The 72,089-nt window shown below is 40.8% G+C and overlaps 3 protein-coding genes and 1 long non-coding RNA gene across 8 annotated transcripts in view; 2 read left to right on the top strand and 2 right to left on the bottom strand.

Moving 5' to 3' along the window:
* Window positions 1-1,351, top strand: part of LOC125290998 — a 19,917-nt gene extending 18,566 nt beyond the window's left edge. Inside the window, exon 3 of the long non-coding RNA XR_007192903.1 lies at window positions 1,149-1,351. This is a non-coding gene — a long non-coding RNA (uncharacterized LOC125290998). The remainder of the gene's footprint in view (window positions 1-1,148) is intronic.
* Window positions 1,352-4,209: 2,858 nt separating this feature from the next.
* Window positions 4,210-18,390, bottom strand: slc22a6l (solute carrier family 22 member 6, like). Its single transcript, XM_048266252.1, has 11 exons — window positions 17,952-18,390; window positions 14,837-15,304; window positions 14,539-14,642; window positions 14,138-14,292; window positions 6,756-6,924; window positions 6,501-6,624; window positions 6,197-6,312; window positions 5,768-5,982; window positions 5,539-5,647; window positions 5,170-5,373; window positions 4,210-4,957 (listed from the first exon to the last, which is right to left on the bottom strand). The coding sequence occupies exons 2-11, from the start codon at window positions 15,236-15,238 to the stop codon at window positions 4,864-4,866; spliced, it is 1,692 nt and encodes a 563-aa protein (XP_048122209.1). The 5' UTR covers window positions 15,239-15,304; window positions 17,952-18,390; the 3' UTR covers window positions 4,210-4,863.
* A 4,106-nt stretch (window positions 18,391-22,496) lies between these two features.
* pygma (phosphorylase, glycogen, muscle A) lies at window positions 22,497-39,384 on the bottom strand. The gene is made up of 20 exons (XM_048237648.1): window positions 39,044-39,384; window positions 34,901-35,002; window positions 34,721-34,799; window positions 34,468-34,571; window positions 34,251-34,382; window positions 34,011-34,122; window positions 32,767-32,849; window positions 32,483-32,626; window positions 30,430-30,522; window positions 30,111-30,257; window positions 29,753-29,916; window positions 29,429-29,543; window positions 29,243-29,344; window positions 28,982-29,129; window positions 28,765-28,823; window positions 27,126-27,267; window positions 26,561-26,768; window positions 24,140-24,274; window positions 23,399-23,465; window positions 22,497-23,273 (listed from the first exon to the last, which is right to left on the bottom strand). The coding sequence occupies exons 1-20, from the start codon at window positions 39,284-39,286 to the stop codon at window positions 23,124-23,126; spliced, it is 2,529 nt and encodes an 842-aa protein (XP_048093605.1). The 5' UTR covers window positions 39,287-39,384; the 3' UTR covers window positions 22,497-23,123.
* Window positions 39,385-42,797: 3,413 nt separating this feature from the next.
* On the top strand, window positions 42,798-50,119 carry rasgrp2 (RAS guanyl releasing protein 2 (calcium and DAG-regulated)). Of its 5 annotated transcripts, XM_048234965.1 has the most exons (17): window positions 42,798-43,007; window positions 43,415-43,623; window positions 43,750-43,852; window positions 44,187-44,243; window positions 44,774-44,905; window positions 45,194-45,344; window positions 45,642-45,815; window positions 46,127-46,243; window positions 46,501-46,782; window positions 47,079-47,159; window positions 47,647-47,757; window positions 47,909-48,024; window positions 48,203-48,344; window positions 48,880-48,916; window positions 49,016-49,174; window positions 49,327-49,425; window positions 49,571-50,119. In XM_048234965.1, exons 2-16 carry the CDS (start codon window positions 43,554-43,556, stop codon window positions 49,374-49,376), a joined length of 1,782 nt encoding a protein of 593 aa, XP_048090922.1. In that variant the 5' UTR covers window positions 42,798-43,007; window positions 43,415-43,553; the 3' UTR covers window positions 49,377-49,425; window positions 49,571-50,119. The 5 variants fall into 5 exon arrangements, with proteins under 5 accessions (XP_048090922.1, XP_048090912.1, XP_048090931.1 ...); XM_048234955.1 differs by having other exon boundaries at window positions 43,531-43,623; window positions 49,327-50,118; XM_048234974.1 differs by having other exon boundaries at window positions 48,880-48,910; window positions 49,327-50,118.
* The last annotated feature ends 21,970 nt before the right edge of the window (window positions 50,120-72,089 follow it).

Below are 72,089 nucleotides of genomic sequence, written 5' to 3'. Positions count from 1 at the left end.
ATGCAGTATCTTTGCAACATTATTAAATTAACCTGTCACCATAGCCTATGCCCACGTTTGCAAAGAGGAGAACATTTTAATTTGATTCACAACGAAACGTTACATTTAATTTACATGTTCACAATGAGTAGTTTTGCTTGTTGTTGGTGGCGTTATTGCATCCCTTTTTTGCCTACAATGCAAAATTGTTCCCTCGCGATTGGAAGCTCCTGTAGCCGCATTCGCATTTCAAAACATTGCGACGTGAAATGCCACAAAAAAGGTTTGTGAATAGGTCTTAGTGAGTTAGGAGTCCTCTCGACTTCTTTTAGGCTGTCCCAGACTTAGGTGCTACGTTTAGGTCTAAAATGCTTCATGAATTACTTTTAGTGAAAAAAATTAGGAGTCCTAAAGTTAGGAGTGACACGCCCATTATTTTTAGGAGTTGCTCCTAAATTCGCCACTTAGGACCTACTTTTAGCCTTAAAATTATTTGTGAATACGGCCCTAGGAGTCCTAAAGTTAGGGGTGACACGCCCATTATTTTTAGGAGTTGCTCCTAAATTCGCCACTTATGAGCTACTTTTCTAATTGTTTTCACTAAAAGTAATTCACAAAGCATTTTAGACCTAAAAGTAGCACCTAAGTCTGGGAGAGCTTAAAAGAAGTCGAGAGGACTCCTAACTCCCTAAGACCTATTCACAAAGGATCTTAACATGGCAACGCGACGCAATGTGTTGGAGACCCTCAACGACACGGAGATATTACAAAGATACCGGCTTAACCGTGAGGGAATACTGATTGTTGTGGATCTTGTGAGGGATGCAATAACAGCTCCAACTAATCGCAACAACCCAATCAGTGCCGAATTGAAATGTTTGATAACACTGCGCTACCTAGCAACGGGGAAAATGCAATTATGTAACGCTGACGATTTAGCGATATCTCAGCCATCAGTAAGCAGATCCATCCACCAAACGATCGATGCACTCTGTAGACCCCATATCATTCGACAGTTCATAAGTTTTCCTTTGGACATTCGCCAACTCCAAAGAAACAAAGCCAGCTTCATGGATATTGACGGTGTGTCAACAAATTAGTGGTGGCTCTTGGTGTTGTTGGTTAAATCAATAATGTTTAGGGCTACTGTTCCTTGGCATATGTTTTAGAGCACACAAGAAGACACGCAGTGTGGTGGAAAGGGGGATTGGACAGCTAAAGCGACGTTTCCATGTCTTACATAGTGAAATCCGCCTTCGTCCAGAGAAGACCAGCAAAGTGATCACTGTGTGTGCGCTTCTTCACAACCTGTGTCGGCTAAGGAACATACCACAGCCAGGAGATGGTGATGAGTCTGATGATGATGATGATGATGATGAAGCTGATTACGACAATGACCTAAACCAATTTGAGGATGAAGTGGAACAATGTGGACTGGCATTCAGGGATCACTTTGTCCATACACACTTTGGGTAAATAATCACACAAATGAGTGAAGACACATATTTTGCTGAATTGCAGTGTGTTTATTCTCTTTGCATTTTTTCAATCTTTAGAGTGTAATACTCTGTCTTTAACTGTATCAGCCTCTCTTTTGCTTCAAGGACCCTTCTCTGCCTTTTCAAGACACGCATTTCCATCTTCATCTTCTTTTCTTCCAGGGGTGATGGCCTTGCACCAGCAGCAGAAGTGAGGGGAGAGGCAGAGGAAGCTGGAAGAGGAAGAGGTGCTGGGAGAGGAAGAGGTGCTGGGAAAGGAAGAGGTGCAAGGGTCGGGGTGGAAGACACGCAAGAGGAAGATGACTTGTGCCTGAAGGACCTGGGTTTTCGTTTGGCCTGCAACAGAAATTGTAGTCTGTTAAAATATCTTATAATTTGTGAACAGTTTTTTGTGTGGGTGGGTGGTTTGCACATAATGATATTGTATGTCCTTCATTAAATATCACCAACAATGTGCAAGTATTGTAGCCTAATCATTGCATAAACATAGCCTACCCCTCTATTTCAATGAGCAGCTGCATTGCTGGATCAGTTGCACCCTCAAGGCCCGTTATGCTGGTGTCTGACCCAATGACACTATCCACCACCGATGCAACGTGACTCAATGGCTTAGGTGCTGATCCTCCTCCTTAACACATGGAATGTTTCACCAACTCAAAAGCATTGCCTACATAACACTTAAAAGCACACTTTAATGTAAGTTCTTTGTGACATTTTTTCCATAAGTAATTACATTTATGACGAGCAGAACGTTTTTTATAATTACATCAAACAATAATTATATTGTATATATAATATTATGGGCCTACCTGTTGCCATGCTTGCCCGTTTAAAGGCTGCAATTTCCATCCTCGACTGCAATTGTAACGCATACCACCGCCTCTCGCAGTTGTCCGGGGTCCGCGACAAGAGCGGGAATGCTGCATTAATTTGCAAACAAATCCTCTCCCATGTCTCACGCTTGGTTTGGCTTGATATGCCAATGCCGAATTTCCCTTTTATTATATGTTTTTTTTCCAGCACCAACTGGGCCAGCAGCAGTAGCTGATCCTGCATCCAGTTGGGCTTTCTTCTCCGTTTTGGCGAGTTCATCACCGACATTCACCTATGACATTACTTCAATCGGAGCAACATTTCCTGCTTTAAGTAGGCTATTTCGGCTAATAAGATGCCAATTAACCAAGCAAGTGTTATTGCAATGTCGTTTTTCATTATTGGGCAAGTGGCGGTTTTCATTAGGGTATTAGGCTACCTTGATAATTGAAATCACGACTTTTCTCTCTGTCTTCCTTTTTAGAATTACACTTCACTGGGGCCTGCACAAACATGTCATTATATATGCATTTCGATAACATTACTATTATTATTTTGTGTAGAACACAGACATATTTAGATGTGATAAGCTATGATGTGGTGCGTCTGTGTTATGTTCCGCATGGCCCTGTCATCTAACAACCAATCACCGTGATCATTGCGAGGAAGCTCGTGCACGAGAATTGACGTCATCCATAGCAACGGGAGACTCACTCTTAGTTTAGGAGTTGGCATTTTTCCTTACTAAAAGTAGGTCTGAAAGGCGTTGTGAATAACTTTTAAGAGAAAACTTCTAGCTAAAACCTTTTAGTGCGATTTAGGAGTACTCCTAGTGGTAAGATAAAAGGCTTTGTGAATATGGCCCCTGGTCATGACTATGCTAGTGGAAGTATTTCACTGTTATGTAACTGCTAAGCACATTTGCCTAGTAATTGGGGGGGGTATTAAACTCTGTGCTGTAGATAGGGACTCCCCATGTCAAAAACAACCATATCTATGTTGTGCAACATAAAAAATGAATTGAATTGAACATGGCATGTTGATTAGCATGTCTCCACCGTCTATAACCTTGTATGTCAGGGGATTAAACTGACCTTAACCTTTGACCCCATGGCCCTGAGTCCCTAAGTTCATCTAACTTGTGTAGACAATAAATGTACTAGAGTTAATGAAGATCCATCAGTCTGCTTTGGAGATATGAACCAAATACTGCATGTGAGTTATTTGTGTGACCCCTTGTAACCTTGACCTTTGACCTTAAGACCTAAATTGTCTTGCCAGCTCTTTGACAACTTATAGTGGGTAAGTAGACCAACTTTGATGAATATCTTTCAATTGGCTTTAGAGATATCAGCTAATATCAAGATGTACTAACATATTGCCCATATTGCAACATATTGTTTTTGGCCCACAAATTATTGTGTCATGCTCCATTCAAAGCTCTATATTTTCAGTACAAATCTGCGCTGTAGGCACCACACATTCTTAATCTACAGAAAATTATGATTCAAATGATACCAAATATGCTTTTGCTGTATTTACTTCCACCTTTGACCCTTTTCTAGGCTAATTCGCTCAGACTATTGAGGGCCCACTGTACAAAGAGTGTGGCTGCTCCTTGGGCGGTCTGGAAAAGCGACTCTATTCTTTCACACAAATATACAGGCATTTGTGGGCGTTTGAGGACGTTTCTGGGTAGTAAAGAGGTACGCCATGCTGTTGGAGGTGCAAACAAACGCTGCATCGCCATTGAGATTTTTTCAACCAGTGTAAACTGGGGTCTCATATTTTTACAGTAGCATCTCTTTTTACTGTTTGATTGCTTGTTTATTTATACAGTATAAAGTATGCATTAGCCCTGTTTTGGGGATAATAGTAAGTGTGATGTTTTAGATCCACTGGACACACAAGACACTAACAACATTAAATCAGAGGAATGTTTTATTATTATTATTATTATTATTATTTTGTGTTTAATGTGAGGCCTAAGTCATCTACATTCAAAATAGCTAGGAGACACTTTTCCGTTGTCATGCTCAATTTTTGAAGAATTTATTTTTATTTGCATATCCTATTATATATTATTAATCATTATATGCTACACAAAATATTTTGCATTTCTTGGTTAGGTTTATGCCTTGAAATAGTGTGTGTGTGAGAGAGAGAATAATTTGATTAATGTGACAAATTAAGTATATGAAAAGTGAATTGATCAACAAAAAGGATTTAACATAATAATAACTCGTCAGTGAGGTATAAATCTTTCAGTATATACATCTTTTGAATAAAACATTCAGGACAATTGTGCATAGCCTAAATACAAATGACAATTATATTATATGGAATAACAATATATCAACATTTCATAATTGCTTTCTTACACATATTCCACATTGCAGTGAAACTGATGGTAGCATAAACACCATCGCTGCTGTCGGGTGGAAACCTTGTATCTCCAAAAATATATATATATTTTTTTTTATTTTGAGGATGCAATGTTGGATTATTTAAAAAATACAAGGTTTGGGGATAGAGGTTTTCACCTGACAGCAGGTTTGAAAGGTACGTAAGTTTAGGCAGCATCCTTCAGAGGTGTGGTTGCATTGTTTTCTGTGGGTGGCTCCTCCTTCTTAGTAGAGGCTTTGGTGTTTTTCCGCCTGTAACCCCTGAAAAAAAAAAAATGAGTTATAAAATTATAAAAAAAGGACATGTTGCAATAATCTTAATGTAGCCTAACATATGAGGAGACTGCAACAGAAATAAAACTATGCTCAAAACATTAATTCCAAAATAGCCACATTTCCCATGGAGAGATCTATCTATTTGTCTATCTATCTATCTATCTAACTATCAGTAAAATGTAATGCAGTCCTCTCACCTTTCTTCTACATCTTGAATTGTATCTAGTAAAGGGGAGGCCAAAGTTTCAGGCAGAAAGATGGCAAAAAAGCCACTTAGGATAGGAACTCCCCCATAAATTAGTCCAGGTAGCCAAGGAACAATTTCCCCTAATAACTGGACCATAGGGGCCACCATAGCTCCTAATCGTGCTGTCATGGAAACAAAGCCCATGCCATTCTGCCTGTGAATGAAGGAATGAAACAAAATGTAAATCTAAATATGACTATCACAATTTGATATAGTAATACATCAAATGAAGTTGATGACATTCAGTAAATGGACATTGATGTTAATAGATGCACATCTGATTACAGTCACAAAGGAACATTGTGTGTAAGGGCTCTACCTAATGACTGTAGGGTACAGCTCTGGAGAGTAGAGATAGCAACAGTTGAATGAGGCTGCCAGACAGCCTTTCCCCAACACAGCCAGAGTAGTGCGCATCGTCTGTTTCTCTGTGCACCCAGAATGAAAAGTATTGAATAACATAGGCTACATTAAACACACTCCAGTACTAATTCCATCACCAAGCATTGTGTATTTATACTGGTCAATGTAAACAAGGGAAGTTGTACCATAGGGCACCAGCAGGTTGGCAAGAATGGCAATGCCAGCCAAGATAAGTGCTCCACACTGGGAGGGCCGGCGACCAACCACACTCATGGCCACCGTGACGATTACTTTTGCAGGGATGTCCACAGCTCCAAAGATGACCTGAATCAGGTAAATGTCCACTCCAAATTTCTGCAGGTCCATGGAAAGTCCATAGTAGCCAAAGCTTGTGGAGAACCTTTGAAGATGGGGGTCATTTTTGTCATTGCAGTCCTGAGCAGTTAGGCTATAAAGTCCTAGGAGCTGTATTTTGTTAAATAATGAATTAAATATATATTTTGACAAAGACAACATATGACCAAGTGTATTATTATAAGGGGTTTAAAGACTTTGTTTAAAGATACATTTTAACCATGTGCTCTAAGCATTGTAAGCAGTGACTATGCACAAACCAGACTGCACTGAGGCAGATAGTAATGGTTCTCATCACAGGGGTGCGGACCAAGTCCAGAGCCGAATATGATCCTCCAACACATGAGATCTCTTTCTTCATGGACTCTTGGAGGACCTGGTGACACATGCATAACCTTTAGTAGGGCTCTCTTCATGACTGCAGTATTTCTGTTGGATATAAATGTATGAGTGGCTTAAAAACATGGATTCAAGTCTGCATCAGGCCTATAGAACAATTTGCAATAAATACACAAATGCACTGTAGCATCAAAGACCTGTGGCAGTGGCGCTGACGTATAGTACCTCGAGAGTAATTTTCTCTCCCTCTGCACGGCGGCCATTGATTCGACCAACAGCTTGGAGGTTTTTGACTGCTTGTTCGGACTTCCCATTTAAAACCAGCCACCTGGCAGATTCCAAAAACCACCTACCGAAAAGAAAAAACAAATCTTCCTCATTCTTCAGACCATTTGTTTTTTGGCCTATGCAAACTTTGCACAGACATTCCAAACGTCTCAGATATCAGAAAAAATGGGTATGGATTTGACCCTGTCATACCAGGAGTAAATGAAGAAGAAGTAAAACGGTATCGACACAGCCAAAGTGAGCCAGCGCCAGTCACGGATATAATATGCCAGTAGTGCCAGCACCAGCTGCCCGATGGTGTAACTGTAACCGGTCCCTGTGCCTACAACTGTCCGCACTCGTGTGGGGATCCACTCCACAACTTGATGGAAATTGACAGATGACAGACAGAGAAAAACAGTTGGGTTTAAACATGAGTGATTTTAATAGGGTGCTTAAGTTCTGCCCTTTTGCTCTCGGTTCATGGGACCTTACTTCGGAAAAAATATGACCAGCTGTCAATAGACAAATTCAAATAATGTTTTGGTCCCGTTTGAACTGCATATGATGATATGCACAATTTAGTCCAAGAGCATTAGCTCAAAATTAAATTTTTCAGGATATGTTCAGAATACCCTTAGGAATAACATACTAAAAGTCCCCGTGAATCCCCCTTGTGCTTTCTGAGATATTCAAGATGGCGTCCAAAATTGCCGCTATTTGGAGATTTTTCCATATCTCAGGCTTGAAACATAATACAAATGCAATAAAAAATGTTTAAATATAAGTTTACTCATACAAGGAATCCAAATTCACCATCGACACACTGCTAAAATTAAAGTTAACCAATATTACAAGGTCATTAATGAAATGAACACGAAATTCACATAGTGTAGCCATTAAGCCCAGGCACCATTTAAGCCCATTTGTAACTTTGAAGTCATTTTTTAGAAAAAAAGGGGCCTGTCTGATGCTATTCATTATTTTGTGTAATCGGACAATGTCTTTATTATATGTTAGTTTTTATTTGGCACCAATCACATTTGTCAATATTGAATAAGGCTCGCTTACATCTGTGCAGTCTCAAGGAGGCTCAGATAAAGTCGCTTCAAAACTTTGGTGTTTTCGAACCCCTCAGATAGAGCCTCTTTTCAATTATTTTCATCCACTGACTTAGTATGTAGATTCATATTATGTGAATTTGGAGATTATTGTTTATTGTGTTGTGTGTACAAACAGGTAGTTCATTGTCATTTTTTACCATTTGGCTTTATGTAGAAAGATGAGTTATGCTAGTGTAACCCACCTTAAAGTTTGGTTACTAAGACCATAACTTTAGTTTTAGAACAGTTTGAGTTCAATAAATATTTTAATATATAAATAGAATAAATATGAATAAATAGCAAGAAGCTGAGTTTACATGATATGTATTTCTTTTTTTGGTCTGCTTGAAAGTGCAGGTATTCTAAAATACTTTTATTGTGGTATAGTCATCTCCTAGGTGACGGGTTTTTTTTTCACTCTCGAGACTCCACTTAAATAAAATTGATTAGACGTTACTGATAATCCTCTTAAGAAAATGAATACTAACTTTATCTAACTCTAATCTAACTTTTTCTAAATCTATTGATCGTATTGAATCATCTTACCTTTCCTTATACCTATTTTTCTACTGATTGTTGAAGACCTGTGTTGTTTGAACCTCGAACTCCGATTGGTTTTTTATGTACACTGGAACACTGGATGGCGAGTCAGTCCCCTTGGATCGATTGAATTGTTCTACCCTTTCATACTGGATAACCAACCCCTTGAACTGCCCTTTCATACTGGATAACCAACCCCTTGGATCTGTTCCCTGGATACAGATAAGCCTTCACACATACACTGACATTGTACACTCACACCACCTTACCCGGGTATTTCTTTTCTTTTGGACATTTGAGTTTTTAACTATTGATTTGATACTTTGCATTTTTAAGAGCTCTTTTATTATTTTATAGGGTTTTGTATTTATTTACTATTTATTTTCTATTTACCAATGTTTCCTCTTCTTTTCTCATAGAGAAAAGATATTCTTGCATTTAATAAACCTGCATTATTTATTTATAACATTTTACATACTGGTGTCCTTGTCAATTTACTCCCCCCTTAATGCCGAACCTAGAACTGGCCTAAACTTAACAGTAACTCATAGAAGCACCTCCTTTTACTTTAAAGTGCAATTTATTATTAAGTAGAGTAGAGGGGTGCTACACTAGTTAACGCAGTGAGCAAACCATCGTCAATAGTCGATATGTAACGGGAGTATTTTGCTCTCCATAAATATCCTCTGCGTTGTGTTTTTAAAAGAAAAGTTTAAATAATGCACACAGGCTATTACTTTCAGGTGCTCCTGTTGCGTGAAATTTGACAAGCCCGTCTGGGGTAGTGGGACACTTAGTTAAAAGTTAATTTTCGGGGAGCATAGCCCCACGTCACACCTACACCACACCCCCTTACCCTTAGATTCCCGTGGGAAAATAAAGAAAATACAAAAACTACAAAAAAGAAAATACAAAAAGAACTCATGTGGGGAAATTCATGGAAACAACATTAACCCTGCTACAGATACACTGCTTAAGGATTAAAAATGTTGAGTATACAAACTATATGTTTTTTTATTCATTTTACAAAAAAAAAATAAGGATTCGGTTGGGTGAAATATGTTCAAAAAATGCCTTTTTCCAAGGTGGGCTAAAATGGTACAGTGACCCAAAAAAACAGTTAACGTAAGCTAACTTAAAATAAGAATTCCTTGTTAATTCAGAGAGTTTGGCAAAAGAGGAATAACTATGATAGCAAGTTTTAAAGCATATTTAGGCTACAGGCATTTCTGTATACATTTAATCATGTTTATAAACCATTTTAGTGTCTATGAAAAATATGTGAACTTAGAAGGTTCAAACCTCTCATGTCGTGAGCGACTTGCGCGACAAAAACGACAGATTTATTATTTAGCAGCTGCATTTTACCAGTGACAAAAGTGATTTTGCAACTTTGGTAGCTCTTGGTCTGAACGCATAGTACAATCAGACAGCAATTTTCCCTCTATAACCTTTATCATGTAATAGCACATAATATTATATATAATGCTGACTTCATATAATGCAGCACCAATGCCAGCTTTACTAGGTGATGAGGGAGAAACTGAAGAATCAACACCAATTTCTGATGATGAGGATGATGACTGAAGTGATTTATTGTTATGAAATGTCTCCATTCAAGAAACTAATGATGAACTTGACTTACTTACCCTAAAAAACATATATTTTGACCTTTAAATTACATTTGTATTAGGTTTTAAGCCTGAGATACGGAAAAATCTCCAAATGGCGGCCATTTTGGACGCCATCTTAAATATCTCAGAGAGCACAAGGGGGATTCACGGGACTTTTAGTATGTCATCCCTAAAGGTATTCTGAACATATCCTGAAAAATTCAGCTTGTTACTAATTTGTTCCGGGTATAACCCTATTACTAGTGGACTAATTACTAGCCTCGTTGACACCATACCCTTCTTAATAGAGTGGGTCTGGAAAAGGTTCATTGACTTAGACTTCCAGCAGGGGCGTAACTAGCAGTGAAATTAAACTTAAATTGGTGCATTAAACTCATACCAAATTGTGTAGTAAAAACCAAGGTTTTAAATGCAGTTGTTTACTCAATTCCATAGAAATGCACGTTCATGCCAGCTTAGTGATATATTTGCGTGGCCGTGTTTTAAGGCATTGGAACTGGGCTTCAATGGACCTGCAGAGCAAATCCTAAATGTGCCGAAAGTTCATATGGTTACTCCCAGTCATTTACGAGAGCCAGGCAAATTTCCAAAATTAAAACAAGAAACAAATTAAGTGGACATCGGAGGAGCTTCCTGAGATGGCGACGTCTTCATCAAACGAAGAATATCAAGTCTGACACAGAGCTGCCCATATTTCTCCACAACATAGCCTAGGCTAAACTTCATCTGCATCGCTAACTTCAGCTAAATATGTTACGTTGGTTAGAGAGGTATTTTTTGTTTTCACTGTTTCCGTAATGTGTAGCTGGGTCATGGTTGGAGAATCGTTAAAGCAGCTGCAGGTCAACTAACGTTAGCTAAGTCTTCATTACATCTGGCAACCCAGAAGAGGCTCGCGCCTGGTAGTCTTGAGAACGTTCACCAGTGTTTTGATTTTGGCCTACAGAACGTTCGGTAACAATCCTACAAATCGCTCCCGTTGTAAAAGCAATAGTGTCCAACCTCTATCTGTCCCTATGCTGCTACAATGTTTGTTTGTAAAATACTGCATATTACATTGCTACAAACTGGTATTGCTACATCTTGTAACAGTTGCTAACAACAAATGATTGCTAACAATCTGGTGCTTGTGACTTGTTTCAAGTGAAATGCAGTCAACTGCAGTGAACTGGATGTGACATAATGGGGTGATCCAGTTGACTCGTCCGAGTTGGAAAGTGTGAAATTTCCCAGTTGTCTCACCAGTGTTTTGATTTTGGCCTACAGAACGTTCGGTAACAATCCTACAAATCGCTCCTTTAAAACAGTCGTAAAAGCTATAGTGTCCAACCTCTATCTGTCCCTACAGTATGCTGCTACAATGTTTGTACAAACTGGTATTGCTACATCTTGTAACAGTTGCTAACAACAAATGATTGCTACTGTAACAATCTAGTGCTTGCGACTTGTTTCAAGTGAAATGCAGTCAACTGCAGTGAACTGGATGTGACATAATGGGGTGATCCAGTTGACTCGTCCAAGTTGGAAAGTGTGAAATTTCCCAGTTGTCTCGCGTCATTTCACCGAGACGCCCCCCTTTAGGTCGGAATATCAGCTGTCCGACTCGAGGCTCTTGATAGTGCACCGAGCTGAACGTGCGAGTTGAAAACAAATAATTGCTGAAGTTGAGATGTATTTTCTTTGTATTTGTACTACGTTGGTCGATTTAAAGGAAAATTCCGGTATTTAGCACTTTGAGTCCCTTTTCTGGTTTGTTTTGGATGAACTATGGTGGTGGACACCGAAATTTTGACGATTGGTCCTGTCTCGACTTTTCTGACTCGTTTTGAATCGCCTTTACTGCTTCTTTAATCCGGTCACCAATTGCTCAGTATTGATGTGCGTGCAATACAATATAATGTTTTTTGTTTTCGAGCTAGTTTGCTAAAGAGGCTAATGTAGCTAACAATAACAATAGCTACTGCCCCCCTCGTGGCTCGAGAAAAACACACCGCATTTTTTTAAATTAAAATTGTAAGTGTGATGAGGCTGGAATATGAATTCAAGTGTAAATTATCCCGTAGCTTGTTTAGATGAGCCACAAGCTTGCTCTCGTGTTCTAGGCAAGCGCCCAGCACTACTGAGACACAGCTGCTGGCCTGTTGGCATCCATGTTCTTTCCCACAAAGACAAACTCGAACGCTAAAGTGCTACAAGCCAGGCAATTACGTCACGTTCGTGTGTACAACTTGGGCAGTCCGAGCAAAATGGATAGCAGCATAATGGGTCTATCCATTTGTCTTGTAAGTCCCCCGCCGAGTTGGAAAGTGTAAATTACCCAGTTTTCTTGCGGCATTTCACGGAGGCACGCCCCCTTTAACTCGGAGCTCTAGGGTACCCTGAGGTGGCCGTACGACCTTAGGTCACCAATTAATGCATTGCACGTAGGGTTGCAAAATTCCGGGAATTTTCAAAGTTGGAATTTTTCTATGGGAATGGACGGGAATATAGGGGAATAAACGGGAATTAATGGGAATAAACTGGGAATTTTTAATATGGCAAGTTAGTCTATAACAGGGAACTTAAATGTAGTGGACAAAACCCCATCTTGCAGCATAATATGTGACCCTGCAAGGTGAAACCAGTTCTTTTGCTCATAGTGCTATTTTGAGAAAATACGCACCTAACCACCCCACCCCCACACATACGTAGTGCACATGAATAAGAATGGGATATCATTATTTATACAAATAAAGATTGATCAGGAGCCATCAGAATAAAGTTTTCCCACGTATCTCTTACATTGTAATAAAAATAAATCGATATGAACAACTATGCTTGTCACAGTAGAGGCTATGAACCAAACGCAATGTTTTGCATTAGCCTAAAGTGTTTATGCTTTGAGCGCGCTACAATTCAGAATAGAAACAAGGCCGTGCCAGTTGCAGTGGCAGCACGATTGGTTCACGAGGCGGTGGCGCTGCGAACAACTCAGGTGATTCTTTCAGAGAATGAAGCAGTTTCTGCTTCGGACGTCATATGTCACGTGATTTTTTCGTAGCAAAGCAACATTCGGAGCAGTGGTTCAAATGGAATTGTAGTTACTGGTTTGAAGCACGTATCGAAGCTTCAGTGTCAGACTGCCATCACTACACAGAACTTCTTCTCCCCTTACTTCCCCCAAAATACATCAATTATGACCGTCCCAGGTATAACACCTTATGACCGTCCCAGGTATTAACTAGGGGGCAGAAAAAGACACTAACTCGGTTGATGAAACTGGACATAGTCAGTCATCCGCTTCAAAGTCACGCTACCGTAAGGCTAATAATAGCTGTGTCCTCACACTATCACACGTGACAATTTACTTAAAAAGGTGATTTTCTCCTCTTCTGGCATGTCGTGACCGGAAAACCATGCCAACTTTGGATGCGGTTATCTTATTTTATATTTTATATTATATTTTATTTAATATTTTTTGCAATACCCTCGATATACATATTGTTGGAAAGCTTAGTTAATGGTCGTTCATGTGAGCACAATAACTTAATTTTGTAAATTTTACCAAAGCGACTGGTTTCGCCTTGCAGGGTCACATATTCGTTAAAACAACCTGATTTAATGCAATTTCAGTTAAATTTCTACCATGCACATACGTCAATCACATGCACACAGCAATGAGCATAGGTTAATACTGCCCTACAAAGGCAAAAGGCAGTAACTACATTTTTGGTCAAAAATGAGTTATTGTCATTTTTGGGATATTAAAGACTTCCTTTATCATGTGGATAAATATCTATACTCAATGTGACTGTTTTTTAGAAAAAATAGAGGGTTGTGTTTTCAGTAACTCCCAAAACCATACTGCTCTATAAAGGCAAAAGGCAGTAACTGACCAGAGTGTCAAACTGAGAAAAATGACTTCAAAGTTTTTTGTTATGTCTACACAAATGTATTATAGGTAGAGCAATGAAAATCTGGTGACTTGTTGCCTTGATGAAGAAATGTGTGTATATAAAATATCTTGTGCTTAAAGTTGACCTTTTAAAGTTGCACTATCAAGAGCACCGAGTCGGAAAGCTGATATTCCGACCAAAAGGGGGCGTGTCTCAGTGAAATGACGCGAGACAACTAGGAAATTTCACACTTTCCAACTCAGACGAGTCAAATGGATCACCCCATTAGGCACTTTATGGAGCTCAGCAGTTTTTTGCAAAATATGTGGCTAGGTTTTGAAGGTTGAACCCCAATGGCTGTATCCGGTCATCATTTCAATACAAGAGTTTATCAACCTCTGTCTATTATCCCATTGCTCAAACCTGACACACTCCAAACTTACTCAGAGAAAGGGTGTTGAGCACCAGTCCAGAGAGGGCCATTCCGCAGCCAAAACGGAAGAGGCAGAAGAGGGAGAAGGAGGTAGCAAAGGCAGCACATGTTCCTGACACTGCCATCATGAGATAGGAGAATAGCAGCAAGTAACGCCTTCCAAATCTGTGGTCCAAAATTAAAATTTAGAAGAAGCATAAACAATATCCTATGCTTTGTACTGTCATGGAGAGAATAAAATTAGTTTCGTGTTAAATTATTTAGGCTATCAGATATAACCTGATGCACTTTAGCACAGTTCATTTTATAAATAATTAAAATGATTATTTAAAATCATTTAAATGATGCCATGTTTTTTCAAACAATTATTATCTGAAAATGCAATGAAATTTTGATGATAAATTGTTATACTTGTCTGAGAGTCCCCCAAATATAAGAGCACCGATGAGCACCCCTCCCATGTAAATGGTTTGCCCCATCTGTTTTAATGAGCGCAGGTCACAAACCAGATTCCACTGCAGACAAAGACAAGCCAAGTTTACAAGCCACATCAAGGTTAGTAAGCAAGTAAATTAAGTTCTTCCGTGCTCAAAAATTAAGATCTAAAGCAATACTCAGAATTACTGCATGGAAAAAGCTGAAAGTGTTAAACAAACTTTTATTAAACTTAAACACGTTAATGAATATATCACTGTGACCATAATGTTACCTCTGAAATAATTGTAGAGCTTCTCTCTGTAAAGTCATATTCCCATCCATCCTGGCATCCCTGCACCTCCGCGTCAGGAGTGTCTGCATAGGCGTCTTCCTCCTCAGCCTCCTCATCCGTCGCGTTCAAGAGGTCCCACTGCGGGGTGGCAAAGCGCTGGCATCGTGCTGGCTTGCCCTTATCGTCCAGGGGAACGGTGACACGCAGCACCTCTTCCCTGGTGAGCGTGCGAAGCGACAGGTTGGCCTGCGCGGTGCAGTGGTGTAACGGCACGGAGGCCACAAAGTTCTGCAGCAGGTTGTGGCTGGCCATCATCAGCACGGGCATGCAGAGGAGGCTAACGTGCATCACCTGGAAGCGGCCGGTGCTGCCCACCTGCTCTAGGAGTTCTCCGAACGCCATGCTTGGGTGGAGTGTCTGGCCTCAGTCACTTCTTTAGTCCGACAGCACACAGCAAAGCAGCAAGAACTGAGAAAACATAAACACAATGTTTCTTCCTGTACTTCTTCTCTGTCAGGATAATTTCTTTAGTCCGACAGCACACAGCAAAGCAGCAAGAACTGAGAAAACATAAGCACAATGTTTGTCCTTCGTCACATGTTTCTTCCTATGCTTCTTCTCTGTCAGGATAATTTGTCCCTTTCAAGCTCATGCAGTTCTAATGAACTGTGCGGTATGTACGTCCGTGCTACATATTACAAATAATGTATAAGGACATCAAAGGAAATAAAAATGAAGTTGAGCTGGTGAATGGTCAATGAAATTGAGTTGAAATTGAGCTGGCCAATGAAGTTAAGTTTTTCCTCAGTCGCTTTGGTGCATTAAGGTCATTATTAAGCACAACAGTAAGTGCATTTCTATAAACAATTTGAGGAAACTACACCACACAGTTTTTATGACCAAGATCATCAAAGTGCCTATAGCCATGTTGAAAATAACATTCTCAACAATGCTGTTGTTACTGTTTGGAATATATCAATTTCAACACTAAAAAAGTTACACAATGTGGGAGATTGTAAGACATTAGACAGAATTCAAATTTACTGTATACTTTTAAAGTACTGTTTATATGCAGTTTGTTGTCAGACCATGTCACTCATCCATATGCATGTTATACAGTATAGCAGATCTGTACAGCAGAAGTGTAAAAGAAAAGGAAGAATTATGCTTGACAGATTGTAAAGACAACTGGTTCAATACTTTTGAACATATTTGCACATTTACATTTATTTAGCAGACTTTTGTATCCGAAGTGATTTACAGAAATAAAAAATACAATTTAAACTACAGTGTAGAGCAGACCTTCTGTATGAATTACTAGTGTTATATACTGTATCAGAGCTATTAGTCCAGTAGATAACTGGTCCGGGAAGTAGGGTACAAATGCAATTTTTGCCGAAAATGACGCTGCGACTTATTATTTTGTTATCTATTTTGGTCTTTGGTTGTTTGTCTCATCACCCAGTCAATGGCAATACTGAAGAGCAGTGCTGGTATTACACATCCTTGTCTTACACCTGTTTTAACTTAGAATTCCAACACTACACGTGAAGTTTTTGTAGAAACTTTGATCATGCGACAGGTGCGCAGGGACCAGATAACGAAGTAGGTTATTATTGTGTGGAAGTGTGGTTATTTTACAGAAAAATATAAATAGTCATGCATTTTGGATTCCCAAGAGTCAAAGCTTTAAAATGGTGTATAACATTACTATGCTACATAGCAATATGGTGTACAATTGCTTTATTTTAGAATGTTGGGGGGAGGGGGGTAACCGTCCCGCCGGCTAGACACTGAAGATTATGTGGTAGACTAGCTAGCTAGACATTTTCTGTTTGCAATTAAAAGTGATATATGAGCCTGATAGCCACCTATCTGAGTGGAATGTGTTTCAATCGGCATATACTGTGTTTCATGTAAAATTCTTAGTTTAAGGGAAACGAATTATTGAAGACTTCAAGACTCACCTGTCCCATTACACAAAGGCAAAGACAACATTATATGTTTATCCATTTTCCAAATCACAGTGAGTACAGCCAAAATGTCAAAATGCCCTGGCTCTCACAGTTTATAACGGGCCAGTAGGTTAAAGGGAACAGGATAACTGCGCAATCTCCTCCAGCCTCGTCTTTATTGTCTTCATGATTTCCTTTTAAAAGTTTCTTATATTAAAATATGTCAATTATCAGCCATTACAAGCCAGTCAAAACCGTTCACTATCCCTCTCAGACGCACTCCTAATTAAATGGAGCAACTTTCAAGTCAGATCTGCCGAGAGTAAAGTATTATCCTTATGTAGCCTAACATTCTGCTTTAACATTGACATTGTAACATTCTCTAGGAAAAGTGAGAAGCAGTTTGCAGTAAAGCTACCCAAAGCGTCGTCTATCGCAGGAAAGAAAATGCGAGCAGCCTAACCTAAGCTCGGCGGGCCAGTTTAAAGTGCGTGGCGGGCCGGATTCGGTCTGTGGGGCGTATAGTTTGCCTTCCTCTGGGCTAGAGGGAACCGGATAACTCCGCAATCTTCTCCAGCCTCGTCTTTGTTACCTTCATGATTTATTTTCTTATATTAAAAAGTAGCTATCAATTATCAAAAATGACAAGCCAGCCAGAACATGCCATGATGCGACTCTGTCATGTGTGCTCAGACTCGTTCCCAATTAATGGAGTAGCACTTTCAAGTTAGATCTTAATAGAGATTGAGAAAGAACCCGAAAAGTATAATTGTTATGTAACATGCTGTTGGTGCATATTGTCATTGTAAACATTCTCTAAGAAGATTTAAAAATCAGTCTACAGTAGGCTAAAGGTATTTATTGGCTACATTTTGGTGCCCCCTCTGTCTCTTGGTGCCGTACGCACAGTGCCTGATGCGCGTGGTGGTAGCGGCGGTACTGCCTCTGGAAATAGCCTACTTGAACTCTCAAACTTTTACGTACAATAACACACAAAGGCTATATTAATCAGATTATTTTAACGCATGACATGCCTGATATTAGGCTACTTAGGATCCCCCTCACAATGTCAGAGAGCGTGGCAAAAATTGGACAAATTGCAATCAAAACCAGAGAACTGGACTGTCCGGGTAAAATATTATTTATAAGACAAATCTTACCTTTGGAGATTTCTTTAAACAAATTTTGCTGGGATGTACTTCAACAGAAGTTCCATATCAAGAACAGGTCACGTAAATATCAAATACATTTCTCAGACGTGAACTTGTCTCTCTCATGCACATAGATTGCCCCTAGCCTCTGTAGCCTGGTTGCTTGACGCCAGAAATGCGAAGAGAACGTGATAATACAAAATGTGATGTCAAAACTATTGTAAAAACGTGAGGTAGCCTACTGAGAGCTTATGCAGTGTTTGGTAATCAGCTTTTACATTCCGCTGGCTTTGCTAAGGGAATGCAGTTCTTCTGAAGGATGGATTTAATTGAGTTCAGCGCAGCAACCCCTCTGATTGAAGAGAAGACTTTTAACTGTAAAGAAAGTCAAATCATAACCATGCTTCTGTCCATCACACACAACATGGACTCTGAGACTATAGTTTCTTGGTCTACAGTAGGCAAATGATTCAGTGATTTGTATCACTCTTGTGGGAGGTAATGTAGGCGGGTGAAAAGAGTGGGTTTATTTAGAATGAGGGAGTTGAAATCGTAAATTTGTTTATTTTAATACTTAACACTGTTGCTTTGTCATGGCCTACTTTATTTTTGCGAGATCAAGGCAAACAATGACAAAATATCATAAAACTCGGTAGAATAGTAACCACAAGTATAGCATTGCAAGAGCCCTTTATCTTTGCCTCGTACTGTAGTGTTTCAAAGTGCAAACCTGAGTTCTGCAGGAAAATTCACATGAACTAAACTTAAAAAGCCTCCTATAACATTTAGAGACTTATTGATAGAAATATTTCATCTTGATTAGCAGGTTAACATGACTGCACCAGGCAGAATCAATCCCAACAACCACCTTTGGAGTTCAAATGAGCTGTTTTAGACATATTTCTCTACAAGACATCCCCACGTGGTTCCTTCTTTCATTTGTTTCAGATGTCAGTCGTGATGACCTTTCTCTCTCTCTCAACAGCTGTGTATATACACCAGCCTCAGTAAGCATCAAGCTCACTCTGGATTCCTGAGAAGAGTTGTGAAAATGATATCAAATCAGATGCAATGGTTTAGATCAGTAGTTACCAAAGTGCATTTATTTTTCTCATTGTCTCTTTTCTTAAGGGTAGAAGCCTGCCATGAAAAGCTTGAAAAGTACACAGTGAATTGAAACTACTGGGACACAAGTCAGTAATCATAATATACTTTGAGGGGGACATATCATAGGGGGACCCCTCAATACCACTATATACAATATTGGATTGATTACCTTCATCATGAACATGGCCTAAAATAGCCTTGTTATCAAATAACGCATATACTTATCATTTAAATATTCAACAGCAAAGAAATAAACATATAGTTTTATAATGCAAGAGGGAGACAACAGAGAGAAGGGACTTCACTAGAGGTCAAGAAAAGAAGAGAGTTGTGGGGTCTTCCCAAGTATATTTCCCAAGTCTTTATAAATACACTGCAGGTGACCCTTCACATTTAAAGATCATTTACCATAGGCTCTCCTTTAGGCTCTCCCTTTCTTTCTCTCTGGAATAAGATGTTTCGGTCAAAATTAAACAAAGCATCCACACACACACACTCACACATGTTAAATGTTAACTATATACAACATTTTGTTGTAAATTAAATTCCTTTCTGTCAATGCTAACGTGTCATCATACAGATGCAATCTAAAAACAGAGCAAACATAGCCTAGTCTCTACTCTGTCAACAGGCAGTGCGTCTGTTTGTAGTCTGTCTTGTTTATGTGTTTATCTCATCATTTGTGGTATTTATTTGGTGCATGCCTTCTCATGGGCACAGATCAATCACTCATCAGCCAATCACTGTAATCAATCACTGCCTGTGCAAGAATTGACAACCATAGCAACAGAGCCTCTATCTTATCTTGTGAGCTAGTCAGCAGATTTTTTTGAACAGCTTTTAAGAAAGAACTGTTAGTCCAAAAAATGAAAGTGTGACTTGGAGCACTCAGTAACATAAGAAGCTTTGTGAGTAAAGGCCAAGGTTGTAAAAATTGAGGTAAAACTAAAACTATTGAGGTAAGCTTTTGTTTTTTGCAGTGACTTGAATGAGATAAGACATTGAATGAGACATTGTTTCGCTCGTATGGGACATTATTCAGAACTAGCTTGCATATACATTATGTGTGTGTGAGAGGATGTTTTTCAATGGTGTATATAAGTGCATTTTACTAATGTGTGTGTGAGAGCATTTCAATAGTGTATGTAAAAGGTTTCACCAGTGTTTATGAGAGGTTTTCAGTTGTGTATGTAATCTTATCATTTCTCAGTTGTTTGTGTGAAAGCTTTTCATTGGTATGTGAGTGAGGTTTTCACTGTAGTGTGTGAATGAGTTTGGTTTTACATGTGTATATGCAAGCTAGTTCTGAATAATGTCCCAAATGGCCCCTCATAGTTTCTGTCTTAATACACACACACACACACACACACACAAACACATTTACAGGTCATCCCCATTATACATGTCCCTCCCATGCAGTAAATGTTTTCATGCAGTCAGTGCGTGGTATATGGCTGGATTGGATATATTTGGTTCCCCTCAATGTTGACTCTATAGCTGCGGCCTTGCTGGGACATGACATGCAAAAGGACCCTAGTTAATATATAGAAATGGTTACACAATACACATCTATGTTCTTTTCTAAGAGGCACAGTAAAAGGCATAATAAAGAGTGATTTAGCCAAGCAGGGTTATTTCCCCTCACAGTTGGCTCTGAGGAATTTGTTCTGTTTGACTAGGGGAACAGCATGAGATGCCAGTACAGAAGACTCAGTGGACTCACTCTCATTCTCTCCACAAACCGGTTTAATGAGTCAAAGGTGATGGCCTGCAGCCAGGTGGCAAAGCATGGCACTCAGGCTGTCTGCGCCGTGCCCAGCCCTGGAGACAGCCTCACAGCCTTGCAGACACTCGGGGGGGATTTTGCATTTGTCACGCACAAGGGGCAAGGATCCAGAACAGACAGACTGTGCTCTCTAACCAGCACAAGAGACAGGTGACCCGTTAAAAAGGCTATCCACAATGTTTTACAACCATAGTACTGTAATGCAGATAGTGGGCTGAACGCTTATCTCACAGGGTCTGTTCAGGTTAATGTGTGTAGGTGACATGTGTGTCATGTGTCAGGATATTTGAGTAGACGTGTTGTTCGTTGGATGGAAACAAATTAGCCTGGTTAATGTCAATTAAGATTGAGGGTCGGTCTGGAAAGCCTTCATTCACCAGCAGTGAAAATTAAACTTAAATTGTTGCATTAAACTCTTACCAAATTGTTTCAAAGTGCAGAAATCAAATATTTCTTGTGAACAAAGGTTTTGAATACAGTTGCTTACTCAATTCCAAGGAAAATACACATTCATATCTGTTTAATGCTGTCGCCATCAGTCCATGCTGAATCTACCATTGTGATTGGTTTCTAGGTTTTTGGAAAACTGGAAAAGGGTGTCGATGGCCTCCTTGCCAGACCTGTGGTGTGTTACCTGTGAAAACTACGGAGGTTAGCATTTTACTAACATGGTATGATGCATCGTTCAGCTAACCAACATCAAAATTATGACTGTTTCTCCAAAACCGTCATACTAACAGTACTTTGTAAGTTTAAACCATGATCGTTTTCAGACTTCAGTAGTCAGGACCAAGGTAGTTAATGATGTATAGTAGCTCGTGGACCGGCACACCTGCAAATAACAGAGACTTTATGATGGACTACATTTAATACGTTTTATCTGTGAATTATCTGTTTTTTTTATTCCTGGGTTATAACGTTGACCCATTGGTTCACACAGGCTGACCTTGTAAATCAATGACTGCTTTGAAACTTTTAAACACGTCTAAATCAGATGTACAGATGAAACAGTTGTATCCTCTATAGCTGGTAACCCTCTATTCACTCTTGTATGCCTCAGCTCTGTGGCGGTGTTGACGCTGATGGTACGGTGTGCAGCATATGACAGTTACTTGTCACTTTGTCCAAGAGGTTCGAATCCAGGTTGAAGTAGAGATTTTGACTACAAGATTTTCACCATTGTTTCCCTATAATTCTATCTATTGTGCAGACCATGTACAACCTCTGGCAAAAGCTAGATGTACCGCAAACGGTACAAAACATGACCGCCGCTCAGTCCTGTACATTCTCTCCGCAAAAATAAATCACGCTTGTCAATTTGTTTCCATCCCCACTCTTGCAACTTTTGTGTATGGAAATGAGTGTGTGCATAGTGTGTTAAATTAGCCATGAGTGTGCATAGGGGGGTTAAATTAGCACTAAGACTGCCTTCTTTCACCTCCGCAACATTGCCCGCTTCTGACCCTTCCTCTGTTAGTGATGCACAGACCTTGGGTTTGAGAAAGGCGCTATATAAAATAAACGTATTATTGTTATTAGCCAATTGCTTTTTGCCTAGTTATTAAATGAGCTTTTAGTTATACTTTCCACTTTGCTTACCATTTAAATTAGGTTCATATGATTTTGCATGGCTTTCAATAGCATTGCAATGGACATCACAATACCTTTGTTTATTATTTTATTTGTTTACAGTAGTTTAATACACGTTTCTTGAAAAATAAACAACACTTCAGTTGAGCATAAGTTTTTAGGTGTTTCTGACCCTGGTGAGAGTAATGCCTGTGTTCAAACAAGGTTCCCAAGCTTCCAAAAAAACAGATTACAATACATTCATACAAAAACATCTCGTTCATACGGGGTAAACTGATCAGAGTAAGACACACTCTTCAAAAGGGTACATACAAGACAGTGGTCTACCCACCTGACTATGTGACTTCATTAAGGATCGAATACCATGAGTAACACCAGACTGTCTTGCTTTTGTGATGTTATTTATTGTTCATCATAAACTGGAAAGATGGTGAAATGTATCCATTTTTCTTGGTGGCTCTGTTACTATTGGACATATAGCTTCTAGCATGTCTGGGCTGAGGGTGAGTCTAAAGCGTAAGTGTGTGGCTGTATACTTGACAATAGCAGAAGATACAGCAGTGTAGGCTTTCATTCAGAACTTAAGACACTTCCTCCAAAAACTTCATTAACACCGTTTTTCTCTCAGATGTTCAATGTAAATCTCCTCACAATTCCAACATGCTGTGCTTGACAGGAGACTCTTGAGAGCAAGGCATTTACTTAGGGTCATCTGGAGCCGCGATCTTTTCCAACGTGGGCTCCATGCCCCAGATCTCACGGGCATACTGGGCAATGGTGCGGTCACTGGAGAACTTGCCACTGCCAGCGATGTTATAGATCGCCTTCTTGGTCCATTCCTTGGAGTTCTACAGAGAGTCATGGTAGGGACAGCAAAAAAACATGAGAAATTAAAATATACAGACAGAGAGAGAGAGACAGAGAGAAAGAGAGAGAGAGAGAGAGAGAGAGAGGAATACAATCTCACACTAACCTTGTAGAGAGCACTGACTTTTTCCTGACATTTGATGTAGTCTTCATAGTCAGCAAACACCTTAAATCTGTGCAGTAAATAAACATGGGACTGATCAGATACTGATAAGATAAGATAAGATAAGATAAGGCTTTATTGATCCCACAGCTGGGAAATTTACTTGTCACAACAGCCCAGTAGTATTTAAATAGAGAGTAAGAAAGTTGTATACAGTATGCCCAGCATACAAGCACACCTAAAAAACAAAAAAACACACAGTGATTGAACACGCCTTAGGGTTTCACCAATAGTGAACCAATATATATGGTGAATAAAAAAGCTTCACATCACATGTACAGTGGAAAATGCACATATTAAACTAAATTATACTGGGTAATCTAACTGGATACAATTGGCAAAGGGAATCATCTATTAAGGTAATCTTGTGTGTGTGTGCATGTGTGTGCACCCTTAAAATCAGATCCCAGGATTGTGAGTTAGGTTACAATGTGTAAAAATGTTTCTGTCTATCTACTGGATCATTGGATTAATTAATTTAACTGGATGCAAAATAAATCATCCATAAACGTAATCAGGTGTGTGTACAGGGCTAGGGCAGTGGGTTGAACATGTGTGCATTTGTATATGTGTGTGTGTGTGTGTGTGTGTGTGTGTGTGTGTGTATTTAAAAGTACTTGAAATCATACCCACAGATTCTGAGTACTGTAGGTTACAATGCGTCCAGTTTGTTTGGCTCAGTACCTGTCATTGTGCATCAGTAGGGTGACAATGTCCTTGAAGAGATCAGGCTGCTTGGGGCTGAAGAAACCACCGGCGATCTGGTCAATGGCTTGTTTCAGTTCTGGGAGGCGGTTGTAGTAGTCATAGGCATTGTAACTGTATGGAACAATAACGACACTTTAGCAGCTAATCAATTTCTTCATGAAAGCCCATCTACTGTACCTTCAGTGTTATTGCTGATTCAAGGCAATACGAAATGTGACCACCAGATGGCAGCACTACTGCTGTGGGAGCTGCAGGAACACTCATTTAAACCAGCAGCTAGTAATTCTGACCACCGCGCAAACAAAGCAGCGGTCATATAGGTTTAGTGTTTCGTTTTTTTTCTTTCGGATTTTATTTATTTATTTATTTATTTATTTTTTCTTCAGTCGTTTTGTGTCAATGATTCCCAGGACACTGAAAGACCGGGCTGCATGAAACTTGGTGGGCATGTAGCCCCACAAGGATGAAACAGAACCATTGATTTTCGTTTTGATCCGTCGCCCACCTACCGCACCAGGCCCCCCGACACAGTTTTCGACACAGCAGGCCGGACACAGTTTTCTGTGTATATCTTGAGAACCATGGGGCCTAGGATGACCAACTTTTTTTAGTTTGTTGGTCTCTCAAGGGGCCATGTCAACCCATCCCAAATCTACTTATTTGAGGTATAGCGCCACCTAGTTAAAAATGAAAAGGAAAAAAACAAGGCGTTGTGATCGCAAGTATCTTTGGCTGACAGGTTCAAAACTGTACAAAATGTTGAAATGTAAGATCATTATGACCCCCTGAATGCACGCCAAGTTTCGTGGAATTCCGTTCATGGGGGGCCATATCAGCTACACAATCGCACACACACACATACACACACAGGCCACACACGCGCGCGCACACACACACACACACACACATACATTCACACATAAACACACACAGGCATGCATGTGCACACACAGAGACACACACACAAATGCAGGCAAGCAGGCACACACACAAATACAGATAAACACACACACACACACCATTACCCCCCCCCACACACACACACACACACACTCACAAGCGATTACACACACACACAGAAGCACACATATACACAAAAACAAACACACACTATGCACACACTCATTTACATACACAAAAGTTGCAAGAGTAGGAGATGGACACAAATTGAAAAGCGTGATTTAATTTTTTATGGAGAGAATGTGCAGGACTGAGCGGTGATCATATTGTGACCCACTTTGCGGTACATCTAGTTTTGAAATCTATAGGCTAATCTAACTACTGAAAAGGCACGACCACCAACAGCATAGAAGTCACTGATGAAAGGGTGCTAATTTGTGACTTTAGCTGAAATAGTTGGTGGTGATGTCAATCTGTAAACCTTTTTTTATATACATTTTTGTGGAGTTGTCTCACCCAGACCATGTCATGAAAATTGATTTAAAGAACATAGCGACGCTTATATATATACTAACAATAACTTAAAAAGTGGCAAGTTGTTGCATATGTAAGGGATAATGTATAGAACGCCGGTCATTATCGGGAAATAGGTCCCGACAGGGCGAACCGGACTCCGGCGCGCAGTGGAGGGGTCTTGTTCCGCCCTGAAGGGACCTATTTCCCGATAATGACCGGCGTTCTATACATTCTCCCGCTTATAACAGGGCTACTTGCCAAAACTAAACAATAAACTCCCCACTATATGACTCTTTAGCCTACATAGACTATAGCCTATTTGTTACCATTTCATCGTGGCTTTTGCTGAGAAACAAATAGTTGCAACAACACACAATGAACTTGAATCAAACGTTCTTTAGAACACAGCTGATCAACCGTCTGCTTTCACTTTTGAATGAAGTTCCAGTACTTGTGGAATGATATGAAAGACGTGAATTAGAAGCACAAAACCCATTTTCCTTGACAGCGGTCTGTTATACAGTACATAGCAACGGTCTGTTATAGAGAAATATCAGACCACTGAACATTGGGAAGGCCCATTCAAGTGAACGGAGCATTCTGCAGCACTATGAAGAGCCGTGTAAGTAAGGGATAATGGACGACACGGTGGTCTGTTCACAGAAGTTAATGCACGGAACATGTTACTTTGTTCTGAACGTCTGCATTTTACAGCTCGGATGCAACGTGACAGTTCATTTAAACTTCATAACGAGTTCGGCTAATTAATATACAAGTGTGATACGTCCAACAAAATGGATCTACTTCATAGGTGTGCAAATAACATACGGTTAATGGTCGTTCTAAATTACGTAGGACAATGGGAAATTCAACCAAGCAGTGGAATAATAATGTATATTTAACAGATGGAATGTTCTAGTGAATAACGCGCAGGTGTACTGCGTTCTCTGTAGCATATGGGCTTCTGTATTTCCAACTCACCCCGTCTTGTCCATCGCTTCCACTTCGTCAACTCTCATGCCAAAGATGAAGATGTTGTCCATGCCAGCCTCCTCTGCCATCTCTACGTTGGCGCCATCCATAGTGCCAATGGTGAGGGCACCGTTCAGCATGAACTTCATGTTGCCGGTGCCAGATGCCTCTGTGCCCGCAGTGGAGATCTGCTCTGAGAGGTCGGCGGCAGGAACGGCTGGAGGGAAAGGAGAACAGTGAACAATTTTGAAGGTGCTCTTTCGCTCACAACGTTACTCATGCAGGTGCTCTGTGAGTCAGATCCGCTCCATAGAACTTCATGGGTTCTTTCTTGGCCCATGCTAACAAACAAACAAACAAACAAACAGGCAATATTTGAAACTATTATTTTTAACTATGTAGTGTTCATATACTGTAAGTTGCTTTGGAGAAAAGCGGCAAATACCATGACCATAACACATAAGGGTGAAAACATAACCTTCTTGACAATAAATAACATAGTCATAGTCATAGTCAAGTTTATTTATATAGCACAATTTAAAAAAATAAATAAATAAATAACAGAGCCATGTACCTTTCTCAGCAAGAGTGACTCTGTAGTTCTCCAGGAAGATGACCTTCAGGCGGTCGCCCACAACAGGGTCATGATTGACTATCTCACCAATAGCAGTGATGAGACGGATGATCATCTTAGCGGTGTGGTAGCCAGGTGCAGCCTGACACAAGCAAAGAAAATAGAACTGGTTAGACACTATAGCACGTGTTCAGGTGTAGTGGGACACCCTCCAGGTCTCCCAGGGCTCCCTTGAAAAAGAGATGTAAGATCTCAATGGGACTCACAAGGTATAATAAAGGATAAATAAAAAATAAAATATTTATTGGCACCCCTAGTAAAGTTGGCTAAAAAAGCTGGTATAAAATATAACCGTGTGGTATTTATCTTAATCTCACAATGAGAAGAAATTACCTCCATGCTCAGTGCAAATAGATAGATAGATAGATAGATACTTTATTGATCCCCAGGGGAAATTCAAGAAATGTAACCTCTGTGCTAATAGATTATTTACAAGGCATGCCAGGAAAAAGCCTTTTCTGTCATTTAATTACACATGTAAATTATTGGAGTTATTGAATCTTGAATGCTACAGGGACATTGCCTGAATTGTGTTCTACTGTCAGATGAAATGAAAATGACTATATACAGCCTAATGAGATGGTGGAGGGTCTGTGATATTGTGGGGCTGTTATTCCAAAGGTCATTGGAACCTCAACTCCAAGATAAAGAAAAATATAAGTGGGTGAAACACATGTCCAAATCAACACAAACATGGTTTACAAAATGAAGTTTCTGCCATGGCCATTTCAGTCTCTCTGAACTCCATAGAAAAACAGCGGCAAAGAGAAAAATGCACAAGTGAGGACCTAGGAACGATCTGGAGAGATTTTGTACAGAGGAATGGCCTCAAACCCCCTGCTTTAGGTGGGGATCGCATTGGCCAGCGGCAAATGGCAAGCGTATCGTAGCACTCAGACTATATAATAAGTTCTATCTCGTTACTAAGTAACATAAACGGTTTACGTTAACTGACAATTGAATACACTCGCGATGGCATATGTCATACATACAGTGTGTATGTATTTCTTTATTAGATATCTTTGTTTCTCACAACAAAGTTGCTTCCCTTCAAGGTTGGATTTTTCCTCATTGTTTTCATTGTAAGACCAAGGAAAATTGTCAACAGTTCATTCTTTTGCTAATTCTTTTCACTCAAGTTTACCAGGGGTGCCAATAAATGCGGAGTGTGTTGTATGTTTTGTTAAATGTAACTAATATAAAAAACTTATATCTCACTAATATGTCAAAATGTGCTTAACAAAAACAAGACAAAACAGGAGTTTTTCTATCTAAACTATTGAGAGACTCTCCATCTATTTTTTTGTTCAATTATGGTGGCAGTTTTTTCATCACACAATAAGTATTATTTTTTATACTTTTTTATACAACTGAAGTTCAAGAAAATAAATCTAGCAAAAGGCTGGTAAATTACTAGAATTCAACTGCAATGTCACATAAAATTACAATATGCTGAGAGCTAAAGGCAAAGTGTCTTTTCAAAATTATTTTTCACATGAATGTTTCAATTCATTCCATTTCACGACTATCTATTTTGTCAGTCTACTCCTGTGAAACAAGCAAAAGTTAGGTAGAGCACCTTTCCGCCGATCATGATAGTTCTGGGTGTCCATTGCTTATTGGGCTCTTTCTTGATACCTTTGGAGGATATCAGTAATAATCAATCAATAATCAAGGCTGTTCATTAATCATTAGAGATCAGTAATAATCAATCAATAATCAAGGCTGTTCATTAATCATTAGCATCAGACTAAACACTCAATGCTTGGTTAGATGAAGATGAATGGATTGCTCACGGTTGTAGAAGGTAATGATGTGCAGGCAGTTCAACAGCTGTCTCTTGTACTCGTGGATTCTCTTGACTTGGATGTCAAACATGGAGTTAGGATTGATCTTCACCTTGTAGTGCTCCTCGAGGTGTGCGGCAAACTTCATCTTGTTCTCCTACGAGGGTGACAAAGAGGTGTGGTGCTTTATTAATCTATTTACTAGAACTTACTGACTGGTAATTACATCCAAACTCACCTGAGAACATGAGAATTCCTGAGGACCTTTACCTGTTTGACTTTGGCAACGTCACGGATGAATGCCTCATCATTGATAAATTTCTCAAGTTTTCTCAACTGGTCAAGATCACGGATGTATTCCTCTCCAATTCTCTGACGTTCACAAACCAAACAAATATTACTATACAGCATTTCCTCCAACAAAAATAAACATTATTTTAAAAATGAGACCCTCACCTCTGCAATGACTTCCGCAAGAGAAGGGTTACACATGACCAGCCAGCGGCGGGGAGTGATGCCATTGGTCTTGTTCTGGAACTTTTTGGGATCCATCTCATAGAAGTCCTTAAACCTGAGCAGATGGCACCAACATTACCAACATTAAAGACTTTTCTCCACCATCATCAGTGTCCTCATGACTAGGGTTGGGTGCTGAACTTGGTACTTTTTAATGGTGTGTGTGTGTGTAATGATATAATGGGTGTAATGGTGTGTGTGTGTGCATTTATTTGTGTGTGTGTGTGTGTGTGTCTGTGTGTGTGTGTGTGTGTTTGCACATACACAGATGCTTTGATGATGTCAGAGTGAATGCGGGCCACTCCATTGACTGCATGGGACCCGACGATACACAAGTGAGCCATATTTACTCTCTTCTGACCTCCTTCCTCAATCAGAGACATACGCCTCAGGCGCTCAACGTCACCAGGGAACTTGGCTGCAACGCGCTGAAGAGTACAATGGAAATGTTGGAATCATTTCAACTGCTGTTGACTGCTCTTAAAGCTCTAGAAATATGGGCCTATTTCACATTCTGGACTTATAGGCCATATATAAGAAACTACTGTAAATTATATGTGAAGTCTTACACTACACCATGTTCTCCTCTTTGTTTTGGCTGTGTGCAGTAACACAGACTCACCTCCATATGGCGCCTGTTGATCTCATAGACGATCTCAAGGTGGCGAGGCAGCAGGTGTTGGAACAGATCAATGGGCCAGCGCTCCAGGGCCTCGGGCAGGACTGTATGATTAGTGTAGGCACATGTTTTCACACAGATCTCCCAGGCCTGACCAAATAAACATACACACACACACACACACACACACACACACACACACAGAACCAAATTTAACATCAAACATCAAACATCAAAATAATACTACAGCTGGAGGTACCTCCAAAAGTTCTCATCATAAATCAGGTCTAACACTGTGCTACAAGTCTTAAGCAGTTCTCACCTTCTCCCAGGACAACTTCTCCTCATCCACCAACACCCTTATCAGCTCGGGGATGGCGAGGGCTGGGTGAGTATCGTTCAGCTGGATGGCCACCTGCACATGGAGAGGCACAGGAGAGCATGAGAGAGTGCAGCACAGACTCAGAGCAGAGTTTGGTGCTCAGTCGACTTCAACAAATATGCACAGCTCGCTACTGTCTCTTAGGCTGATGAGTGGGAGCCAACTAATGAAGCTCATTGGTCAGCCATCCATCCACATAATACATTGTGGTAACACTTTATAATAACTACACACAATTCATCATTTATTAAGCCTTTGTTACTTATTAGTTAATGGTTTGTTCATCATTAGTAATTTCTCGTTCATACATAATTTATCATCAGTAAAGCATTTGTTCACACAATTATAAATGGTTTGTTCATAGTAAATAAGCCTATCCAAAAAATATGTTTGTAAGTACATGATTTATACTTAATAAGTAATGAAACAACCACTTATAATGAAATCATTTTCTTATTATAAACTAGTTGCAAACTATTACAAAATGCTTTGTTCATCATTTGTAAAGCATTGTTCCTATGGTAATTCTCATACATAAAGTGTTTGTACACACAGTTATAAATGGTTTGTTCATAGTAAATAAGCCTATATCTAAAATATGTTTATGAATTATTGTTAATACTTAATAAATTATGCAATATACACATGCCTTGCAACACATTTTCAAATGAGTTGTAAAGATTACATTCACATTCATTCATTTAGCAGACAAGCGACGTACACATGTCAATTAAATTGAAGGCCATTGACATAACAGTGAAAGCCGGGAATCAAACCCCCAACTTTTCAGGCTACTGCATGCTAGTCCAGCTCCTTATCCACTACACTACCTTGGCCCAGATAGAAACCACTATAACGACTTTCTGTTCTTCTACTACACACTGTTATTAAACATCTGTAAACTATTATTAAATGCTGTATTCTTCATTTGTAAAGAATTATTCCTACATTAATTCTCATCTGTAAATCATGTTTACACACAGTTAAAAATGGTTTGTTCATAGTAAACACACATATCTATATTATATTTTTGAATTGACTGTTGTAATACCACCGGGCAGAGGTAATGTAGTGGATAGGGAGCTGGGTTAACATGCAGCAACCCATAAAGTTGGGGGTTCAAACCCCGGCGTCCACCAATGTGGCCTTGCCCTTTAATTTCATTGACATGTGTAAGTCGCTTTGGGTGAAAGTGTCGGCTAAATGAATAAATGCAAGTGTAAACTTTATAACTCATTTGTAAATGTGTTACAAAGGCATAAAAATCCTCACTTTAGATGAGCTCACAAAATATCATTAACTAACCACTTGTAACTCCTGAGTTAATTATAATTATAGTATTAGGAAGTGGTTTATAAAATACGTATCCTCACCCTAACTAATCATTAGTGCATGTGTATGTAACAACTGTTAAATAATGGAAATATTACTTAATCAAAAACATATTGCATCATTTATTAAGTATTAACAATAATGTATAAACATATTTAAGATATAGGCTTATTTACTATGAACAAACTATTTATAACTGTGTGAACAAATGTTTTACTGATGATAAATTAGAAATTACTAATGATGAACAAACCATTAACTAATAAGTAACAAAGGCTTAATAAATGATGAATTGTGTTTAGTTATTATAAAGTGTTACCTAAATGGTTTATTATGTAACTTTGTTTACATGAATGACAGAACACATGACAGAACAATGGTTCTACATGGTAACAAAGGACATTTAAATGCATGTATGCACAAATACATATATTACACACACACACAGACACACATAACAATAGCTGTGATTGTCATCTATTTCAAAAACACCAGGGCAGAGAAAGTTGCTACTACTACGGTCAGTGAGTAATCTTGTGAAAAAAATAAAAAAATATATAATGTCCGGAACACTGCTTTAGACTCCCATATTTAATGAACAAAGGCAACGTTTCGACCCTGCTGGGTCTTCTTCAGGCAAATGGTGAGTGAGTAATCTTACCTTTTTAGGCAGCTCAGCGAAGTCAGTGCGCACAATATCCCTAGAGCCAAACTTGGAGGTCTTGAAACGGCGAATAATGTCCTGCAGGGTGGCAGACACCACAAAATACTCCTGCTTCAGACGCAGCTCCTTCCCTTCAAAGAACTGGAACAGGACAGACATGTGTGACATTATTTAAAATGCTACAACGACATCTTGTCTGTGTATAGAGAGAGAGAGAGAGAGAGAGAGAGAGAGAGAGAGAGAGAGAGAGAGAGTGTGTGTGCAAGCATGACAAGTCTTACGTTGTCATTTGGGTACAGGACACGGGAGATATTCTCTGCCACATTTCTGTCCAACACAGCCTGAATGTAACCACCAACATTGACTATTCAATACAAAAGCAAACAATATCACATGTCAGTTTACAGCACAATAGACCATAAATATACAGTATATATACTGTATGGATTATCTGCAAGCCCCCTTTTCATGCACTAAACATTTCAGAAATACACTGGACAGGCTATGACAGAATTATTGAGCTATATGTAAGGGATTTCCCACAGTGGATGATCAACAACCAAGCCGGGTCGGGTGTTGTGTGGCCTATCCGTTTGCATAATGTGTGATTCATGGACCCTGAAATATGCAATTGAAGATGCCATGCAGTAATCTCACTAAAAAGCAGTGAAATTAACTATATGCAGAGTCCAGTCCAGTACAATAATAATAATAATAATAATAATAATAATAATAATAATTTAACAACACTAATTTTAATAATGCATTACATTGTTATCCATAACCATACCAGTCATGTTCACTTTAAATAATAATAATAATCTGATTAACCTAGGTCTAGCCTCATCAGGACACAACTGCTGCTCTAAGAGTGCCGACAGAAAGGGAATATTAGCACATCCAGACAGATAGAGCTGTCATGACTCTCTCATCCTCCCCTTCATAAACATTACACACTGCCTTTCTGGGGAGCTCTTTATTCTTCACCAAACAGCCAAAACTCCTTAAATCACATATTTCAGAATGTTCAGAGGTATATCAACAACTCTGAAGTCAATTCTAGTTTGTAAGCCACCCATTTAGCAATTTGATTAGTTTCCAACCTGTGAGAGTCAGACAGGCAGCTCTATTCTGACTGGCCGTTTGAGAGGTCTTACTACTGAGATGAATATTGCAAGGTACCTTATTGTCCTCTCAACATGCGCTGAAGCAGAACAACACAGCACACTCCACACTTTCAGCCGGCTTACACATGCAGCCAACCGCATGCCCCACAAAGCTGGGTTATGCTGGGCTCAGAAATGAATATGGATCAGCATCCTTAGGATCAGCTATGGGACAGCATAGCACAAATATTAAGAAAATGAAGTTAGTTTAAATTCAAAATGAATAAGAGACATTCACATGTGTGTGCACACACACACACACACATTGATCTGACACAGAAAATACATGCCAGTCACAGAAATCTGGGATTAACACATGTGTTTGTTTAAATAACATGTCTGCATAGATATTAACTCACAGTCTTTCAGGTTGAAATCACAGGGAGCCTTGGCAGACCAGAGACGCATGGTGTTCACAATATTGTTCCTGTATCCTGGTACAGGGGTGTCGTATGGCAAGGCCAACACCACCTGTCAGTAGGGCAGAAGAGAACGGGTCTTAATCCTCTTATTACTACACTCCCACATGCCCTTCAACAGTCATTCTGTAAATGTGCATTTATAATGAGGATGCCATGTTCATGCTTTCGTGACTTCACCTGGGTGTCGACCCATTTCACACCATCAGGGGTGTGCTCTGTCCTGCCAAAGAAGTGCACAGGCCTCATGTATTCTGGACGAGCTTTCTCCCAAGGGTTGCCATAACGAAGCCAGTCATCGGCCTCCTCAACCTATCAGTTATGGGATGGATGAGCCAATCATGGTTCAAACCAGCAGTACAAAACGGCACGTTGTAGAAAGTCGATCACAACTTACCTGCCAGCCATTATGAATTTTCTGGTTGAAAATTCCAAACTCATAACGGATACCATAGCCATAAGCAGCCAAACCCAGGGACGCCATGGAGTCAAGGAAGCAAGCTGAAAATAGACGAGGCAGTAAAAACCACATCAGTGGAAGCACTCACACTCTTGTGTGTAAAATAGGGTAACCAAAATGAACTACTGTAAACAGCAATTATCAGTTTACACTTCTCACCCCTTTGCTTTGCATAAAGAACTCAACTTACCTGCCAGTCTACCCAAGCCACCGTTTCCAAGACCAGCATCCTCCTCCAATTCCTGCAGCTCCTCCATCTCCAAACCAAGCTGTAAAAACAATTTCAGAGTTCTCATGAAAGCCCTCTACCCCCTGGCCAGTGGCCACTGTTACATCATTTGACGACAGGAGACATATTGGGGATGCTCACCTGGTACATGGCCTCATCACAAGCATTCTCCAGTGCAAGGTTCACCATGGTGTTCTGCAGTGTGCGGCCCATGTAGAACTCCAGGGAGATGTAGTAGACACGCTAATGGGGATGAGGAAAGAGGAGAAAGAATTTCATGAGGCCTCACACACCATCACTACCACACAACATCAGCAGTCCACCCCCCCCCCCCCCTGTGTGCACTGTGCAACATGCAAAAGTAACTGTCAGGCATTGAGTTTCCTAATTAGGTAATTCAACTGAACCATGTGGACATTTTAGCTTATTTCATATCCTCAGATATGAATTACATTTAGTGATAACTAACTCTGTTTACGACATAAATTCAAAATTATGTATTGTATTAGTGTAAATAGGTTTGCACGTGCCTGTCTTGGTCCAGTTATTTTTAGTGATAACTACAAAGCAGCTAACTTTAGAATAAAAACAATTACCTATTGAGGATATTTCTACATTAGTTTCCTGAAAAACATGATAAATTGCATATAGGATTTATCTATTTATATTATATACAAGGATACAAGGATACAAGGAAGTTTATTGTCACATGCATATAGTTACTGGAAGTAAGAAATGCAGTGAAATTATGTCTGGTGTCAGCCTATTTGTGCATTAATGGGGGGGGCGGGGTAAAAAGTGCAGTAGAAGAGGGGTTTAGTAGATTAAGTGGCAAGGGCTGCATAAAAAGGTGGGGGGAGGATTGGGATTGGGTGGGGGGCACCAACAAGGAGCACCCAAGAGCAACAGGGGCAAGGAAAAACTCCCTTACCAAGGAAGAAACCTTGGGCAGATCCACGGCTCAAGGGGCTAACCCAACTGCAAGGGGTCTTGGTGTGTGTGTTGGGGGGATGACAGGGGAGATGGGATAGTGTGCTGTGTATGTGGGGAGAGGGCAGTGTGCAATATGTGTGTTGGAGAAGCTTCCTCATGAGACAATGTGCTGTGTATTGGGGGGCAGTGTGCTGTAAGTATGTTTGGGGATGTGTGTTGGAGAAGCTTCCTGATGAAATAATGTGCTGTGTATGTATGTAGGGGGCAGGGACAAGGGACTTACTATTGCAAGCAGAGTACTGTATGTAATGTATGTGAGTGATGACAGTGAAGATGTGTGTGGTGGGAGGGGAGTGTAGCAGTGACTGTGTGTATGTGTGTGTGTGTGGGTAGGTGGGGGCAGTGTGCTGTAAGTATGTAGAGGATGTGTGTTGGAGAAGATCCTGAAGACAATGTGCTGTGTATGTGGGGGGGGGGGCAGTGTGCAGCAAGTATGTAGAGGAGGCTTACTGTAGCAAGCAGTGTGCTGTATGTATGTGAAGTGATGACAGTGATGATGTAAGTGTGTGTGTTGGGGATGGGGGTGGGGGGGGGGGGGGGGGGCAGAAAGGCTAGGCAATCAAGGACATGGGTAGATGGAGGAGAAATCAAAAAAATAAATAAAAAAAAGTGTGCAAAAAGTTGGAGAAAGTCAGATGTGTGTGTGTGTGTGTGTGTGTGTGTGTGTGTGTTTTGGCGTGTGATGAAATAAGAAAATAAATAAAAAAGGTCTGTAGCATAGGGAGAGGGATGTAAAAGTGCTAAAAGTCTTGTAGGTGTGTGTGGGTGTGTGTGTGTATGTGGGGGGGGGGGTCATGAGTGCTGAGGAGTGAATGAGTGCAAAGTCAGTATAGTGTAAGTTCAGAGTTGGGAAATGTTTGAGAGTGCTGAGGAGTGAATGTGTGCAAAGTCAGTATAGTGTGAGTTCAGAGTTCGGATGGCCTGGGGATAAAAACTTCTCCTGAGTCTCTCAGTTCTGGCTTTGTGACTACATAGGCGTCTTCTTGATTTCAGCGGTAGGAATAATCCATTGTTAGGATGAGAAAAGTCCTTCAGAATCTTTTATCTTTTGGGCTCTTAGGAGTACTCTTCTGGTGTGTGTGTGTGTGTGTGTGTGTGTGTGTGTGTGTGTGTGTGTTTTGACGTGTGATGAAATAAGAAAATAAATAAAAAAGGTCTGTAGCATAGGGAGAGGGATGTAAAAAGTGCTAAAAGTCTTGTAGGTGTGTGTGTGGTGTGTGTGTGTGTGTGTGTGTGGGGTCATGAGTGCTGAGGAGTGAATGAGTGCAAAGTCAGTATACCAATGGTGCACAGTATATGTGTACTGCAAACATATCTGAGCATGTTTCTTATTGTGAAAGTAAAAAGAGAAAGTCCCTCAGGGACACAAGAAATTGACTGTGAGGAGTTTGTTTGTATGCCATGGGATAGCAACCCTGTAATATCCTGCCAGCTCACACTTCCTGCTCCTACATCTGATTTATTACTTTATTAGAGACAAAAACACCCCCCTGTGACAGACAGAAGGCCACAATCATTTTCAATGATATCGCTCCCCGTCTCAAACACAAGGCCATCTCTGTGTCTGTCTACTTGCTACATTATCAGCCTCAAGGGAATTCATCCCGAGGGCTCGGGTGAGTGGACCAGCTCACGGGAGGGAGGACCACGCTCCTGAACTCCCAGTCTACAGCCACATGCAATGACTGTCAAGGGAATATCTAGGCTTAGCAATGGTGTCTATTATAAGTCTCTTCAGACAGAGGGAGCCCGAGACGTGAATCTTTGACATTTCGAGTTTTCTCGACGTCGGTGTTTGAGACTGCAGGAACAGAGAGAGAGAGGGGGAGAGGAAGGTCAGAGGTATTACATAACAGTGGCATTTTGACTGGAGTAAAAATAACCCCACTGGGGGTCACTCACAAAGGTTACATAGACGATGATTAGAACTCTGCAGTGACTATGAAATGATGCACATGATAAATTATGATATATGAGATATGAAATCTAAAATGTTCAAGACCAATTTTTTGCCAAAAAGTACATTTTCCATGAGAGATTTCATGGTTTTATGACTTACGGCGATTGTGCTAATTATCATTTATGACATTGTAGAACAGCTTACTCATGCAAGGAAATAAAAAATCTCTGTGTGCAGCACATATATTATATAAATATCATATATGGCAGCACACTGTGACAAGCATTCAGTAACTATTTATCTGTCATCTTGTGCATGTCATCTGCAAGGCCTTACCAAATGCTGTTTGAAACTTTGCTATGTAGCATATTAGTGAACCAGCTGAGTAAACTAACACAGCTGGTAAACTATACTATGTTGGTAACTGTATCACATTGAAATCAACAAAGCTATTTAGTACAAGCCATGCTTGGATTTTCAATGTCCAAGAAGATGAAAAGCTCAGAGGGATTCTGATGTACATCTACAGGATCTACAGGAAATATTTGCTATTTGAGGAAGTAAATATTAAGTTGATGTGCTAAAAAAATAGCCTTGGCTTAACCACAGATTTTGATCATTCGTGCTGTATGTGATCTTTGGGTGAAATGCTAAAAACATACAGGCAGGTTCCTTGTTCCAAATGGCTGAATACAGCTGACATTGCAGTTAAGTCTGATGACCTGACATCTGTTTCATGGTAAATGACTGCTCAACCTTGATACGAGTATAGTTTTCAACCATGACCTTTTTTTGAGGGTCATAACCTTCTTCCTAGAGGATCTTTGGCATAGTTCCAGGCCCCTCGATTACAGTTGCACACTGACTCAAAATGCTATTCCCACAAATAAAGTCGACACATGACTTCTGAATGGTTGAGGCTAAACCCTAAGATACAGTGGTTGTATAGGCCTACTGCATTGGATTGGATCATAGGAAATTTGGGAAAATGGTCATGGGACCAACATCTTGAGATTGTTTAAAAGTAGTTGCTTTGTTCTCAAGAACTATATCTAGGAAGTGTTCACTTTAAGCAATGCATTTATAAATAAGTCATGCTTCACAAGTCTGGAGGGATATATGAAAAGGGCATGGGTCATAGGCAGGCTTGTGGCATTTCAGAGGCCAGCTTTCATCTGCAGTTAGCCTACCAGACATCAATTTCTGGATTTCTAAAGCTAGAATATATGTATACAAATTGATGTTATGAACATTTCACTTTACTACATGGAGCACTGTGAAGTCCACAATAATGGGGGTAATAGATTGTCCACCACTACAATTCTTAGTCAAACTCTTCTTTTCTGACATGATTTCAGGAATTAAATACTCTTTCTTAATTGATGACTTACTTTGGGGTCTTTCTCGTAATAGTGCTGCTGGGTTCTGATCCATCTGCCAACCAGATGATCGCGCACGGTGTTGGCGAGAGCAAAATAATAGTCCCGCTTTGTGGCAACAATTCTGTCTTTGACCAGCGTGAAGTGAAGGTGGCGGTTGAAGTTGGTTTTGAGGTCTGTGACGTTCTCAACTCCAGCGAGGCCACGCACCGAAATCTGCTTTTTCCGGTCGTGATCTGACAGCGGTTTCGACATCTTGGAAGGCTAATGTAAACACGGACCACAGGCAAACACAGAGATCAGGACACCTCAACTGTAGCCTACTGAAGCTAGTTGGTACCCAACCGACACTGTCAAGACAGTTGACTTTATTAGTCTACCGACTTCATTAATATTAAGAAGAAGGCGGGGTAGGAAAAAGGCAGCCAATCGTAGTTGTAATATTGCAACAATAAAAATGTGGACTAAAGTGCTATAATTAAATAACCTACATTTTCTCTCTCTCTAACATAGGCTACAAACGAAACGGACACAATAAAAATCAAAAAACATTTTTAGAAAAATGTTGATTTAACAATATTTCTGCTCTTTAAGAATGATCAATGATAGACAGGATAACATGTTTGATAGATTTTTTGACAGGTGGTTTTAAAAATGTGAATTTGCTCACTTTTATTCATGTTAGATTTTTCATTTGAATTAAGCCTATATACCTCCGTCGTCAATGGTTCCGGTTTGTCTGATTGTAGCCTATGTAGGATTACGCAAAAGTACCGGCCCGATGTTCATGAAAGTTGGAAACGTGGAAAGGTGTAGCATGGGCCAACAAAGAACCCTTTTGGAGTGGATCACGGGTCTTATGCACGAATTCAGTTTTGCTTCCCCTCCTTCGTTGGAATATGGCACAGGTGGAAGTAAGTGCTCTAGCCTACCCCTACAGTTAAAATAAATGAAAATAATCAATGAATATGTAAAAAAATCATGTTACAGGAAGTGTACAGTCAATGAGATTTTAGCTCTCAGAATCCATATGATAGGCCAGCCAGGGTCATATGCCCAACACATCTATGGAAGCTGGACCTTTTACACTTGACCCATCTGAAAGGCCATGATATTTTAGAGCCATGCTCTGTGAATGTCAGTGAGGGGCAATCAACCCTAGCCGCACAGCACATCAGTCACAAGTAAAGAAATGAACATGGACACTCAAACAACATATTTTCAACCAAATATGTAGACCTGGATAGCTGACATGGATATAGGAACAATATATAACTCGTAGGCTATTGCTATTTTGGGGGAAAGATAGATAGGCCTACAGGAAGAAATACAGAAATAATAAAGGGTGTAGCCTACATCTTCAGATTGGGTTTCAGAAGACAGTCAGTTTTACATGTTGATTTGTTTTTTTTTTTCAGCATTGTATCTTAAGAAAAGGGTGACACTAAATCTAATTTGTTGTATAGGTTAAAACTAACCTGATGTTTTCTGATTCGTCAGTTTATGTGATGTTGATAATCAAGTCAACAACGGCAGGACTGGAATTTTAAGATCAATAAATGACTAAATGTATGATTGAATGGCTCATTCACTGCCTAGTGCCTGCATACTGTATTCAGAGCTGCAATACCATGCCATACCAGTAGATGGCAATAGCAAAACTGTTATAAAATTATATGTTATGTATTTTACATCTATATACTGCATCTTATCTATATATCTAGATAGATAGTTTGATAGATAGATGCAGGGGCGCTGCTAGAAAATGTGGACCCTATGACAGACAATAATTCTGGACCCCCCGGTAATATATAGTATTATAGTGTATAGGGTCTCTGGGGGCCCCCTGTCAGTGCTGGGCCCTTAGACCCCCCCAGCGGCGCCCCTGGATAGATAGAGATGCCAAGGACATGCTCTGTCACCATTGGCCTGAAACCCTTAGCCAGATCATCATCAAGAGTGGTTATGGCTACAGACTGCGAAATGGAGCTACCAGTGGCTCAACAAAGCAAGAAAACACAAGCACTGATCATGGCAGCACAAGAACCTAAATTTAAGTTTAGTAGAGGTCAGGGTCTACCACACCAGGCAAGACCCAAGGGGCAGGCTGTGTAAAGGTGCCCCTGAAACAGTCCAGCACAGAAAAGTGGGGTGCAGGATGCTAGCAGGCAGAGCATGCACCATAACCCAGTGTCTGGGATAGTGTACAGGAACATCTGTGCCGAGTATGACCTGGAAGTCAAAATGGGATACATCTCTGAAAGTGGTTGAGAATGACCAAGCCAAGATCCTGTGGGACTTCAAGATACAGACTGAAAAATTGGTAATGGCTAACCAGCTGGACATAGTAGTGCTAGATAGACAAGAGAAAGCTATGCTGATAGATGTCGCAATACCTAGTGACAGCAACATCAGACAGAACTCAAGGCGCTGACAGGCTAGAGGCTCCCAGGGTAGAGGACCCGAGCTTGGAGGAAGAACCACCAGAGGGGAGAGTGGGGACTTTTTATCAATGTATGTATATATAAATAAATCACTAACTTTGAAAATAGATTAAGTGTCCTTTTATGTGGTGATTTATTAATAATGATTACTGATCATGTTTGATATTTTAAAGTATGGCAATGCTTTCAGAAAGATTTGACCACTAGATGGAGGCAAAGCACATTACTACAGCTGTTCCAGCTACACTAAGTACACTAAGGCTCCACCTTACAATAGCACACTGTCATTGTGTGCACTGTTAAAGTGAGCATATGCATTTTACAGACTTTTTCCATATGGGGCAACAACATATTTGTAATGCAGTAAATTACCCTATATAATTATGCCACATTTCATATACATGTAGTAATCATTTCAGTTATTTACAGACCATTTCTGCTATTTCAGAATTAAATGGAGGCAAACTCTCTTTACAGCATATTTGTTCATGCAAGTATTAGACATGGTAAGTGTGATTCCTTTTTAAAAAACCTTTAAAAGTGTCCAAAAATCTGCCTTATTTCTGAAGGCCATTTACTTTGTTCAGTTTCACTACAGGCAATATGCAGAACTTTAATTTGACTTCCAGTATAGCTCTACAATCATGACTGTCAACATGAGGTGACTATCATACCATCACATGTTGGAGGCAGCAGAGCTGTTGCAGTTCTTTTTTCCTTTTTCATACTTTACTACTACATAAGAAATGCTCTTCATGTGAAATACAGCATCGGCTATACTACAGCAATCATCATGGTGGACAGAGACTTTCTGTGAGGGAGCTAGATATTAATTATTCTGTCTTGGTTCACAAATCATGATCACATGTGTTTGATGATTTGTACAACCTGTACTCAACAATCATTAAGGTTGCACTGAGGTTGAACTTTTAGCCTTCCCTGGATCAACAGAAAATGCTACTGGGAAAAACAAAAAAGCCACAAGCACTCTGTTCACACCCTTCCTTATGCGTGTGTGTGTGTGTGTGTGTGTGTTTGGGTGTGTGTACTGTATGTGTGTGTATGTGTTTGGGTGTGTGTGTGTGTGTACAGAAGATAGATAGATAGATAGATAGATAGATAGATAGATAGGTAAATAGATAGATAGATAAATACTTTATTGATCCCCAAGGGGAAATTCAAGATATGTAAGTGGTGGGTGTTTATGAGAGGAAAAGAGAGTAGGAGAGATGTGATGATCTCACTGCACCCCACCACATTGTTTGGCACGTTAGAAACAGGAAGTCTGAGTAGTCGAAATTACTTAGAAGAGGAAATCATGTGAGACAGATGTGCTCACGAGGCGCTGCCAGGGCATTCTGGTGAAACAAAGTGGTTTGACAGGATTATACATACACAGCTCATACTGATCGTCTGTTGAATATCTTCTTTAAGGACGGAAAAGTTTTCATCAGGACGCACCACCTTGTGATGCTGAACCTCTTGTAAAGTGGGCTTGTAAAGTGTTCCAGATGTTGACTTATTCATAGGAGGTAAGATGCTTTGGATTTTGAAACACATGCATATACTCTTATTAGACATTATACTAAATATGACATTATAATGTAATATTATAATTTCATATTATATTATTTACACTTCACACATTTACAATTCTCTTTTCATTGAATCCTAATTGGTAAATACAGTTTGGTGAACAGAAAATCCTTTAACAAGATTGATTTTAAAGTACCCACATGTTCTGACTGTGAATGATGTTAGATTAGCATATCCCAAATCTTTCCAGAATAGTCTGTAATGGCAGAAGTATTCCTATCAGTGTCTTTCCCACATATGTCCTGCTCTTACTCTTGTTCTAAATGTTTCATACTCCATCCTGTGAAAACGCATACAGACAAGCACTGCAGAGCAAATGTAACGAAAACCTAATGTCCCACAGGCAAGAGTCTATGCCTCCATTCCCACCTCTGGAAAGTGATGAATTTTGCATGATCTGCTTCAGCGTGGCTGACTACGACTACTCAGACTCTTCACTCTTCCACGTGTTGTCTGCAGTGTGAAACATTCAGCCGCAGAGGATGGAGAGTGGGACGCTGGATCAGTCTGCAACCGTGGACGAGCTGGTGGAGGCCTCCATCAAAGTTTTCGGTCAGTTCGGACAGCTCTTGTAACTAGATGGTAGGCCAATAACTAGACTTAGTCCAAACTGTGTTGTAATAGCTTCTTATCTAATGTCTCTGTCCACCTCCCCTCCCACGCTTACATCTCCCACAGAAGCTGATGGACCATCAGGTGACGTTTCTCTCACCAGAATGTTCCTCATGATGCATTCCTGGTACCTGTCCTCCGCAGACCTGGCTAAAACCCTTTTGGTCAAGTATCCTTTGAAATTAAACCTTAAAGGTGTACTGTCACACTGGTGTGACAGGAATGTTGGAAAATTAACGTTCTAAAGAATATCCGGATTCATTGAATTCAACATAGAATTTTAGAACCTTGAATTGTTGCGGAACGGAATCTTATGTTAAAATGTTCAAAAACCCACACCTTTAGCTGCAGGCCCTCCTGTACGCTTCCCACTGCTTAATAGGCCTCTTTATATCACTGATGTAGGGTGTACATTCACAATACCTAATGATTGTACCAAGCATAGATATATATATACCTATGGTACCAAACCTGTCTAAAGTAAAGACTTAACAGCCTAACAGGTCACAGGAAGCAGATTGCTCCCCCAGTCGGCAGTTGCAGATCTGCCATCTCATCAAGTAAGCAAGGATAATGTAATGCAATAGGAAATTATGTTACATTAGCATTCATCTCATCTGTCATCTCAGTCCAAATTAGGGAAACAAAAAAGTAATGTAATACAGTCATGTAAGACAGTGTTTCTCAAACTTTTTCAGACCAAGGACCACTTAACTAATAAAAAGAAACTCACGGACCACTTAGCTAAAGATTAGACCTACTTCAACAGTACACAATAGGCCTACTGAACCACCACCTTGCTTATTGTCTTTGCACCTTGCTTATTGTGTCAGAAGATTAATATGATTTAAACTGGCATATCTTACATAGGCAGTGTTGCAGAACTGTTTAGATTTACATACAAGTTGGTTCAATATGGCAAACAACTCATCTATATTATATTTTACCACGTCTGCCCGCGGACCACTTGGGATAGCTTGCGGACCACCAGTGGTCCCCGGACCACACTTTGAGAAACACTGATGTAAGACATTACAATGTGTGCTGGATCTTATTCTTTATTAAGTTTAAGGGTTTTTTTGTCTTTTAGATATTGGATATCTGAATTTCCAGCAGAGTTTGATTTGAACCCAGAGTTGGCCAATCAGATCAGAGAATTCAGAGACCTTCTCACAGCAAATGAAAATGACCACCTCAGTCAACTGATTGACATTGAGAGCGTGTGAGTCTTGTTTGACATCTGATATGCATCTTCCCATTTAAATGTCTGCTGCTCCGACCTTTATTCTCCTCATGAGATTTTTATGTTTGATTTTGCGTCATCAAAGACTCGCTAAATATATTCATTTGTGGGTAGATTTGTCTTTGTTGATTCATCTTTCAGCGTGTGACAGTTGGTGCACTATCTGTCCTTGACTTCTAATGAAGTGAGTGATTCACGCTGCTATTTCAGCGCAGGACAAACAAATGACGTGGCACATGGATGAATGATGAGACATCTGTTTTCCAGACCTTCGTACTCATGGAGGAGGCAGCTTAGTGACCAAAGCCAGACCCTCTCCAAGAAAAGTAAAACGTCCCTTCTGTTCGATCACTTGGAAGCCTCCGAGCTCGCAGAGCACTTCACTTATTTGGAGTACAAATCCTTCTGTAAGATCCTGGTGAGATGAGTTTTCACAATGTTGATGCCACAAGCATGTGTATATAGGACTGTTTGTTTGTGTGTGTGTGTGTGTGTGAAGCAACTGTTATCCATCTTATCCCTGGTGTGTGTGTGTGTGTGTGTGTGTGTTTGTGTGGGTGGTTGAAAGAGGAAGAAAGAGTGAAGAGAGAGAGAGAGAGAGAGAGGGCCATTTAAACAATACCCGACCTGTGCACACAACGATTGTACGTAACCATGCAATGCAATTCTTGATGCCATCAAATGGCCTGCATAACCTCTGTGCATTGTGTGTCAGTTCCAGGACTACCACAGCTTTGTGATGCACGGCTGCACAGTGGATAACCCCATCTTGGAGCGCTTCATCACCCTCTTTAACAGCGTGTCCCAGTGGATCCAGCTGATGGTGTTAAGCAAGCCAACGGCCCCGCAGAGAGCAGCGGTTATTTCTCATTTCATCAAAGTGGCCAAGGTCAGCCGAGTGGAACTGAGCAGGCCATTAGACAGGACCTTTTCTTCTCTCCAGGCCGGAGAGCCACGTCACACAAGCTGCACTTGTAGTTAAACCGTGTGTTTAAGCATGGGCCGGTTATGACCTTGTATCATTCAATTTGTGCATTTCTATTAAGCTTTTCTAAGTTGTGTGTGTGTGTGTGTGTGTGTGTGTGTGTGTGTGTGTGTGTATGCATGTGTGGGTGCACATGTGTGTGTGTGGGTGCACATGCGCGCTCATGCATATGTGTGTGGGTGTGCGTCTGTGTCTCTGTGTGTGTGTGTGCACAGGAGCTGCTGTATCTGCAGAACTTTAACACATTAATGGCGGTGGTGGGCGGACTGAGCCATAGCTCCATCTCTCGTCTCAAAGACACCCAGGCTCTCATTAGCAGTGAGGACCGCAAGGTACAGTCACACACCAGCCCACACAAGCCCTGCAGGACACACACACACAAGGAACAAGTTTCTTACTTGGAGGAAAAAGACAAGGCAATTAGTACAGTCCATTTGAGCCATTTTCACACTTTGCCAAGGGTAGATTGGGGAAATCAATCACTGTGAGGATTGGTGTTATGAGTGTACTTCATATCTGGATCTGTGTTTATATTTATGTAGCCTGCGTGTTTTTCATGTTTTAGCCTAACTTTGTGTATTTGTTGCAGGTTTTTAACAGTCTAGTGGATGTGGTGACATCCAGTGGGAACTACAGCCATTACCGCCAACGCTTCTCCGAGTGCGAGGGCTTCCGTTTCCCCATCCTAGGTGTCCACCTGAAGGACCTGATCGCCGTGCACGTGGCCCTGCCGGACTGGGTCGACCGCGCAAAGAGCCAGGTCAACCTGGTCAAGACCCAGCAGCTCTACAGCATCCTCCAGGAGCTGGCTCTGATCCAGACCACCCCGCCGAGCATCACGGAGAGGAAGGACCTCCTCAACCTGCTCATGGTGCGGCACACACACGGGGCAATTTACACAGAGCTCCAGACATCAGCCACCCTCATCCAAAAGCTTAGCAGCACAAGGAATGAACTGCAGTTTATCAGTTAATGTGCTTCCTGCTGGGAGACTCCATGAGCGGACCCAAGCCCTTAGCTCTAGTAGCGCTCCGTAAATGTCGAGACGTGCTTTCAGTTCATTTGACATCGATGGGTGGCTGATCCAGGAGCAATTGTGGTGAATAATGAGAATAAATGTGCTTGTTTGGGCTTATGTTTGGGTTTTCTATTTTTGTTTGGCTCTAGGTGTCACTAACTCAATATCACACAGAGGAGGACATCTATCAGCTTTCGCTGCAGAGAGAGCCTCGTAAAGCTGGACGATCAGTAAGTACCAACACTCTGACTGTATAGCAGGGCATTATCCGTTAATTATAACCGACTGGGTAAATGGAGTGGTGCACTAACAAGATGACCATCGTATGGTTATTTGCTTGAATGGACTGACTCGGTGCAAACAGAATCATTTTTACAAGTGTTTGGACTGGAGAGCTTTTTTTTATGGAAAATGCAAATAGAAGTACAAATAGCAGGATGGGGGGCTAGAGCTTGGTGGATGAGTGCTGGCTGTGTAAGATATGTTAGTTACCAGTGGTAGAATGGTCTCTATAATCACAGGATAAAATTGTGACATATTTTAGCTAACATTTAGCAAGGTCATCATTTGTCTCTTTCCTCTATCTCTCTCTCTTTGTTTATCTTGGGCCAGAGTCAAGTGAAAACAGAACTTGTTGGATGTTTTTTGCACCGTGTTTGTGTGCTCTGAAAGTGATGGGATGATGACTGTCTTTGTTGCTGTCATTTAATTGCATAGATGTCCGTCTCTAGTGCGCCGACCCAGACCCCTGTCATTGAGGAATGGTCCACTGTTAAATCAAAAGCTGATCCTGCCCTAACAGGCAAACATATAGAGAAGATGGTGGAGGTATGTTCAGATACAGATACACATCTATAAACTCAAAGTCTAGTTACAGTAACATCTATTGACTAGTTAGAATGAAAAAGCCTGTTAAATGTACAGTAATCACTGCAAAAGCCATTTTAGTGTATAAAGGAGATGTGTCTTTGTTTTGCAGTCAGTGTTCAAGAACTTTGACACAGATGGAGATGGACATATTTCTCAGCAGGAATTTGAGAGCATCAAACACAACTTTCCCTTCCTCAACAAGTTTGATGATGTGGACAAAAACGAGTGAGAGCTGAGCACACACGTTTCCTATTTCATTCTGTTGATCGCTCTATTGTTCTGTCACTTCCTGACTCCCTATTCTACACTCACTCTTCCTTTTCTTTACACACTCTCTGCCTTGCCTCCCTCCCCATGGATGTTTCTCTTGCATGTATTTGACATCTGTCATCTCCTTTACCAGAGACGGGATGATTAGCCCAGAGGAGATGATTGAGTACTTTAACAAAGCCATTTCCCAGCTGAGTGGCAAGATGGGCTTCGTCCACACATTTGTGGAGGTTCACAGCATCAAGCCCACTCGCTGCGACCACTGTTCAGGCGTGGTGAGTCTAAACACATTTAAACACATGAGTTTAAACACCTTTAATCACCTTTTTTAATTCACCCCCTTACAAAAAGAGGGCCCTTAACGTTAATGTACATCTGCTCAGCCAAACCATTTAATCAACCATTCAACCGTTGAGTAAGTGCCATAGATTTTAACCACTGAATACACAAACAACCATGAAGTAGATGCAGACAGGCCGAGACTGGCAAGAGGGGCTGACATAGTGACATACTGACAAGTAGTTGTTGTCTCTGTTTAGTGCTGTGGGTTGTGTTAGATGTGGCAGCACTAGCTGTACTGGCTAGGAGAGTACAGGGTGTGAGAGTCCCACAACTTCCTCTTTACGCATTCGTGTCAGACCCCTCCCAGGTAGAAAACCTCAGTTTCCCTTTTTGAAATGTTCTTTTCAGAGACTGCCGGTAAACAAGTTTACGTTTATGGTGATGAAATACCATGGCATGTAAATGTAATGTGTCCACATGCATTGCATTACAAATACAGTGATAACGCTCCATTGCTTTCTTTTTCAGATCTGGGGACCTTACAAACAAAGATACAAATGTAAAGGTTTGTGTGCGTTCTTGTAAACTGTTCTCTGATCTCTTTGGGTGGGTCTGTGTTTGTACTGAGATGGGTGTACTCTCTTCCCTCTCTCTCATGTTCTAGTTTGTGGTGTGAACTGTCACAAGGCCTGCCAAAACAGCCTGGCTGTTGAATGTCGTAAGCGGACGATGTCTGTAAGCTTTGAGGAGTTTGCTTGTCCACGAACACGTTCCTTAAGTTTTCCTCCCCCTCTTGCGTCTCAGCAACCTGGGCGTGGTTCAGGTAAACACCCACTCTCCCTCTCTATCTCTTTCTCCCTCCCTCTCTATCTCTCTCTCTCTCTCTCTCTCTCTAACACACACACACAAAATGCAATAGCATATTTACAGAATAGATTAAATCTAAATGGGTGCCCTGCCTCTCTGCCTTTGTAGTAATTCTAGAGCAATCTCGGGGGGAAGACGTGTTTGACACCCACCTTTGATGAGCCACCACACGAGAGAAGATCACATCACTGGAGGTTATTAATGAGTGTAATTATCAAGACTCCTATTTAAAAATGTATTAATTGTGCAGCCAAGAGAGAAAAGTCAGTTTGTATCTTTTTTTTTATTGTTGTTGTTATTGTTGTTGTTATTGTAGGTTAGGCAATATTGTTTGTATTATTCAACTCTTCAGGGCTTGTTGTCTGGCTTCCAGAAGCAGTTAAGGGGAAGCTCAGCAAAATGTCTCTGCTGGTGTGCAAAGGAAATGACAGACAACATGGAGAGGCTTGGAATATTTTCGATATTTTTTGAACCCCTGTTGGTTTTCTTATCACAAACCCTGGCTCACTGAGTTTTGCTAAACCTGTTTGCAATGATAAATGTGAGTGAATTCCTGCCAGTATCAGAACTTTACATGGATGTGGCATTTGTGTGTGTGTGTGTGTGTGTGTGTGTGTGTGTGTGTGTGTGTTTTGTTTTATCACCATGGCATTGAAAAGGTCATTTATTAATACAAAATGTGCCTCATTCCTGAAAAAAGCGTCCCGTTTTGCCTCCTGTTTCCCACAGTATTACAGAAAAGTCAAGATGATGTGCCACATAAACAGAATAAACAATGTAGAAATTGCAGATTCGGTGAGACTTCATTGTTGAATGAGATCTGCTACATGTAGGGGCAGCCGTGGCCCACTGGTTAGCACTAGGGGCAGCCGTGGCCCACTGGTTAGCACTCTGGACTTGTAACCGGAGGGTGCCCTTGAGCAAGGCACCTAACCCCTCACTGCTCCCCAAGCGCCGCTGTTGTAGCAGGCAGCTCACTGCGCCGGGATTAGTGTGTGCTTCACCTCACTGTGTGTTCACTGTGTGCTGTGTGTGTTTCACTAATTCACGGATTGGGTTAAATGCAGAGACCAAATTTCCCTCACGGGATCAAAAGAGTATATATACTTATATACTTATACTTATGTTATTGTGGCCCTCATAACACTAGAGGGCAGTGTTTCACCTGATTAATGTACTTAGAAGGTATTTCATAAGCACTAACACTATTTGCTTGTCATTTTAGGTTATGAGATGGTAACCAAACAACTATGACCGTGCGAATAGTTCTTTACTGAGAGTCTAGGGAGTTCTATGTATACTATACTGAGTATGATGAGGTCCATCTAACTTTAATCTCAAGTATGTAATGCACTGGGCTAAATTCACAAGAAAGTCAAGATTGTAATATCAAATGATAATTTTGTCATTTTAATAAGAGACAATCATGTACAAGAGCAGTCATGCACAAGGACCACTGAGAGCACATTCTCTTACATAGTGTGAGTATGGGCAATGTTTTTACCATATTTAACAACACAGAGAATGATGACTGCACTGTGTTATACAATAAGAGTGATATGACTTACAATAACACTGATTAAACCGTTTTTGAACAGCTAACAATATTTTTTAACAGGCAAACATTAGAATGAAAAACTACCTTTTAATCCAGATGTCTCTAAGAGGATCAATTGAACAATTCTCTAAGAATATGAAGGTTATTGATATTGACTCTCATTTTTAAGCATGCAGTAGGCTACACCTATATTTGACAGCTGTAACATTCTGTGTGTGTGGACATTAGCATGCTGGAGGGGACCAACTACTCGCGAACTGGAATAATCAGCCTGTTAATTGCAGCCTGTTAAGCCATTTGTGCAAAAAAAGAATAAAGAAAAAAAGAAACACATATTGGACCATTTTGATAATGTGCTGAATGGAGATTGTTTTGCATGGAGAGTAGATGACCAATGGCATGGAGGGCCCCAAGGGGGACCATAACACACACACACACACACACACACACACACACAGGGTACATTTTGTAGTGAGTAACCAATAGAAACACTGAAATCCTGACACGGGTGTTTTCAGACGGCCAGCTAATGTTATGATACTGAGAGCAGCCTGGTAATGCATGTAGGCTGCTCGACGACATTGGGGGTTTAGAGAAATAAATTCAAGATATTCAATCAGCCTGGCTGAGCCTCGGTCAGGGTTGGCATATGATCAATATGCCCACCATGCCGCGGTGCCTCCAGCATATCTAATGCCATTCTGTGGGGCGACCAGCGGCCAGCGGCAGGGCAGCAAGCCCCTTTGTGCTGGGGGAGACCAAGCAGCACTGAACACCACACACTGCACATCCACTGCACTCTGCTGGGCAAGTTTGGTTTTAAATTACTTTCAAATATCATGATCCTCTTGTCCCCTTAATACGGCTCATTCTGTCTCTCCGCTGGTATTTATTTATTAATTTATTCTCTTGATTAGATATGAAAATGTCATTTCTGCAGAGGTAGGATTGAACTATTTATATCCGTTTCTTCCTGGAACCTCTAAAGCATACAAATGTAAGGAAACGTAAGAGGAGGGCATTACATTTTGAATTACGCTTGAGCACACACCAGGAACAGTCTAGTTAATGCCTCTCCTTCCTGCTTGCTTATTTCTTTAATATTATTAGCTTGTGGTAACAATGGCCAGCCACAAAACTGAGAACATGACTACTCCTCTTACAGTGAGTAATTATAGTCATCCAATCGTCACAATCCCAGGGAGGGATTCTCACACACCATTTTTAATGTCACCCTGACAATACTCCAACAGAAAATTGTAATCCAGCATGCATACAGCATGTGGCGTCTATAAAAAAGATCCTGTCTTTGCCTATTGATTTTATTTGTCAGTTCACACTGAAAATGGATAACTGAAATCTGCAATCAGTATGAAAAGAAACCCCTGAACTTTTGAGGTCCAGATTACTGTAAGTAATATGACACATTACTCACAAATGAAACAGAGGTGCCTCTTATGTGAAAATGAAAGGTGAATAAAAATAGTTTGATAATTATAGCTATCACACATTCTCTGCCCTTACCCTATAGACCACTGCAAGATGGAAATGGGAAGGTGAAGCAAAGCTCCTGCTGTTGTGAAGAGGAAATCATCTAATTGGCTGCTTTGTCGAACCTCAATTTCCTTTGGATTGGCCCATATAGTTCTACTTCCTGAAGATCCTCAATATTTCAGTCAGGCTTGAAACTACAAAGATGGTCAGAAAAACCATCCTGCAAACTGAAATGAGCATACACTTAGTTCCATTGTTGATATGCAAAATATCTCCCGCCTACCATAGTCAAGAGTACGACTTATTCTTGAAAATATTGCAATGCCATGCTTGGTAGATCTTACTTTGTATTTGTTGGTAGCTCTTACTTTGTATTTATATCATGTTTTGCTATTTAAGTGGCTTAATGCACTAGATTAAATCGCATCTGTCATTTGGAAATTTTACGTTTTATTTGTTGATCAGAAGATACAGGAGCATGGATAAGAATTTTTTAAGTAGGGTGGAACTTCCATCAAATGTTTCCACAGAGCCATCAATGGATGTTGATTTGGTACATATCAAAAGGTTGCACCAGGAGACCCCACAAACATCCATCATCGAGTTGACAACTTGAAAATTTGGATCATGTGGCAAAAATAGCAGTCAGAATGAGAAGCTTCTCTATTCTGCTTAATCAAATTCAGTTTTATTTCACTTGGCTTAAATTAAATTAATTCAGGTAGACAATCTAAAACATTAAATTTACTTCATTTGTTTATCAGGAGACCCATTTTCTGAGTGCCTCACTCCATCTTATTGACCCTTTCAAGAGAGTTCCATTATCAGCATCATAGTTGGCCCCACAAGGCTTCCGTTTTAACATTCCATATGTTATCTTAATGCAGAGGAAGTAGGAACCAAATAGAACGTTCAAGCATTGTTTTTGTTTTTATTGTTGAAAGGGTCTATATGCCAGATCCATTATGATGACATGGCAACTCTGCATCTGGTACCAGCCCTATCAGTGATGAGCAAAATACAGCACAGAGGTTGACTTCTCCATGACCCAACAAACATAGCTCCCAATGTTTACATGACCTTCGCTGACAGCGTTCTAGCTGAAAGACTCAGCAAGCATGAATAATTTGTAAGATTTAATCCACAAAGGGATGATAGCAAGTCGTCAGAGGGAATGAAACTAATTCAGTGTAAAGCAGCAGGCTCCGAGTCCAGGCTGAAGTGTGTAATCATCCTCGCAGATCCTGCTGGATTGAGATGACAGGGGCAGAGGCCATTCTCTGGACAACAGGACAGGGACTAAACTGGTGGGGTTGGTGTTTGGGGGTTTGGTAGTATTTTGATGGTGATTCCAAGTTTCTATTTACAGTAACTACAGGAGAGATAAATGAGCATATAGAGAGTTAGCTAGCTAGTTAGTAAGTGAGTTAGCCAGTTAATTAGTTAGTTAGAAAGTCAGGTAGGTTGTTAGTTCATTTATTTTTCCACTGCATTATACATAACAGATCAATTCAACGTCATATTTACATTCAGCATACAGGACAGCGCAGCCTATTCAACAAGTCAACAGCCATAACCATCACAGCCAAATGCTCTCAACAACAGCAGACAACGCAGTCCTCCAAATCTTTCCACCAAGATTCCATTTAAGCAGTGGAAGAGGGGGTCAGCTGTCGAGATCACTGATGCAAATACAAGGTAAACTGTCCTTAAAGGTAGAGCCCTTGGTTCTGAAATAAGGTTGTTGAGATTTGAGCTTAGCAGCCATTTTAAATCACCTTAGAACTTAAAAGTCATCATCTCTCTTGTATGTAAAATCATCAGCCATTATATATACGGAGAAGAGGTAGCTTTCATCTTGCTGCTGCACACCGCGGTCCCATATATGAGTAGATCAGTGATATGTTAATCCTCCACTCTCCAGCTAGGACCCGTTGCTCCTCCATTTTGGGTCCTTTGCTTGTTCTAGAATTTATCCTAACAGCTAGGGGTGACTGATCTCTTGCAGTGAGAGCCCCTAAGCTCTGAAACAGACCTTCTCACATTACTAGATCTCTTCCATCAGTGCCAGCGTTTAAATCTGGCCCCGAAACAGATTTTTACCAAATCAACTTACATAATGAGTGAGCAGTTCCATCTGTTTTATGTTCATTTACTCATTTTATTTAATCAATATATTTAATTTGTTTAAATACTCTCTTATTTTTATATTTTCATACTTTGTGCTTTTGATGTTACTCCTTTACTGCTTATTACTTCTCTTTTTTATTTTGTTAAAGACTTAATTTTCTCATCTTACTACATCTGTTATGTAATAACAGCAATTTTCTATTACTCCCTCTAGAAAGCAATTTGTGCTCACTGCATGAAAAGTGTACCTATCAAATCAATTCACACATAAAATGCATCTAAATGGTCCACAATAACATAGATGAACAAAACTGAATAACCCAGATGAAAGACATTCATAATGTTCATCCACACCATGCCATCCATAAAACACAAATGTATTTCACATGTCTCAAATGTATTCAGATGAATTACAACTTGAACAGTATAAACATCATATGCTGATAAAAGGCCATTTGTGTTGTCACTGCCCTAACTAAAGATTGCATGATCCCATACCCCACTTTAAGAGAGTGTTCAGTGTTTCATTTCTGTCTTGCCATCGACTAAGTCATTTGAATGGAATTGTACTTCCTTTTGTGTGGTGAAGTGGTGCAGTAGACGCCAAGGATGCTGCCAAATGGTCTAAATAAGTAGCACTGCCAAAGTAATGAGCTTCTTACAGAACAGAGATGTGGCTGTGATTGCTTCAGCACAGAGGTTTAGCAAGTAATCTCTAGACTATTCCAATGTGTTTGTGCATGTGTGTGACTGTGTGTGTGTGTGTGCGTGTATGTGTGCGTGTGTGTGTGCGTGTGTGTGCTTGCGTGTGTGTGTGCGTATGTGTGTGTGTGTGTGTGTGTGTGTTGGGTGGGCTGTAGGTTCAGTAATGCATTTGTTTTGAATGCTGTGTCTTTTGAATGTCTTTTTTCAGGGCATCTATAAGATAAGAACGTTGGAAGAGGGAGCATAACAATGCTACTGTGTGCATTACACAATTGAACAAATGTATAAGCTAAAGATGTCTCATGAGGCTGAAGGGATCTTAGGAAAGTCATTTTACAGGGCCATTAGCAATGGTATGCGTATTGGACCTGCATCACTGTGAAATATGTAGTTTCCTGCAATGCATGTCATTCGAAGTTATACATCGGTCTAAGGTATGTTTAGATCCAATTGAATACTCACTCTCACTTTAGACTCTAGTTTTATCTGACTCACAAATATAAAAAAATATCCACACACACTAAATCAAACACACACACACACAAACACACACACACACAAACATGCACACATACAGTATGCACAGACACATAAAAACACGGGTATTGTCTTGGCTTTAAAATTACAGACCACTTTTTTAATGCAATCTTTGCAAGGCCATCTTTTGTTTCCCTGAGAGAACATTCTGTCTCTTTCAATTCTGGGACAAAATACCATGCTCTGATTGCTGTCTGGGAGAACAGTGCAGCGCGGCTCACTCGCGCAAATGCCACAACCACTTCCCAGCTGCAGCATCTGGATCTGCCGCCTTCTGATGACTCGCTGCCCGGGCCCCTTGACTGACAGCTGAGAGCACAAAGAGAGGTGATGCTATATTTAAACATACACACACACAGACCCACACACACAAAAATGTGCATACAAGGGTGCTACCTATAATGTATTCTAAGATGAAGCCTTGAAATAAAAGAAAGATGGCCTCCATGAGCCCTAACAGCTGAGATCATTTGTTGACCACCCGGCCTGTTTGAAAGGGAGGGGAGAACAAACAAAAACAATCTGACTCGTTTTAGTTGTAAAGAACGAGTTGTTTTGTCGAGCATGAGATTAAACCGTTCCTAATCAAGATGACAGTAGATGGAATGCCCTCACCAACCTGTGTGCCCGCGTCTGAGTGAGTTTTGCATGAGGTTAAACCGTTCCTAATCAAGATGACAGTAGATGGAATGCCCTCACCAACCTGTGTGCCCGCGTCTGAGTGAGTTGTACATCTTTTTCCCCATGCCCACCACGTCCTAGGCACACTGCTCAGTCACACAGCGATCAGCTGGAGTTGTGTCTCTACAGGGCAGCTCATTAATAGTGGTAATTATGTAGAGACGATAAGACCCATAAAAGCGGCCTATGCGCACTTAAAAAAAAACACTTCAGATTTATCTGAATTATTACTTGGTGTGGGAGCCTCTGGCTTCGTGAAAAGGCATTATCAGACCAAGCCCTGCTGACATCTGGGCCTGGGTGGGAAGCTGGGGAGTCTAGGGAGTGGAGTGAGTGAGCGAGCGATTGAGTGAGCGAGCGAATGAGTGAGTGAGTGAGTGAGTGAGTGAGTGAGCGAAATGAGTGAGTGAGTGAGTGAGTGAGTGAGTGAGCAAGTGAGCAAATGAGTGTGTGTGTGTGTGTGTGTGTGTGTGTGTGTGTGTGTGTGTGTGTGTGTGTGTGTGTGTGTGTGTGTGTGTGTGTGTGTGCAGTTTATCTGCGAGATGCAGAGAGGAGTGGAGAGTAGAGAGACATAGGCCACTGGCGCTGGAAGGCATAAGCCACTGATGCAGTCAGTCGCACATGGCAAAAAAAGCAGGTGAGTATAGGGATGAGTAGAGATCAGAGGAGAAAGAAAGAGAGAGAGAAAGAGAGACTGAGGGATGAGAAAGGTTTGGATGGGGGGTGAGATGAGATCCAGGGTGCAGGTCCTGTGTCTCTCTCTCTCTCTCTCCGTGTTGGGGGGAAGCATGTTTGTCAGTGTGGGGAACACCACACACTGCGGCTGCCACTGGTCCAGCCCCCTGAGGTTAATGTGTGCTGACTGCAACCACTGAACCCAACAGCCTGCCACACAAAAGTGCTCTCTTTGACCTTGTGATGTGACAGTAATGTAATATTGAGGAAAGAGAGAGCAATGCAGAAAGAGAGAGGGAGAGAGAGGGGGGGGGTGAGATGTGAAGGTGTAACATAATATGAAAGGTACATATAATAGGCCTAATGAATATGAAATATATTTACATATGTCATGTCAAGATAACATTACTAAGGTATTTTACAGAAATCTAAGCTGAACTAGCCCTGTAATTTAGCCAAATGAAGCATAGAAAGGCTCTCTCTCTCACTCGATGGCTACCTCAATATCAACTCAGTTAAGAGGTGCTGTCTTGACCTTCAATGGTATCTGCATGGCATATTGATCTGTTTAACAGCTAATTTACAGCTTAAGACCTTGAATGACACTTTAATGCTCATCATTAACTTCCACTTCTTGCTTAGCTGAAACAGTATACCTGGGTTTACAGTTGGGTTCATTGATTTTGCTTGGCCAGTGATTTGTGATTTTTATCAGCGGGTCAGCAGCTTATTTGCAAAGCAATCAGAGCCCTCCTCTCAGTCATGCATGTCATTGTGTTTAACACTCCTGTGGTCACTGAGGTATAAATATAGGTAATGCCATAGAAATAATAAAACCCTTAGCAGCCGGGGTTACAATGTATAGCTCAGGCCAGGGGGTACGAAATGCAAATTGATTCTCTTCCTTTGGAAACAGAATTGTAGTTTACTGTAAGTAACACATACAATGAATTTGATACCAGTCATTGGTAACAATACAGAGAATGTATGGATAATGCACTTATTATTGACAGAAAAGACACAATATACAATCTATATATTACTTACACAGTACACAATACACTGTATAAGAAATATACAGATTTCATGGGAAGATAAATAATAAAGTGCACATAAAGTGCAGAGTGCAAACAAGTATAATCATGTGCATCATGTAGGAGATGATGATGGCAATTATTTATAAGGGCGATGGCAATAGGAATGAATGCTTCTGTCTGGTTATCTGATTGATTCGGAGCACAAGGTCCTGTAGCACCAGCCGGAGGGGAGGGTCTGGTAAAGGTCGTGTCCAGGGTGTGAGGAATCTTTAATGACGCTCCCTGACCGCTTCCTGGCTCTGAAGGAGCGCAAGGCTCACGGCTCAGCGCAAGGACATATTCACAGATAACACAAGGGTCACCAGGGAAGTGGGAGAGACACATACGGAATGGTTAACAGCAAGCTGTTGGAAGCCAGAGAACCAGACTCTCGAGAAACTGCACATAAGAAACAAAGAAATGTATTAAGGCTATACAACCCCCCTCCCCCCCTAGTAACCAGAGAGAGCACTGAAAGGAGTAGCTGCTAAATGTCCCCTGAGACGCTTGTACATTTATCCGCTCGAGCCGAGTTTTTTTCTGAGCTGAGTTCCAAAGTTCAAAGCCAGAGCAAGAGCCTACTATTCTCCTCAATGCTTTGTTTTTTTTTTTTTTAAATTGAAAGATAACCATGAGAGCCTTGCCCTTGCAATGACATCTATGATAGTTCCTCCACTTACGTCAATTTTTCAAAAAGACTTTGATTTTAACAGGAACACATTTGCATTAATACCGCTTATGTCTGATGTCTGGGTATATATAGGAAGCCAGAGAAGCAATATCTTATTCCGACCATAACCATAATATTTCAGTTTCATATCTTGTTAGGAATTTATATCTTTCTTTCTCTGGGTCTTCTCAAAGTAGAATCTGAAAATTCTTTGTTTGTTTATGTTGCTTCTGTTGTAACAACACCAGTGGCACTACCTACAGTCCTGCTCTCAGTGAGTAGTGGCGTCTCGTCCGGCAGTAGCATGAGGCTGCGAGAGACAGAGGACCACGATCGTGATTGGAAGTGACAAGGGATATGGATTCCAAAATGGGTCAGGCCGCTTGCCGTCGCCTCCCCTTTGAATAATGGATGAGTCTGGCTTGGGTCTCCACCATGTCCATGTCAGTGAGGGGATGCCTCACTTCCTGTTTGTCTTCACCCTAAAAAACCTGCCACAACAGCAGCCCTCTTTACTCGAGATTCCTCCGTCTACAAGGCTCGGTGCTCCTTCAGTGTACAGTATGTATGGAGCATGTTGAAACCAGTGGCTACGATACCCCTTGGGAAGTAGCATTTTACATGTTGCCATAGCATGCAATAAGTGATACCGATACAGAATTTTAAAGTAAGCAGACAAATAAGAGAAAAATTACATCCTACAAGCCTTGAACTTCAGACAGTATATACCTCTTTCTCTCTGACTTATTACACAACAGAATTAATAAAATCCTCAAGCAGGGTCCAGCTCTTTTGACAATTCAGAGTTGGAAGGAAACTGGAAAGTCTCACACCTTGTGCTAATACTGCCTAGTCTCCATAGGGGGAGGGTCAGAGACTGGTACTCACGCACTAGGGTGTGTTCCCAAAACCATAGTTGCTAACCTGTTAGCAACTTAGTTGGTTGGCAATGGGAAATTGCATTGCAACCAACAAAGTTGCTAACTTAGTTAGCAACTATGGTTTTGGGAAACACACTGGTCAATACCACCATCGCCTTATCTGATATTTCTGACAGTGATCATTTCAACAGAGGGTCCTCTTGAAACTTGTCAGTAACCAAATGGGGGGCGTCTGTTGAAACATTTTTAGAACACTAAAGGCTGGCACAAGACCAAATGTAATGTTATTGAATCTTCAAAATGGAAATGTATTCATTTTCAAGACAGATTATAAAAAGAAATGTCTAGAGAATGTGGGTAACTGTCTGATTGTAGATGCATTAATGAAAAAATACAGTAAACTAAATGGGATTTTAGAGTGATTGAAATGTGATGCATGTAGTAGAGGATGTGTGAGAGTGACTAAAGGTGTGTGAGTGAGAGTAATCTCCAGGGCTACATAGCACCAACTCCTACTCCAGGTGCAGGCAATTGCAAACAACAACACCTCCCTAGAGGGTTGTCACATTTTCATGTAGAAGCATTTGCATAGAATTTAGAATGTACTATTTTTCTGTCTTATGTTATACTGTAATATGAAGAAACTGGTCACGAAACACGACACGAAAATACATTTTTTACATCTCCCAGTACTATACTTGTAAACAAACAAAGGACTAGTTTACATGTATAATAGGCTAAGTCAGAAAAAAGATAGAAAAACTGAGAATTGCTTGCTCAAACAACTAGGATAGAGGTCATCCTCTATGATACAAATGCCCCTGTTGGGTCATTGGACAGTTTCAATGTTCAGGTTGTCCTGCTGATAAGTAAGTACTTTTTTGATCCCGTGAAGGAAATTTGGTCTCTGCATTATCCCAATAAATTAGTGAAACACACTCAGCACACAGTGAACACAAGTGAAGCACACACTAATCCCGACGCAGTGAGCTGCCTACTACAACAGCGGTGCTCGGGGAGCAGTGAGGGGTTAGATGCCTTGCTCAAGGGCACTTCAGCCGCTTTCTACTGGTCGGGGTTTCAACCGGCAACCCTCCGGTTACAAGTCCGAAGTGCTAACCAGTAGGCCACAGCTTCCCCACAAACCATGCTCATATGTTTAGTGTTAACCACTGTTATTATTTAGCTCTTCACAATGCTAGTAGAACCCTCCATTGACTTGAATGGCATTTTTCTCAACGTTCTACCGGTCAATTATATTCATGCAATTACCATTGAAAACATATAATAACCGCTGTCAATGGCAACGGGTTTTTTGCTTCTGAGTCACATCTTTCAAATCACTCCGCAAGTAGTCTGGTCACTTCTTGCAATGGAGCTTCATTCAAAAGTGAAAGCACATGGTTGATCAGTTGTGTTGTAAAGAATGTTTGATTCAAGTTCAGCAACTATTTGTTTCTCAGCAAAAGCCACAACAAAACAGTAACAAATAAATGTAAAGAGACATATCATATGAAGTTTCTTTTTCTTGTGTTGGCAAGAAGCTGGATAATAAGCAGGATAATGTATAGAATGCCGGCCATTATCGGGAAAATAAATCCCTTCAGGGTGAAGCAAGACGCCTACGCGTCCGGTTCGCCCTGTCAGGACTTATTTTCCTGATAATGATCTTCCCTTACTTATTATACGGCTCTTCACAATGCAAGTAGAACACTCCATTGATTTGAATAGGATTTCCCAAAGTTCTACCGGTCATTATTTTCGTCTAAGGACCTCCAAATAATGACCGCTGTCAATGGCAACAGATTTTCATTCAAAAGTGAAGGCAGACGGTTGATCAACTGTGTTCTAAAGAACGTTTGATTCAAGTTCAGCGTGTGTTGCTAACTATTTGTTTCTCAGCAAAAGCCACACCGAAACGGTAACAAATAAATGTAAAAGAGGCATATCGTGGAGTTTATTTTTTCGTTTTGGCAAGTAGCCGTATAATAAGTGGGATAATGTACAAAACGCCGGTCATTATTGGGAAAATAAGTCTCTTCAGGCATGGACGGATTATGAACTTTTGGGCCCCTGGGCCCAGATGTATTAAGGGCCCCCGGCTAATTCTCGCATATGTATGTGTGTGTGTGTGGGGGGGTCCTCCCCCAGACAATTTTTTATTTGTTTGATGTGATTTCCTGTATTTTGGTGCATTTTGGGGATGGCCAATACTTTAATTTCATTTAGATTCATAGCCTACATCCTGATGTGTTGATATTGAGGCAATGATTCCATGCAATGGCTTGGGCTTCAGGGCCCCCTGACCCCTTGGGCCCCTGGGCCTGGGCCCGGTAGGCCTGTGCAGTAATCCATCTCTGTCTTCAAGGTGAAGCAAGACCCCTCCGCTGGCGCATCGGGGTCCGGTTCCCAATAATCACCGGCGTTCTGTACATTATCCCTTACATAGCAGCACTGAACGGTCAGTGACTATTGCACACAGAGTCATATAGAGAGTTTGGCTAACTCGGTTTCAACTGTTCAGGCGCTATCACAAGAGTAATGGGTGCCATGTTGTAACCTAACCTAGGCCTACATCCAGGTTCAATCTCCTGTAGCATGAAGATGCTAGCTGCCTCTGGTTTATTTCTCCTCATTTAAAAACAAAGCTGTGCTGATTTGCATTTCTCTGTTAGGGGTAAAGGTACACATATTCATACCGAACCGTTTAGGTACAGGACCTTAAGTTCGAGAATGTACCATGCAGTCTTCAACAGTAGACTTTTTTGCTTGCAGCCCATGTTTCAAATTCGAGTTCCCACACAAACATATTAAGTAGCGAAAAACATTTGACACCTTTTAAAAATACTATTCCCATTACGCATAAAAAAATTAAATACATTTTAGGTTAGCAGTACCTACAGGCTTACTGTACTGAAAATTAACCAAACCGTGACTTCAACACCAAGGTACACACCGAACCGTGATTTTTGTGTACCGTTACTGCCCTAATCTCTGTCAATCAGTAATACCTCTCACATACATGTGGGAATCATACTGAAGCACTGTTTTATCTTATTTTACAAAAAGTAGTTGAAAATGTCTGGTATTGCCATAACAGTTATGTTAGTTAACCCTAACTAACAGACTGGTTTTACTAATGACTGCAATAAATACACAGACTAACTAAAAAGTCTTGGTACACGTCAATTTTTACTCTACAAATGAATATCGGTGAAACAATTGAACTGTTTTGTCATTTATTGGTAGCTTGCTGTGTCGATTGTAAGTTCTTCTACCACTACCCTCTCAATTTGTATGGGAAGGACACATCACAGAACTGAAAAAGAGAAGGTACAACACGGTACGACACAGTACGAACAGTCATTTTATGCCAATTCTTCAGTTATTGGTGAACAGACACATTACTGTATGTAGGAACCCTTTACATGTTGTCAGAAACCACATTCATGAACCTGTGAAAAGTAATCTTTAGTCTGATGTTGCATGTTTGTCCCGTAGGTACTGTATGGTTGTCTGACTTCAGGTCACAAGATGGCGCGTATTGTTGAGTTGTCCGAACTCTTTCTACGCCTCTGATTAAACAGACTGTGGAACTCCCTCTAGTGGCAGTCTCCAGCCATTAGTGTAAAGTGATGTAGGGTCTGACGACTGGAAGGTACTAGTAACTAGTCCCTGGAACTCCACCTTGTGGGTCCAACCAGTGCTAACTACAAGCTGCTAGTGCTTACATGATCAGTTTGAGTTACAGTTTTTCTCAATTGCTTTGACCTGCTTAAGGAAACTGGGATCCACTTGGTTTTTTTTGCATGTTCTTTGCAAGTTTCTTTGCATTTTGTTGTCCAGTGTGTAATGATTGATTAAAATCACACAATGATTTGACAACAGAATGTGTTGTTTAAAGGCAAGATTTGCTTTTGCTGCATGTTTACTGTACATGTAAGTGTGTCATTTTGCCCAGAGTGCTTTTGTTCAGACACGGGTGTTAACTGTTTTGAGAATGTGATGTCAACTCTCTCCTGACAATCTTCAATTCAGGAAACTTTCAGGGAGACAGGCATCACTGCCTGCCAATTACTTAACATGTCTCCAGCACATGCTAGTGAACATCAAAAAGGCTATATCTTCCACAACCAGAAATGGAAGGAGTTTCTAAATTGCCTGTTGTAGTAGTGCTGTTAGTTTAGTAAGATAGTATGAAATCTGTCACATTGGTTCTCTGACTAAAGTCAAAGCATGAAATGGCCACGACTTTGTTTGTGCTATTCATCTTTGCTCTATAAAAAACAACAAAAAACATTCAGTGTTGATGCTAATGCTCTGAAGTAAGACGATGAAGAAAAAAAACAGCAATAGCTTTTTAAGCTGAGAATTAAATTCACTGTGGCTTTTGATACACAGCATGATTTCTTTATTATTTTATCATTAGTCTTTTTTATCTTATGGGAAAAGCACAGTTAAGATTTTTGAAACGACAAATTTGAAAGTCCAGAGTCAGTTTTCTTATGCGACTGACTGACTAACACATTGTTGGCCGAATATCTGAAGCACAGAGATAAGTCCAGTCAGCTACCTGGGAGGAAATAATATTTAAATATATAAATACTTGAGGTAATGTTGCACTGATGATAATATTTCAATCCCTTCAGGTGCTTTTAGGGCGTTTTGAATTCATAATCACTCAGCCTTTTCCCCTTAAAAATATATAGCAAATTAAAGAATGAATCAGACCAAACCACATTACACTCAGAGCAATAAGTGTATGTATGTGTGTGTGTGTGTGTGTGTGTGTGTGTGTGTGTGTGTGTGTGACAGAGAGAGAGAGAGAAAGATAGAGAGGATGTGTGAGAGAGAGAGAGAGAGAGAGAGAGAGAGAGAGATAGAGGGAGGCTGTGTGTGTATGTGTGTGACAGAGAGAGAGAGAAAGATAGAGAGGATGTGTGAGTGTGTGTGTGTGTGTGTGAGAAAGAGAGAGAGAGAGAGGCTGGGAGTGTGTGTGTGTGTGTGTGTGTGTGTGTGTGTGTGTGTGTGTGTGTGTATGTATGTGTGTTTAAAGAGTGGACACAGAGTTGTTATCTGCGACGGAGCAGAGTGCTGCTGAATTCCTGCGTGTGCTCCCTTGGTGCCAGCAGGCAGTAGAGTGACAGGCTGTGAGTGTGGTCCTCTTCAGGCGTGTGCAGGAAGAAGATCCAATAGAGGCTGTTTAAATGTTTTGTCTTTGTGTTATTGATTTCTCTCACTCTCACCGGTCTCTACTTTTTTATCTCCCTCTCTCACTTGTTCAATTCAGTCAAGGACAGGTCCTTGGATGGAGTCAATCGGCACACTGTGTAATGTTGACAGCATCTGTTGTAAAACAATGATTTATAATTGACTGAACTTATTTTGGGAGAGAGCTTAAAGATCAGGCAATGAAAAAATGTTGTTTCAATAACTTGGCAATGGATATAAGATAAGCCGCAAACCCTGGGACACTTCAGCTGACTGAACCCAGGGAAAGACCAGGGCTCACAAATAGTTTTTTTTTTTTTCAGACTTTAAGGGTGCAAAAGTACGGAGCCCTAGAGGGGTCATCGCAAAATGTTTTGCATGTTGAGAGAATGTGCGCTCGTTTGACTAAATTGTGCCCTCGTTTAACTATATTGTGCACTCGTTTTACTAAATCGTGACATTTCGTTTTACTAAATTGTGCTTTCGGTTTACTAAATCGTGTGCACAATTTATATATATTGTGCTCTCGTTTTACTATAGTGTGAGCTCATTTTACTAAATTGAGCTCTCATTTTAAGCATAGTAAAACGAGGGCACAATTTATTAAACGACTGCACTATTTACTAAAACGAGGGCACGATTTATTAAAAAGAGAGCACAATTTGTGAACATGGTTATAGAACATTGTGTGCACGATCTACTTAAACGTGGCCACAATTTGTAAAACGTGCACTCAATATTGTCTTGACACATGTAAACATGAGCACGTTATAGTATATTCGAGATCTCGATCTACTAAAACGCACCCACGAATAATTAAAACGTGGGCTCGAAGAAATTAAATTGTATGCACAAAAACATAGTGTGGTGTCAAGGGGTATCCCCGGGAATGACGTCGGGAGGTGTGTCGCTTGTAGTGACGTAGAGCTTGTCGCTGTGATGTGCTTCGATTGACTTCTAGACCTCACAGTTAAGTCAACAATCCAGGAGATAGTGGAAACCGGTCATTAGGCTACAACAGAGCCCGCGAGTAGCCTTTGTAGCCTAGTAGAATTTCCCCATTATGGGTCTCCATAGCTGGCGGTTGACACCACAGTGCCCCTGCTACAAAGAGTAGAAGTCCGCTATAAAACATGACCACCTAAAGTCTTTAATTAGCTGCTTACGGTTATCATCACATTACCAATATGAACTGTTACAGCAGCTGTAGGCCTAGTCCATGTCAAGGTAACACGAAGTTGCCACCACAGCACAGTGAGCGGTGAGAAAATGTCGGGAATTAGGCTACTAAATGTGAGCACAAAATACATCTTTCGAGAGCTCAATTTAGGCCTACAACGGGGTCACGTTGTATTAATTCGAGGGCTCAATTAAAGGAAAACGTGCTCACGTTTTATTAATTCGAGGGCTTAATTACAGGAAAACGTGCTCACAAATTATCACGACCAGAAAAAATATCACTTAAAGTGAGCTCTCCCGGGCTCCGTACAAAAGACATTTCAATGCACAGTGTCTTCCTCAGAGTCAACCATTATATTAGTTAAAGGAACCATATGTAAGATTGTGGCCAAAACTGATACTGCAATCACTTTCAAATTACTGTAGAGCGCTACTGTAGACCCCTGACTCGAGGTTGCCAACCCGGAATGCTGAAACACTACTGACTTCGTGATTAGTAGATAGGTGGAGGGTGGCGCATCAGGCCAAAACACAACATGACATGACAAAACACAACATCAACATCAGTTGAGGGCTGCAACTTCACTTTTTAAATGATAATATCCTGGCAGGACTACTGCTATCAGTGATATACATATTTGAAATGAACATGATTTCTTAATGTCTAGTGACATATCAGGGCCATTTTATGATTAATTTAAATACATTTCTTACATACGGTTCCTTTAACCTTGGATTCCCTTTGTATTGTATATTTATGCAAAATGTATTTATTTAGGCAAAATATGAAGTATGCATTATTGTGAAACAAGTATTGTTATACTGTATGATATTGATATTTCATATTCAGCAGTCCTTTCTGGAGCCACAGCAATAGTTAAATGTTGCAGCTTTTACACAGTGATGTTACATTAATATGGTTAAAATCTCTGATGCACTGTGTGTGGAAACAGCATTTAGAAACTGCTACCTAATTAATGAGATACTTGTGTTGTCATTTTTCACACTGATCTATTTGTCCATATCAAGCATCTCTATTTACACAGTAATTGCATCAGGAAAACTAATCCAAACTAAGCCAATGAATAACGAATCCATGAAGAAGAGTCCTCTAAGCACTTCTCATCTTGCACAGAGAGATAAAACCCTCGTAATGACGACCCAAAATCAAGAGCTACTACAAGTGCATGTTTAGATGGGTGCTAGACTCCACTAAGCCTAGAAGTAGCTAAAACCATGTTGTTATGTGTTTTTAATCTCAGATATTGTGTTGAATTAATGCAGAGATAGCCCAAGGGAATTGGCTCTGATGGCACAATGACAGCTGGCAGCCTGTCAAAATGTTTGGGCATCGTGGTGGCTTGCGTGCGTGTTTGGGAATGTGTGTGTCTCTGTGTGTGTGTGTCAGAAAGACAAGGTGACAGTGAGAGACAGAGAGGGGGGTAGAGGGAGGGAAGGAGGGGCAGAGGGAGGGAGGGAGAGAAAGAGAAGGAGAAAGAGGGAGAGAGAGGGAGGGAGTGAGTGTGTGTGTGTCTGTGGTGGATGCTGTCTGTTATGCCTAACATGACCGGCTGCCCTGTGAAGCAAACACTATCATCAGGCAGTCCATCTTATCTCATCTCTCTGGCCATTCAGTTGCTTTTCGATCCGGCAATCAGGTGATCACAATCCAAGGCCACGGTCAGATTGCTAGTGCCTCTGCTCCTCAGTCCACACATTTAGGCATGGAAAGGGGAATGGAAAGGCCTAAAAGCAGGGTCAAATAAATCCAGAGATGGAGGGGGAAATTACATAAATATAGATAGATAGATAAATAGATAGATAGATAGATAGATAGATAGACAGATAATGTGTGTGTGTGTGTGTGTTTGTGTGTGTGTGTGTTTGTGTGTGTGTGTGTGTGTGTGTGTGTGTGTGTGGTGAGAGAAAGAGAGAGAGAGAGAGAGAATCAGGGGACAGAACAAAAGGGAGACAGAGAGAAAGGGCACAAAAGGGGAGGTCTCTAGAGTACACAGACAGGTTCCACTGGGCCAATCAGTGCAGCCGATAAGAGTACACAGACAGGTTCCACTAGGCCAATCAGTGCAGCCGATAAGAGTACACAGACAGGTTCCACTGGGCCAATCAGTGCAGCCGATAAGAGTACACAGACAGGTTCCACTGGGCCAATCAGTGCAGCCGATAAGAGTACACAGACAGGTTCCACTGGGCCAATCAGTGCAGCCGATAAGAGTACACAGACAGGTTCCACTGGGCCAATCAGTGCAGCCGATAAGAGTACACAGACAGGTTCCACTGGGCCAATCAGTGCAGCCGATAAGAGTACACAGACAGGTTCCACTGGGCCAATCAGTGCAGCCGATAAGAGTACACAGACAGGTTCCACTGGGCCAATCAGTGCAGCCGATAAGAGTACACAGACAGGTTCCACTAGGCCAATCAGTGCAGCCGATAAGAGTACACAGACAGGTTCCACTAGGCCAATCAGTGCAGCCGATAAGAGTACACAGACAGGTTCCACTAGGCCAATCAGTGCAGCCGATAAGAGTACACAGACAGGTTCCACTAGGCCAATCAGTGCAGCCGAGTTGAATTTGAGAACATGACACTCATGTCACTACACAGATGCCATGATGGGATTTAACAGTTCTCCTCAGTCGCTTTGGTGCATTTCTAGAACTATCACTAATGTTTCCACAACAATAAATGCGTTTCTCAAAGCAATTAGTACAAACCCCATTACAACTTACCGGCAAAAGCACATAACTTGCTCAAAAGTTTGTTGATGTCTCAAAAGCAAATATTTATGCCGATCCACATGTCAGCGCCATCAGAATAACAAGTCCTTGCACCATTGCTGATGAACAAGATTCAAAAGGCAGAGTCATCTTTTCAATATAACAGTTTACTCTGCAAGTATTTTTTTACACAAACTATGGGTAAGGTTTTGATGACAGTGATTGAAAATGCACTGTCATGCTCTTTTTCTGTGTGAAATATATCAAATGTACAATGTGGGAGATTGTAGGATATTGGCCAGGATTCATACAGTATACTTTTACAATACTGTTTGTATTGCAGTTTGTTATTAGGTTATGTCATTCAAAGTCATATAATAAAGGAAGACCAACAGCACTGTCAAACAGAACAAAATACTATTTTACTAGACTGTTTTATAGTACTGCAACACTTTACAGTAGGGGAGAAATACACAAAATTAGAAATTCAAATATAGGAAACACTCCTTTGGCAGAACTGTACATGTGCAGTGCTCCTCTATAGGGGCAGCCGTGGTCTACTGGTTAGTGCCTCGGACTTGTAACCCGAGGGTTGCCGGTTCGAGCCCCGACCAGTAGGAATGGCTGAAGTGCCCTTGAGCAAGGCACCTAACCCCTCGCTGCTCCCCGAGTGCCGCTGTAGCAGGCAGCTCACTGCGCCGGGATTAGTGTGCTTCACCTCACTGTGTGTTCACTGTGTGCTGAGTGTGTTACTCTAATTCACGGATTGGGATAAATGCAGAGACCAAATTTCCCTCACGGGATCAAAACAGTATATATACTATACTATACTTCTATGTAGCCTACTTGACAATTGAACATGATGTGCACTTCTGAGCTAAGAGAACTGGTTGATCTAACTTCCAACCTTGGTGAACCATGTGAGTAATTCATGAATCCTGCAGACATTTACCAAAAATTTGTAATAAATGGCAACATTATACTTGACTGATTACATATGACAACTGGTTCACACATTCACACAACACATTTGCATGCAATGGCTCAAGCAGTGAACTAATGGCAATATATGTTTTGGGGGTAGGGCTATTCAGCAGAGAGCCAATATAATTCATTTTGACCAAGATAAGCTATTGATAATGTAAAGAAATTGTACACAATAATTGCATGCATGCACGAAAGCATTTGTTGTTTGAGAATAAGAAATGAGAAATGATGAAATTGCTTTTATGATGTGCACAAGAGACTACATGATGTGGAGGATAACTCTTAGTTTTGAGAATTTCAATTCTGATCAGAAAAAAATGCACCACAGAGACTGAATAAAAAAACTGTAAACCACAAAGCCTAACCAGCTGCAAAACCTCCTCTCAGCTTTTTTTTTAATTTCAAACCAGGCTTTTATCCAGAACACAGGGCCAAGTTGGTGTTCCCTTAAAATACACACTCAAAAGGGACAATGCGAAACTGAGCCAGAGCAGTCCATAATTAAGCAGTATGACAGTGGTACAGTATAATACTGAGAGTTGATCTTTGCGGGAGAGGGAGAGGGAGCGGGAGCTTCCAAAACATGCTATTCACTAATTTTGTGGGCGAAGGAAGAAGAAAGTTGACCTCTTCCCTTTGTATGTTCCTTGTACAGACCTTCAGTGTAGCTGACACTCTCCTAGAATGATCTTCTACCAAGCTGATGGGTCAATATATTATAGTATAAGTATATATACTTTTTTGATCCCGTGAGGGAAATTTGGTCTCTGCATTTAACCCAATCGGTGAATTAGTGAAACACAAACAGCACACAGTGTACACACAGTGAGGTGAAGCACACACTAATCCCAGCGCAGTGAGCTGCCTGCTACAACGGCGGCGCTCGGGGAGCAGTGAGGGGTTAGGTGCCTTGCTCAAGGGCACTTCAGCCGCAGCCCAATGGTCGGGTTATAAACAGTTATTACTGTTATATACAGTCATATCACAGTCATATACAGACAATATGCTACTGTAACAAAAAATACTGGGGAGAAAAACATCCACTGACTTATCTGAAGTGGTAGTGTTGGGAGAGGGGCATAATAGATTATTACTGTGGATTCAAGATGAGAAGATTTCACAGGTGCACCAGCTATGAGTTAATTAACAGCACCTTTGCTCTTACTAACAGAATGATAGACACATCTGGGCGACTCGTGACAGATGTTAAAACACTTCTATCTCCCTCAACACGCCAAGTGTGAGATGTGTAGAAGAATTATAAATTAGAATTGTCTTGACATTTGAGGTACAGTAGTTACTGAAAACCACTGAGCCATGATTCTCCCAAGTCAGACAAGCAAGTCAATTACTCAGCAAGTCTGAGACATTTATTCTCATGTGATGAATTGTTTTTTTTTTTTGGGGGTGTTAATGGCAAACCCACGAGACAACACTTGCCGATCATGTCTTGGGTCAAACAGTTGGTGATGTAACCTGACGATAAAGGCTAACCGACTTGATGAATGTGAGTCTATGGCCAGACAGAGATAAAAAAAACCTGTGCATACAATTGCTGTAGTGCGTACACAGTCCTGTGACTGACAGTGTGAATAGTTACCAACGTCAAAGGCGGTCCCGAAGGCTGCGGCCATCATGGCATTAAATAAAGATCAGGCCGTCTGTGTCAGTCGCTGGACTGGCTGTCTAAGGATGAGATAAGTGCCTCTGAAAAATGTGGTGTCTTGACAGATGTGTGTTTGTCACTGAAATGTTAAACGTGCAACAGCTATCAAATCAAAGGTATACGGCCTAAACCCTGAACACCAGCACATGTTACTGCCTCCTTCAGCCCAAATTCAGTCCTTTTATACAGCACACTCTCAAAGACACTAATTGTAGGAAAAACAAAATAAGAGAGAACCCAAAAGTTGCTAAGCAATACAAACGCTTGGTCAGGAAGCAGAGTGAGCTCCTACATGTCTTAAAGCTTCTCAGGAGATCTTTTTAACTGACATATTTTGATAGCTAAGGATTATATATAGGTCCTGAAACAACTGTGTTGGAACCTGGGTCTTGAGTGTGAGCAGGAGTGATTGGACAGGTAACTGAGTTTGAAATGTCTAGCCGACTGACGGGGCTACAGGAGGGCTGTGCTGCTCCTGTCAAGATTATTCTCGTGCAGTGGGGCAGCCATGTCAGGAATCCATTTTGTCGCCTTCCACAAACTAAATTTCTAAATTTCTAGTTGTCTCGAGGTGTGTATGCTTATATCAAAACTGATGAAGCCACATCTTGCCTTGCTGAATCGTATAACAGCTCTCTCTCTCTCTCTCTCTCTCTCTCTCTCTCTCTGTTGCCAGTGTATCA

This window comes from Alosa alosa, chromosome 2 (assembly GCF_017589495.1).
Source record: "Alosa alosa isolate M-15738 ecotype Scorff River chromosome 2, AALO_Geno_1.1, whole genome shotgun sequence".
NCBI classification, from domain to species: Eukaryota; Metazoa; Chordata; class Actinopteri; order Clupeiformes; family Clupeidae; genus Alosa; species Alosa alosa.
This window is presented reverse-complemented; position numbering and strand designations above follow the sequence as displayed.

Excerpts from the sequence above, each read along its gene's own strand:
- slc22a6l (XM_048266252.1), bottom strand. The coding sequence starts at position 15,238 with ATGGCGTTCGGAGAACTCCTAGAGCAGGTGGGCAGCACCGGCCGCTTC. Across the intron at positions 6,313-6,500 it reads GAGAGAAAATTACTCTCGAG|GTCCTCCAAGAGTCCATGAA; the intron begins GTACTATACGTC and ends ATGTGTCACCAG. Across the intron at positions 5,983-6,196 it reads ATCTGCCTCAGTGCAGTCTG|GTTCTCCACAAGCTTTGGCT; the intron begins GTTTGTGCATAG and ends CCATCTTCAAAG.
- pygma (XM_048237648.1), bottom strand. The coding sequence starts at position 39,286 with ATGTCGAAACCGCTGTCAGATCACGACCGGAAAAAGCAGATTTCGGTG. Across the intron at positions 28,824-28,981 it reads CATCATTACCTTCTACAACC|GTATCAAGAAAGAGCCCAAT; the intron begins GTGAGCAATCCA and ends TATCCTCCAAAG. Across the intron at positions 26,769-27,125 it reads AGTCACTCTTGCTGAGAAAG|CCGTTCCTGCCGCCGACCTC; the intron begins GTACATGGCTCT and ends CTTTCCCTCCAG.
- rasgrp2 (XM_048234965.1), top strand. The coding sequence starts at position 43,554 with ATGGAGAGTGGGACGCTGGATCAGTCTGCAACCGTGGACGAGCTGGTG. Across the intron at positions 43,624-43,749 it reads GGCCTCCATCAAAGTTTTCG|AAGCTGATGGACCATCAGGT; the intron begins GTCAGTTCGGAC and ends CATCTCCCACAG. Across the intron at positions 46,244-46,500 it reads TTAGCAGTGAGGACCGCAAG|GTTTTTAACAGTCTAGTGGA; the intron begins GTACAGTCACAC and ends TATTTGTTGCAG.